Raw genomic sequence first — 72089 nt, forward strand, 5'->3', positions numbered from 1 at the left:
TCTGAATTACAAAACACGCTAATAACTACAGATGAACTACCTGATGGATTCCTTCATTTCTTTGCCAATGATTTCCTTCCAGTTTTATCACTGCTTTTACAACCTTAAAAGCACCTTCTTGCTGACAGTGATCATTCTTGTGCAATTTTATTGTTCACTCCTTTAGCATTTGTTAAAGCTAGGGGTTTCTAGCTTTAAGGTTCTGGTCACACAAGACCAGGTGGTCCTGCCTCATGACAGGTAGAATCTATGCAAAAATTTAGGATTCTTCTTCTTTGGTACAAAAGTTGGCCATCTCTTTTTGGAAGACTCATTTGTGACTTGTGGCCAGAAGACCAGTTTTCTGCCAGCACAGACTCAGCTCTGTTGACAAAGAAAGGATGACTTGACTGTCCTGGCTGCGGTTTAGATAATGTTTGCAGTAGCTGATGTACTTGGCTTACAAACCTTGACTAATGCTTTTACTTGTTTAAACAAACAAATGCCCTTTTCTGTCTTCCCTCCACTCCTACATCAGCCAAATAGCCTGTTACTGAGGTACAGCTGAACTGTTTTTTTTTTTTTTTTCCATCTGACTTCAGATATTTCTTAGTCCCCTCGGTAGCTCGGAAGAACTCGGTGGGTTGAACAACAAAAGAGGGTTTTCCCTGGCTAGAGCTTTCCTTCCTATGGGGTGCTCTGCTATGATGTGAGCCCTGAGCTGCCCCCTTGCCTGCGAGGCAGAGGTCCCAGAAGCACAGGCTGCACCAAACACTGCAGCTTGCACAGCCGAATGGAAGACCAAGAGACAGTGTGCCCAAGCGACACACAGAGGATGGCAACCTCAGCTTTCAATCACAAAAACACCACCAATAAGTACAAGTACTAGCAAATTAAGCATTGTTCAAGAAGTGCAGTTCAAAGGCATCTCTGTCCTTAAGCATGTGTTGCGGGCTTCTCTCCATGGGGCTCAGCTGTCATCCAGAGCCAAAAAAATTTGTCTCTCCAAATTCTTAAGTTTCTGCAGAATCTGGAAGCAGAGTCACTGAACTTCTATTGGTCCACTAAGTCGGGGGGAGGAGGGATAAGATCCCGTGGGTTCAGCCTTGCAACGAGGCAGACATCATAGCTGTCGTGCATGAGGACATTGATGGCCACCACGTTCCACTGGTTCTCCCACGTGTCGAGCTCGAGGATCTCCTTGGTGATGACTTCATGACGAGCTGAAAAACAGAAGCAACATAAGAACCAGAAGTGAAGCCAAACAGGATCAAAGGCATTGTTACTAGCCTACTGTAAGGTAGCAATGAAAAGGTGCTTTCTGTGGTACCAACAGCTATGCTGAGGAGCACGCAAGTTTGTCGACACACAGAGAACTAATTGGTGCAGATGGAGACCTGTACAGGACATTCAGTCCTCACCTCTGAACAGCAGAGATAAAAACATGAAGCACTCCACCTCAGTACAAGCATGCAGGTGGCATTTCATCGCACGATCAAAATGTCAAATGCTCACTTTGAGACAGAGCTAATGAGCAGGCCTACATGCACTGCCTTGTCTTTTCTTTCCCCCCAACTAAACTGTAGCTCTCAGGCCCCTGGAAGCACTCCAATACTATAACAAATAAAGATAGAGAAACCTCCAGGGCTTGAAATATACTTTATGCTGAGGAATTTGTCTTGAATAGTCGGGTCAGAAGAAAGCCAATAAATCACAGCCAATCTGAAGACAAACAGCTTTTTACTGAGACTAACAAAAAATAATGAAAAGAATCACCACACAGCAGAGAACTGCAATTGTCAACCAGCAGTGCTGAATTAAACTTCTTGTGAAAAGGTAAAGCCTTTCTTTGCTAACAAAAGGCCTGAACTCTCCAGCAATTTTGTTACTCAAAGCCAAGTTATTTCCTAAAAATAAAAACCATCTTTCATTTTTGCTCACTCTTTCATGTTAAAGCTGCTTTCTCACAGTAACCTTAGTCTAAACTCTTACTTTGAGATGAGGATGTGCATGTGCTTTGCTGTCAGCTTCCTTCCCTTCTTTCTGATGAATCTCTGGGTAGATTTATTAGGAGTCAGGTCTCAAAGACTGCCAAGCACAGACACTTCACAGGTACAAAGGTAAGAGCCATCACAGCAAGAAACACCAAGTACTCATCTCTGTTCTGACTCCTGAAAGACTTGTGACAGGATAAACTTTACAGGGTCTGGACTGAGGTTCCCATTCAGCCCTTCTGTAATATTTTATTTTTTAATGTCACCTCAGAAACAATCCTTCATGTCTAGCAACTGCATCTCATGTTTGGACACTGCCCTTCTGTGGAGCCAACAGCAAAGAACTGAAAAAAGGGAAAGAGTGAAATACAGAAGAGCATCTGGAGGCATATATTTCCTTGCATTGGAAACAGACCACAAATTCCTCCAGAAAACAGCAACTTCAGGGTTTTGCTACCCCCCAGATAGTGTGCTTGTGGTTTAGGCACTGAGAAAAGTTGGTGCCCATGTTACAATGATGTAGTGCCATGGGATTTAAATGTCCCTGGGGCTCCTCTACAAATAGCTTCAGGATGCAAGGAGGTCACATGAAAAGAGGCTTCTTCCACCCTTGGGATCAATTTCCTCACTGCACAATTTAGAAGCACTTCTATATTACTGCAGGTCCTGCACATTGTGGAAGTCTTAGCTTTATGGAAATATTTTCATGTTTTTATAAGTATTTACTTAAGAAAACAGCTCACCAACCATTCACCATCTCTGACCCCTCTCTCACCAGAGAACAGCACAATGTTTCCACCCCACAGCCCATAGTCATTTTCCCCTCAGCTGTACCAGAAACATTTTTCTTGGTCCAAGCCCTAGATTCTGGGAGCGTCACGCATCTCTGCAAGTTTGAGTGAAATTAATATTTCAGGATTTGGCCTCATCTGCATAGTTCTTGTTCTGTTCCTTTACTCTGTTCTCAGAAAATGGAACGATAGTTTTGATGGCTCATTTATTGGACTTCAGTAGTTCATTAAGTACAGGAGAATAACAGGCAAGCAACAACCATCGATGAGACAAGACAACAAACTGCTAAAATACCCAGTAACCTGTGAAGAGAAGGCACAACTGAACCTGTGAACAAGTAGCACATGCCAGTACCAAAGAGCTCACTTTTTTATGACCCTGCAAGAGCAAGCAGGTTTTCCCTAAGATACAAATATGAAGACAAACAGACCTGAGCTGTGACATGGGAGGCTCCAGCCCCTGGATTTATTATTAGATCATCTCCTTTATGCAATAAATTTTTATGCCTGGATTTTCTTTGGCATAGATCATGACAAAAGTGAGACAATCAGAGGAAAAAATCAAACACTGGAACTGTCTGAAATGTTCTGTGGGCAACTGTAACACTTCAGAAAAAATCATAATTAAAACATCAAAGGCAGATTCAGCCACCCTTCCTCGCCAGCCTTGCTGTGTTTTATCCTGACCCTGGTGACTCACAACCTTCGGTGTCCCTTGTTTCCCTTTTTGTGTGATGATGTAGCTGGTTTTGTTCCACTCCACAAATTCTGCTTTCGAGCACGCGGACTGTTGGTTAACTCTTAACCCTTGGGAGATAAAAAGGGTTTGTTGTTGGAATAAAGGAAGCAATCACTTCTGCAGTCTTGTCTTATTTAATATGAAAGGAAACAGCATGCTTTGGATGAGAGAGTTCATATGAGGAAAAGCACTGCTCACAATGTAGTTATGCTTCAAAAAATGACATCCCCCCTTTGTTTTGAAATGAGTTAAAACAACTGAACTCTGAAGACGCACCCACCCACCCCCGGTATGGACAATAGAAAAAGTAATGTTTGTTAAAAAATCTGGAAGTTTGTCTCTTTGGATTCTAGACCCCACTCTTCATTTGGACTTTAATCCCCAAAAAAGTGTTTAAAGCCTAACATTTACCTCAGTGCAAGTAATTCCAGATTCTGCCTCATTGGTTTATCTTTTTTTTTTTTTTTTTTTTTTTTTATCTTTTAAGGCAATACCTTAGAAGCCAATTTTGCTTAAAGTAGAATAAAGATGTCTACAGAAAGAAATAGGTTGTATTACACAGATTATCCTTTCAAGAAGCCAATGCACAGAATTCCCTGTCACACATAGCATTATTCTGCATCATTTACCAGACAGACGCCTCACCTAATGAAAGGAATTCACTCCCTTCCAAATGCTTTTTCCCCTACAAAATGAGGCAGTATTATTACAAAATGAGGCACATCATTGCTTAACCATGAGGAGGTCTTAAGAAACTTGCTTTATATTTTTGTACATGGGCCTTAAACCCCTTTGTATTAGGATCATTCAGGTAATACAAACCTAACCCTAATGCGGATACTTTTAAAGCAGTACAGTGTTTACTGCAGTGTGTTTTTCTTATCTAGGAGAGGGCTAAACCAGCATAAGAAACATCCATTCCAGCATAAGCTTATCCACACTAGAAGTTGTAGTACTTCAGAAGAAAGTCACAGAACTCTTGGTACAGTTATGTTTTGGTTTTTTGTTTTGTTTTGTTTTGTTTTGTTTTGTCATTCAAATGCAGGCTGAAGGCCAACACTGAACCTACAAATGTGTATTTTTCCAGTAATAAAGAACTTGATTTATAACCAAAAAAAATGTTAGAGTCATATTTCAATTATAGTAGGCTGAGAGCAAAATGAGTAAGTTTCTGCATTCATCTGTGAATAAAACTGTCCCAAAATTTTTGATATGAAGTTTTCCTTTACATGTGCAGATAAACCCCACAAAAACATTAGTTTTTCAGTGATTGCCTGCACCCCATGGACACAATCATATTTTCTCTACAGCGGGTTTATTTTCAGATATACTCCACTCCTCAAATACGGCCAGACTTCATTTTATATCGTATGCTTTGTCATGTCATTTGAATGAGGAGAGACCATAAATCAGGATGCACCATACTTGGAAAGACCTACAGTATGACTGCAGGCAATATTATAAATATTTGATCTGCTTTTGTCTCCCCCCCCCTTTTTTTTTTTTCTAAACTGCATTCCACTTGTAATTTAGTATTAGGAGGAAGGACACCTTCCCTTGTAAGTGTAGTATTTATAGCACTTCTGATCTTTTTTGATTTTGCTTTGTCTTTCCTATTTGGAACCGAGCATTCCAATATTATTATTTGGAGGATGGGGGAAGGTGTTAAAGGGATGCAGACACAGAAGAATTGAGCAATATGCTTAACAAGTAGAAAATCTATAGCTCATACAGAACTATTAACCATACAGCTGTTATGTTGCTAATGATGATACTAAGAAATTTACCCCATGGCTTTAGAGTCCAGAGCACTGACCTCCCAAATGCCAAATGTTAGCTCATTGGAGTCAAATCTATGGAAGTTTGCTGAAAAGTGGTCAAGAACTTAATTTCTTACAGAAACCCATTGACATCAGCCAGTCTGTTTGCTTCCATCTTATGGAGGAAGAAAGCTGCATCATGGCACGTGCTCTCAGTATCTCCGTAAGTTGCAACTCCTCTGCCTACTCAATGCAGGGCAGAGACATCCAAAGTAGCTTTGGATAAGCTCACCAGCATCTTATCTGTGCCACAGCCACACTGCCAGCAGTACCCAAGCAGGCTCATTCAGAGCAGGGCCAGGTGCCTGAGCACAGAACCTCATCTGCCCTGGGACATCCTCATCCATACTTTCCTGAGCTCCTGCTGATATCAGTCCTGGCACTTCTCAGGTTGTCACAGCACCTTTTCCTTTCCTGTTGGCACAGTTCCCTAACATGCTCCACCTTCTCTGGCCATTAATCAATTTATAGAAAAAAGCCACCAAACCTCTAGTGGTTGAGCTGTTAACTGCCTGTTCTTTCCAAAGAAAAGGCACTTAAACATCACGAGGTGCTTGCCAGTCCCCAGAACTCATTACTCAGGGGGGTTCTTGCTCAAGCTTCTCACATCCTTGTCACCTAACAGCCAAACCAGAGCTGTCTTGAGGCAGCTCAATCTCCAGTGCTAGTTTGTAACTGGTTTTGCATGCCATTATCTGCACCAGAGAGCAGACAATGACTTTAAACATAAGGGATTAGCCTCTGCTACTTATCTTCCTCACCACTAATAGCTGCTTTCGTAATTACATGATGTAGAGTTCAGTGACTTGGGAATTCACGTTTGTGTTGCAATGGGATGGAAGTGCATTTAGATCATTATCACCAGATGTACTGGTTCCTGATGTGCAGTAGGAAACAGAATAAGTTCATCAAGTCTGTGGCCTTCAATCCCATTTGCATATGTGAGCTGCCCCTAACTCCACCAGCCTCGCTAGGACAACAGAGCCAACACCCCTCGTGGGGTCAAGCACATCCATCATCTGTGCCTGTGGGCAGAAGCAGAATACACAGGAGAAGGAACTTGGCCTGGCTGTTTAACATGCTGGCCAGCCTTCAGGATGTTAAGTACCAAGGCAGTGCTTCCCATCAGACACAGTGAAAGCTGGGAGGCAGGTTGGGACTTCATTTTACAGCTGTGGCAGCTTATTGTTTTCAGAGCACCTGCATGGAGTAAGGTAAGCTATTCACTCTCATAGACAAGACTTCTATCCTTCCACTCTGCTGTGTAATTCTTCAGAACCATAACTTTGTGATCCACCCATTCCCTCACAAATCAATGTGTATTAAAATTAAAATATGTATGTATGAAGAATGGTCTACAGGAAGGAACTTCTCATTCAGTTATTTCAACTGATTTTCTTGGGATTGATCTAGCTGCTGCAGCATTTTAACTCTTTCCAGTTGTCTATTTTTCATAGGCAAGGCCTCTTCCAGTCTTACAAGCACGGATCCTGCTTGTGCTGCAGGTGATAGCAGGATCACAAACTACAGCAGCAGCAGGATCAGTGCTCTTGAAGTCAATGCACCATGCATGGGAGTAAAAGCTGGAAGAGCAGGATGGCAATTTCTGGTCTCAGACCGTGCTAGGATACTGTTCCTAAATGCTTTGCAGTGGGTTAATACATTATTAATAGATGATATAAAGCATGTTTAGACTGTATGCATGACAGGCAGTTATGAACACAATAGAAGATGTCATACATGGCTCTAAGCCATGTTTCTAAACAACCTATTGACCTCTTTAGCAATTAATTAAAATGCATTAAAATATCTATTAATCATTTATTAACCCTTTATAAACTATAAATGAACCTTAGTCAGAGGCATGACCAGATTACTAACACAGTCAGACACCGGGTTGAATTTAGATCTGAAACAATCAGGTGCTGCTCACCAGCAATTCCCTGACCTGCACTGGCCTTATTTACAGCACTGAGTTTCTAGCTAATGAGCACGGGGCAGGCGGGCAGCCCTCCTGAGGAAGGGAGCACACCAGCAAGGTGTCTCCAAGAGCAGCTTTCCAGGGAACAGGCAAAAAGTTAAGCAGCGTTTTTCGGGGTGAACCTGGTGTGCTGGCTGGAGCAATGTGGCAGCATCTGTGGCAGACTGCTATGCTGAGCAAGACAGGGACCCAGGATCCGTTTCATGGGTGGGGATATTTATTCAAACGATAACAACTGTGGGCAGGAGAACTTCAATTATTCATCACTGCCTGGTAAATTCTAACTGAGGGAAACAAGCAGTGCTGCAGATAGGCAGCCCGGGGTTTGCCCCTCTGCTTTATTTAGCTGAGAACATGGGAAGGTGCTGGAGAAACAGCTTTCATTCTGATCCCTCATCCCCCAAACTTCACAAGTGTAGTATTTACTGTGCCAGACTCCTTAATACATCTAAATTTAATTTGATTCCAGTAATGTACCATAACCACTATAATAAAAAACAAGCATTACAACGATACCTCATCTAAATCACATAATGGATGAGGCTGAGGGGAACAGCATTTATGGGAGATTAGTCAAAATAAATAACTATTAAGCTAGTCCGCTGTCAGGAGAGGGTGGCGTGGAGATACAAACTCATTAGCTCAGTTGGAATACAGTAATTACTACACGGCTCTGCACTGCCGCAAGCAGTGCTGCTGCTATTCCAATGTATGGATTACAATTTATGTAAATGAGGAAGAAGCGTCCAGAAAATGCACCTGGGGTAAGTGTGCAATTTTTTTTTTTTTCCCTGTAGAAGCAGCTACACAGTTAGTGGACTGAATGTTACTGTATCACCTATCGTGGCTAACAGCTACAGACAAAATTTAGATTTGGGTGCTCCAAGTCCAGAGGTATTTCTTCCCTTCTCCCTTCCTCTGACTCTCCCACTGCCTGTAGTGCCCTTTGAGCAAAAATGAGTTTCTATTTGATATCAATGATAAGTAAACAGATCTGGGTTGAATAGCTCAGATCTCATACATGATGCTAAATATTAGATTTTTTTTTTTTTCATATATATAGTAGGAAAGCAGCAAGTTTATCTTCTCTGCTGTAAACTGTGTTGGAGAAAGATGGCACAACTGCCAGTTCAGAGAATGACAGTTCAACATCAAGTGCAATGGCTGATAAAATCATACAATATTTTAAGTGATGTGCTGCTAGTAGGAGACCTATTAAGTATCTTATTCTTTGAATTGAGGCAGTTGCCCCATTACTTTGCACATCAGCTAATGTCACATGGGTGTACAATAATGATGGCATTCTAATTATAATCAAGTTAAAAAAATCAAATCCAAATTTGAATTAATTCAAATCAGGGGCAGACAGTTGGACCAACACCTATAATCTAAAAAAGCAGCTACAGATCAGGAGAACAGCCCCCCACTGACTGTTCCCACAGCGCCAGCCCCCAGGGACGTGCTGCAAGATTTGTTTGAAGCAACTAAGCAAAGTTAATGAACGTGTGCCTCCATGAGCTGGGAAGTCCCAGCAAAAAGGCATGCATGCTTGCCTTTGTTATAAATATTTTTGGCTGCTTCATAGCATTATTTTCACTGGAAAATAAACAGGGAACCCAGTCTGGCAGGCATTCATAATTGTATAGTGCTGCATACCTGAAGGGTTGCTCACCCCTCCTTGAGCAAAGCACTCTAATGAGCCTACTCCTGCCATGCCCAGGCTAACATTAATAGCTGTCAGCCTGCGCAGGTGTCAGGTTTAATGCTAGGCAAAGAAAATAAGATGTGTCAACAAGAATATTGTACACTTGATCCACAAAGGCTGCTTTAAAACCTGTAGCTACAGCACTAAATGCGACAACATTAGAGCAGTTAGTAGAAAGCTGGTTGGCTTCTGCACATTGGGTCCTTCTGAATATTCATACTACGACTGGTGTTCTCTGTGCAGAACTACAAACTAATGGATAAAAACAACGATTTGAAATATTTCTAAATATCTTGCTGAATGCTGTAACATTGCTGGCAAATGGCAGGCAACACTCATGGCACTAGGTTATGTGAGCTGGAGCTGGGTGTCAGATGAGCAGATTAATGGCTCCTATTTGCAATAATAGTTTTAGCAGAAAATGAACTAATTTGGATAAACTATGGGCTAGCAGATGAAGTCTGGCAAGTCATTCTAAAGCAGGAAACTGGAATTCAAAGTAGAAATTATTTTTTGGGTACTTATGATCATAAGGCACATCATTTGTTGCCAAGTGATAAGAGGTCTCAGAGTGGCTTCTACCATCTAACCACAGACACAAGGCTCCTGACAGTTTTGCCTTCAGTAAGCCAAGTCTGGATTGCTCATATCCTGGTAGAAACACGGAGCATTAACAGACAAGAGGTTCTCAGGGTTCTGAATTGCCTTCTGGTCTGTCAGAAAAAAATTCAAGCACCAAGGACCTGAACGTCCCTCTGGAAGTCTGTGCTTCTCCATATGCTGCATGGAGACTAGGGTCACTAAGGTCTTCATGTAGGCCCCTCAGCTAAGTCTAAACTTCTGCTGAATTAATTCCCTCTCATAGCCAGTCCCTGAACAAGCTTCTAACCTGAGGAAGCCTCAGCAGGAAAAGTCTTACAAGCAGCATACACCAATAGCTTAACTTGAAACAGCATTTCCTGCAGTACAGGGGAAGCTTTCTCTTGAAGTCTGGACACTTTGGAGTACACTCATCCTTTAGAGAGGCTTTACTCTGCATTGCTCAAATGATACTCCCAGCTGGCCAAGCAGACTTCCTTCTGGAGACCAAGTAGCTGCAATTTCTCTTCTTCTGCTCCTGGGGATGCTGTTAAGTGCTACTCCACTTGTCCTTGTCCTTCTCTGAGCAGAGGTTTAGAGGCAGTACATATCAGATGGGCATCCTGTTATCAGGAAATTTCAAGGAGTGTAATAAAGGACACAGAAGTGATGGCAGTTGAAAGGGCAATGTCTTTTGATCCAAAATTAAGGCCCTTTGGGCATTTGACAGCTGTTTCTCAGCTTTGTGTACAGCATCTCTGGCCTCTGATTAACCACTTAGGTCTATGCTTGCACAGAAAGGCACACAGAGCATGGTGCATAAACAAAATTAAGATGCAAAAATATCCTTATGTCACCAGCTTTCCTACTGCTGGATCAAGAACGTAAATGAATGCAAAGACAAGTTCAGACTAGGAGTCAGGGACAAGTCTCCAGTATATAGGGAGTCCCTATATCCTGCTGCTTATATATATTGCTACTCTGGAGAGCCTTAGCCAACGTCTTTGCCTTTTTTTTTTTTTTGAGAAGCACTTGTACTCGAGTGTTCACAGCAGCCTTTTAGAGTTCAGCAGGCAGAAAACCCAGAGACTACAGCTGTGCCACCAGCTTGTTCCAAAAACTCCACTCAGTTGAAACTAAATTACAATGTTTTGTAAAATTGGAATATCCTCTCTTGGTTGCATCCCTCACGAAAACTGAAGTGGCATGCCAAGAAACCCAAAAGACTAAAGCCAAACAAGCACATTCTAAAATAACCCTATCTGCTACTAAAGCAGCAGCAGCACATGCTGTTCTGTGAATATCCTGAATCTGCTGAGCAGCTGTAATTGTGAAAGAGCAAAGTCAAGCCACTCTCTCCAAGATCCCACATGACAGTAATAACCCTCTGTCCCTTACTCCAGCCTTCACCCCAAAGAGCAGCACTCTTCCCAGCATGCAGAGAAGACAGGGACAGGGAGAGAAACCAGTGACATAACCTCCAGGTTCTGCAAATGGACTCCAGTCATCTATTCCTTGATGGTGGTAGCTGGAAGTTATTATGAAGATTAAAAAAACAAACAAACAAACAAACAAACCTTTCCCTCTAATAACTTTAAAGTCATTAATAAGCCTATCTTAAGACACAGCTTCCTCTCAACTCCTCAGACATTTGGATATATCACATTTAAAATTGGCTGTGAATCTTATTTTGGCTCCCTGTTAATAGGCATTATGCTAACAACACAATCATATACTATTTCTCAGGTATACAAAGTGCACACATGGAGGGCATCAAAATCCAGGTTGCACAGGTAACTGCAATACTGGCATTATCTAACTTCCACTCCTTGTTTCCCCATCTAAACAACACTTAGCGTAGGAGAATTCTATACATAATTATCTAGATTGCAATAATACAGTCAGGAGTCAGGACCCCATTGAGCTGGCATTATACAAGCATACAAAAGATGGCCAGCTTGAAACCCACAGGGGAACTTTCAACCTTTCCCAGTGCTGCCACTCCTAATGCAACTCAGTGACAGAATGCAGGGCTTTTTTTACAGAGTTATTCAGAAGGTTTCATGCTAATCTGTTAGTCATCTTGAATGTAACTGCTTCACATGTTGGTGCAGAAGATCATCCTTTTGAGGTTTGTACCCACTAACTTTAGGCTTTCCTTACACTGCTGAGGACAAAAATGATGGCACATTTCCTATGGAAACAGTGATGAATTGTAATCAAAATCATTCTGAGGTCACAATTTCCATCAGGTGTGGCACAAGAACACGCCTGTTAGAGCTGCCATACAAGTGTTTTCACAAAGCAGCTTCTTCAGACAGCAGCAAGTGAAGGGAAGGTAAGTTGTGAACTAAAGGATGAAAACCATTCTGAAACATAGCAGCTCTAAGTTTAGAGTTCATAATACAAGTAAAAGCCAATGCAGCCTTTATTAGTGTGGCATGAAGGACGTGACCCAGTGATACCATATGGACGTTACTGGGCAACAGTGAGCCTGACACGACATTTAGTAGCAGTGCATAGTGCATCTGTACTACTGCTTTCTCCTAGAAATGAGATTGGGGTAGCAGCTGCTCTATAGCAGGAGAAGTGTGCATGTTTTGAGAGACTCTGCATTTATAATTAAAATTAATGAGTAGCAATACTGGAGATAGTCAAGGGGGAAGGAAGACTTCAAAGGGGAAAGGTGGCTAGGCTATGGGACTAGGATTATTTCACATCACCAGATCTGGAATTTGACCTCCCTAACCAGAGTACTCATTAAATACACAAGGTTTTTCAACACTGAAAATGAAATCATGTAAGTAAACAGAGCTAGCTACCACAGCTACAGATGGATCAATAGTGCCTAAACCTTCAACAAATATGCTCAAGTTCTGTAATGCCCATAACATACATTAAGATCCTGATCTCAGTAGCTCTGTATGTATATCAAGGAGAATTCTGCATAGGTTTGGAACAGTTCAGTGCAGATCAGAAACGTCCTTAATTTTTCATGCTTTGAGGAAAAAAACAAAGAACAAACAGAACACCATTCATATTGACATTAGGAGTCAGCAGTCCAAAGGGCTGGATCAGCTCTGTTGTTCCAGGGCATGCCAGTGCCACTTCACAGAGTTATTCAGTCAAGTCAGGCTGCATACAGTGAAACTGATTTCAAATACGCAAAGAATTTTAGACTCATTTGAGTACCTGCTCCATGAAATCCTCCACAGAGGTACAGCTTCCCTTCCACTGAGCCTGCACAGCTAGAGTTTGTTCGTAAGGAGAGGAGGGGAGAAGGCATAGGAGGTCCATCCCTCCAGAAGTCTCCATCAGGGTTATAAATCTCCACTGCATCAAGGCAGTTCCGTGTCTGCCCCCTGTCACGACCAATGCATCCAATTCCTCCTGCAGAAAAAGAATACATAGGTCAAATATAGCAGTCCCAGGTTCTGCTGAGAAATACATGGCTGGTTGCATCATCTTTTGTTTACATGTCCTCATATCCGTCTTTTTTCCTTTCCCTTTTGCAGCTCCAGAAGTTCATTAGAAAGTAAACTCAAGGCAGAAGCCACCACACATCATCTACGGACATCCAAGCAAGATCCTTTCTGAGGGCTGGTAACAAAGGAAGGACAAGAAACATGTCTTCAAAAGGCAAAGGTATTTTGTTTTCTGCATATGTAGTTGAAACAGTCATAATTACTTGTTTTGTGTGCTGGGCAAATCACTATCATTAAATCATGGTGGGTCAAAAATTATTTTGCAATTACTCTTAGTGTATTTGACACTCACTTGCTAACCAACAGTCATTTGGGTTTGTCTCAGTAAGAGAAAGTTCATACTCATTTCTGAATGGAAGCAAGCTTCAAAAAACAAAACTTTCAATATGCAGAAGTACCAATGGGGTCATTTGTGACAAGCCTGAGTGTTGAAGAGTTAGTTACAATGCCTGAAGTCAGTGTGCAGGATTGAAAGAGATCCCAGTTTTCTTTTGCTGGTACACACTGCAACAGGCTACAGGCACATACAAGATCTCAGTGCACAGTGCAAACACTGTACACTGAAAGCACAGAGTAAACACACCCTTTCCACATCTTTTCCAGTGATCAAATCCAGATTTTGAATTCACAGCCTTCAGTTCTCCACTATTAATATGCTGACGTACCCTCACAGGTTTTCCATCTGTGCCAATGGACACAATACCCTGTAATGAGCACTGATGGCATGCTAAAGCAGTTCTTTTGTGCATGTGGTGTGTGTGACCACTTTTAAATACAAAATGGCTGCAATATGCATGCAATTTCCACATGAAGGGCTAGCTTTCCAGATACTCTTATAGGATTGTTTAATTGTGCACATCCAAAATGGATGGCATGGCATGTAATTATGCCCTTGCATAATTGCAAAGGGGAATGACTGCAAGTACAACCTGTGCAAGGTTAGTGAAGCTGCCTTTAAACGTATTGCCCTGCCAGTGCTAAGATTGTCTGTTGAAGAAAGGAGCCCCTCGTGCTCAAAGTTTTACTTGCATATGGTTTTCCATCTACCTCTTCATATGGACTGTGCTATATTTTCCAACATTTTGAACACTCTCCAAAGATACTTCCAAGAGAACACAAGTGGGCCCATAATTCTCCAAATTTGTACCCGATATATTTCTGATCAGCATTTCAGAGTCAAGATAATTTATGCCTGCATCAGAGCAACAAAATGAGAACCAAATTCAGTGTCCTTTATGCAAGTTTTCCTCCAGCTGAACTTGCAGTGCTTGATTCAATCCAACATTTGAATTTTTCAGGCACTAGTGCGTACATATTGTGCTTACTTCAACATCTACCGTCAGCAACTCTGATAGATGACAGCTTTATTTATCAGTGAAAAGCTAACAACTAATGTCTAAGTGAATCAAGCCTCAGAGGAGGAACCCAAGAGAGCAGGGGAGTGATTTGGCTAATCACATCCAAAAAGGGACTTGTATACATCATCATGCTGAGCCACTCTCATAGTTGTCTGAGCTATTCCTTAGGACTATCTGGAAACAAGAGAGTTTCAAACAAGTTTCAAAATTCAAACATTCACTTATCATATTGTTCCTAATGTCAGGAACATTGTCCTCATCTGTGCAGTATTCTTCACTGCTCTTTAATGGCTTTTCAGAAATGTTCCATATTCCCCTAAATTTAATCAAGGGAAGTGGCAAGGGCTAATCAGACGAGGTTTTCATATAAGGCTATTATTTAGTTGACGGCTTACCAACATTTCTGACTCTATAGCATCCTTTGGTAGGATCACAGACTGCAGCATGCAAGACAATCTGCTAACAGGATATGTACAGTCTATGGAGTACAGTGTAGCACAGATGCCCAAGGAAGTTTTCACTGGTACCCAATAATATTAAAGGTCCCCACAGACTAATCTGATCTGTTCAAGAGGTAGTTTCATGATGCCAGGGACTGCTGCTGGTTTCCAAGCTAGTTTTAAAATTGCACAGGTGATACCGGTACTACACTGAAGAACAGACACTCATCCACAGGGGAAGTCTTCATCTGAGGAATGAAAGAGCATCTTGTTCAGAGGGACAAATGATACCAGTTAGGTCATGCATGGGACATATCAGACTCACAGAACTGAATAGCATTTTTGATTGCTTCAGCATTTCTTGGGAGGTCAGTGCCCCACGTGCCTAGAACATTTCTAGAAACGTATTTCTTAGCGCATTGTTATTGTCACTGCCAAATTCAGTAGCTGTGGGGCATGGTAACTTTAGAAATAACAGAAATAATGAGGTACAGCACAGTCAGTGACTTTTGCAAGAAGTCACAACCACCATCAGTTAATGAAGACATTCAGCTGCCAACTCAGGGCATCAGCTCCAAACATTTTCCCTGAATAGTTATTAGAGAGGTAATACTTAGTGGCCTATTAGAGCATCTCTTCAAAAGTTTGAGAGGTACCACATTTTTTAAGCATTTAAAAAACCTTCATTAGGCAATTTAGGTAACTTAAATTTGACCTCCTTTAATCCTCTTATAACCTGACACAGTCCTGAAGGTACAAGATATCTCCAATTTACATCCTTTGCCATTTCAGTTAGATCCAATTTCACGTTCAATTTACAGCAAGGACAAAGCTAAGTTCTCAGCAAGTAGAAAATGAGAAGGAAAATCAGAGAAAAATAAAGTTTAATTTTCAAGCTTAAAAAAAAACCAACACAACAAGTCAAACTCAGAAGAATTACAACCTTCTCTTGAAGCAATGTTAATTCTGAAATATTGCTAACAAAGGAATATGAGGATATTAGATTCCACCAGCACTGCTTTGCCTTTCCCAGATGTGGTAGTTCAGCAATACTCTTGTGAGACAGCAGTCTTTCCTCTGCAGACACTGATGTCTCAGGCCTCTTCCCAAATAACTAAATGCACAAATCAGCAAGAAAACTCCTCAAAGTGAAATCAAACCACATCTGCAAACAAGTGGAGGCATCTCATGTTAACCAGGCTATCCATCACCTACAATGTGTATTCCATGAAAGACTTCAAATGGGCAGAAAAAAAAAAATAAACTTGCTGTGTCAGGCAATTCACACTGCTTTACGCTCAGTCACTCAACCCCAGACCATCCTGTCCTGCTGCCTTCTTCATTCAGATTTATGAAACCATTAGGAGTGCACGTGGAGACATATGGAATTGCAATTAAGACCAAGAAGGCTGAACTGAACAAATGCGTTTATGTTTGGTTCCTACAGGGGCCTCTACATGAGGTGGAGGTACCCTTGAGGAGGGTAAGGGCAAGCAGCAATAGGGGCAAAGGGCTGTAGGTCACTTCAGGGAGGTTTGTGACAAGAGGCCTGGCAGCAGCTTGAGGTACTGGGGTCCATTTCTGTGTATTTGGAAGTCTGTACATGTGATTGTACCTTAAACCAGCCCATGCTGTGGTCACAGCCTTACAGGAGTCCCCACAGGCGTACCAAAGGGCAGCAAGTGCTACTGCCATGCCTACGGACTGGGGTGGATGCTAGAGAGGGTGTGTCAGTAACCCACACTCACCTCTCACCACAGAGCAGGTGAATTCAACACCACCTGGCTTTTTTCCCTGCATAAAGCCCAATTACATGTCCTTTGTGCAGGGAGAGATGGATTTCTCACCGGGAGATCTGAACTTTTCTGTCATTTTCACATTCATCACACAAGAGGATTTAATCCCAGAACTCAGTCCTACCCCTCCCACCCCTTACAAATACACCCTTTCAACATGTTAGGCTTTTTACATTATTCACTTTCCCTAGGAGATATTTCAGATGCCACTGAAGGACTAAAAAAAGCCAGTGAAGCCACCTTTGTGTTCCCAAACCCATTAATGCTTGAGAGCTTTCCATATCATGCTTGGATGATTCTGCAATCAAACATACTTTCAAGGGCACTCTGTAAGCAGTGGTTATAATGGACTTTAAATTTAACATGAAGTACCATTAGTAAAATAAATATACAAATAAAATACATAATCTTTATTAAGAAATCATGACAGAAAAGACAAGCCTTTGATGAATAAGGCAAAACAGGGGTAGGTGATGTGATTAGCACATCCCTAGAATTTCAATGAGCTGCAGTTTTGTGCCTTACTGTACCCACACACTGCTCGTAGCTGGCTGAAGGCAAAGCATTTTGCCTTGTCTAAGGTCAGCTGCCTCCCTCTTGTCCCATTCTCATCTGAGAAGGCTGCATGCAATTTGAATCACATCAGTTCTAATAACAGAACACCCTCCCAGTGCACAAGGGGGAACGGCTGTGAGGGCTGTGAGATAGAGAGTCACTAGCAACAATTAGTTCTGAAGATGCAAAGGAAATAAATACCTTATATACATCTATGTATATCTATAAGAACAAGACTGACACATGGTTAAGTTCCCAGAAAGAGGGAACTCCTGCCTACTGTACCCAGTGATTTCACCCATGGCACTAGAATTGGCACATGTAAAAGCAGGCACTCACGCTGAGCTCCTATACAGCTGAATTTGCCTGACTCCAACCTGGACAAGTTTTTTTTCCCAGGATAGTTGCCCAGATCCAAACCTAGATCATTCAGTGCATATACAGGACAGCTTACTTAAGTGACACCTGTAAGGTGGATCGTGGTTTAGGTAGGACTGAAAAGAGCTGGAGACCTCTGAATGTCAGAGTTTACACTATTTAATTTGGCTCCCCTACTTAGAGGGGGGGGTTAAATGAGACAAGACCTACAATTCCTCAGCCACATCAACTTATCAGAGCAACAAGAACAGGGCTGTTCCCAAGGGGAAGGTGTCCCAGACAATAAGCTCACTGGCAGGGAACAACTCTATGACCCCAGAAGCAGGTAGTTGCAGAGGATCCCACCAACAGCCCAGCAGTCATCAGGCAAGGAGGAGATGATGAGAAGGGGCTGAGACACCTGGGCTTAAATGATGCTTGTGGACCTATGGGCAGAGAGGGTGAGGTGGAAGCCCCAGGTGAGGCTGGTCAAGCTGATGAAGACCTCAGGGTACTGCCACTGGAGTTCTTTGCTGTATAATTAAGTCCTCAGATGACAATATTGAGTAATATTCATTCTTACTAGCATCTCTGTGAATTGTTATCAAAGGAAAGTGGGAAATGGGTGAAAAAAGCAGTAATTCTCCAACAAGCAAGTCAAATCTAAGCTCATGCTCTCCTTTGCCTCATGTAAAATAATTCACTATTAAATTGATCTCTGAAAAGCACAATGGATTTAATAGCGCTAATCTCTTATGTAACATTTCCCTTCATTACTCTTTAACAGCACTCAAGCTGAGAGTCTTAGCACTTATGCTGCTCTCTCACTCTGCAGAGCAGGGCTGCATAGCTGGTTTCGTGGAGAAATAAGGGAGCAATAAAGCTAGCCCTGGCAGGCACTTCCAAAGATGAGAAGCACTGTCATTTTTTACTAACGCAGAGCAAAGCAGATGATGTAATGCAGTTTGTAGAAGACACAAGGAAATAAGATGGATTAGAAGCAGGGCTGAAAAAAAAAAAAAAAAAAAAAAAAAAGACAGACAATTGTCTTCCTAAACATGGTCAAAACATGGTCTACACTTTGGTTTTAGGTCCTTTAAAGCCTTGTTCTCATTTTCTTTGATAATTCTTAAGTGAGTACGGAGCATTTCTCCTCTCATATATCAGACCAATTTTTGCTTTTTTCATTCCTCCCTACATACACGCACTTCAGAGACTGTGGCACAGGTACAACAGAGCAGAATCAGGCCCATAATCTGCTGCTTGTCAGAAGTCCAAAGCATATTTATAAATAGACATGTTTATTTTAGAAGAAGGTGTTATTCAAGTGCATGGTTAATACTCAAGCATGAAAGCTAAAACGTCTCCTTCCAGTCACTCCTACACAAGCTTTCCTTTCCAGGGAGACCCCAAAGTACATATTCAAATCAGTATTTTGTGATTAAGACCTACAGTGTTTAATTGAACCTCATTTAATTGCTTAAAACATTTAAAAAAAGCTCTCGGCAAGAACTCAAAGAAAAAAAAAGTTCTAAGGAGATGGGGTGCTAGGCTAAAGAAGATAAACAAAAATTCTTTGATTCTTAAATCTTCACTAATAGGATTTCTCATTTAAATCCTTCTATATTTCTTATTTATAAAGCAGGAATTACATAACATAAAAGCAACACATGGTTAAAGCTGTCATGGTGATACAATATTTTTTTACCAGTGACCTGTATTTTAGAGACAGTAGTTCTACTGAGTGCATTTTATTATACGATAATGAACATGGAATTCAAATGGATTAATTTATATAAATCTTCCTAATTTATCCATTGGCTGCAATGAGTTTTCAGAGTCTTAGCAGCAAAGGATATTTTTTAAGCAAGAGATTAAAATGCATGACCTTAAATAGAGCCCTCCCATTTGGTTTTCTTCCAAAAGTATCTCAATTGCCTCTGTCATTAAGAACACAATACTGCTCTTTCTTGGGCTTCCCAATGAATATAGTTATGTTCCTGGGAAAATATGGAGAGAAAGAGCTAAGACCAGTCAAATGGGATGAATAGGAGAAAGGATTTTGAGCCTTAGGAGATGCTGTTCATTTGCTTTTAAGGTTTATGTACATGATATAAATAGCATAAGATTCTCTAGGAACATTACACAACAAACAGACAATTATCTTGCAGGGTTGCTGATTAAGACACGTGATATAGATTCCTGAACAATGCTATTACTCAGACAAAAAACTCTAATCTATTTCTCATTTTCCTTCCATCAGTGTGACTCTAGAATAATTCCATTTAAGTCATTAGGGTTTTACACGCTGGAGCTGGCAATTAGGCTGGGAAGGGTTTTTGGACAGTGACTGTGTACTCTATGTTCTGAGCCAACAGGACTTTCCAAAGATTAACACTTCAAAGGCTAAGCATCGCATTCTGATCTGGGTTGGGAAAAAATGTGTCTGACACAACACAATTGAAATCAGCAGACTACTTACTACAGATTTACACCTACATGGATGAGAGCTAGCATTACGCTCATATACCAAGGAGGCTGTCACTGTATGTCATTCACAGCTAGTGTTTCATCTATGATTTTTGCTTCATATTTATTATAGAACTTGGATTCATACCTCAGAGACATTAGAGTAATCCTCTCTAATTTCACTTTGTGCAGTGATTTTTCATTTATGTTCTGAAGTCCCACCTAATCCTGAATGTGCTGAGACCTGTACAAACTGTACTGGAAGACAGAGATCCTGCCTGAAAGAGCTGACAAACTTACTTAGTTTAAAAATATGTGCCAAGAGTTGCTTGAAATAAGTCATATCTACATGCAGCACTACCTTATGTACCCAGCTAAAGCTATATTACATTTTTTTTTTTTTTTTTTTTTTGAAAAGTAAAGCTTTGGAAGCAAGGCTTGGTCCTTGCAAGATATTATCTTGCATTTCCCTGTTTCCACCTTGCCTTCCTTCCCCTCCTTCCTCTGCCCTCAGCAGATCTTCTTAGATGGGAGCAGACTGCAGGAAGCCCTTGGAGATGGTGCTCTACTTAAGGGACAAGTTTTATATCAAAAGTGGGTGATGCTTGTGGGAATCCAAGCATTGCTATGGAGCACGCTTCTGAGTTGTCCCTTTACTGAGTGTGTCGTGGTTCCGCTCGAGTGGGCAGCCGAGCTCCACCACAGCCGCTCTCTCACTCCCCCTCCTCAAAGAGGAATGGGGAGAAAATATGTGAAAAGGGCTCAAGGATTGAGATAAGGACGAGAAAATCACGCAATAATTATTGTAACGGGCAAAACAGACTCGGCATAAGGAGATAGTAAGATTTATTGCCTACAACTAACAAGCAAGAGAAGTGAGAAAACAAAGGAAAAAAAAAAAACAAAAGCACCTTCCCCCCATCCACCCTCTTCCACCTCCTCCCCCCGAGCGGCGCAGGGGAACGGGGAATGGGGGTTATGGTCAGTCTACAGCACTTCTTCTCTGCCGCTCCTTCTCGGTCACTCTCGTCCCCTGTGCTGTGGGGTCCCACCCACGGGATGCAGTCCTTGATGAACTGATCCGGCGTGGGCTTCCCACAGGCAGCAGCTCTTTCAGAACTGCTCCAGATATGGGTCTGTACCACGGGGTCCATCCCTCAGGAGAAAACTGCTCCAACCTGGCTCCCCTACGGGCAGCAGCTCCTGCCAGGTCACCTGCTCCTGCGTGGGCTCCTCTCCACGGGCTACAGGTCCGGCCTGGAATCTGCTCCGGCAGGGGTCTTCCACAGGCGGCAGCCTCCGTCGGTGCAGGGCCACCTGCTCCACCGTGGTCTCCTCCACGGGCTGCAGCGTGGAACCCTGCTCCACCGTGGTACTCCATGGGCTGCAGGGGGACATCCTGCTTCACCATGGTCCTCACCACAGGCCGCAGGGGACTTCTGCTCCGGCGCCTGGAGCACCTCTCCCCCTCCTTCTACACTGACCTTGGCGCAAGGCTGTTCCTCGCTCCTCTCACTCTCCCGGCTGCTGTGTGGCGCAGCGTTTTTTCCCTGTCTTAAATATGCTCTCACAGAGGCGAAAAACAACATCGCTTATTGGCTCGGATCTGGAAAACAATGGGGCCCTTCCCAAACATGGGGCAGCTTCTAGATCTTTCTCACAGAAACCACCCCTATGGCTCCCTGCTACCAAAACCTTGCCACGTAAACCCACTACAGAGTGTCCCATGCCTGAACTGCAGAATGAGGGATATGGACAGGGATTGTTTGGGGACAGCAGATTTGGGGGGAGGAGATTACTGAACTCTTCCACACAACTCTTAAAACTTTTGGTCAAACTACTGTTTTGAAAGCAAAAAAATGAGAAGGGTAATTTAAAAAATGACAAAGTGAAAGATACAGGCTTTCCAAAAAATGCACTGCATTGTGTTGGATGGAAGAGCATGATTTACTGAATTTCATCAGAATCCACAAATAATGTTGGTTTTGTCCAGGACATCCATATTCTCTTTTTCCCTGTGCCTTTCCTTCATGGCACTAGGGCATGTTACTTAGCTTCCTACTGTTCACCTGTGAAATGATGCTAACAAGGTTTCTCTACCCATCTTTTAAAACTCATTATTATTTATAGCACACACCAGTAGTCCAAAGAAAAACAGTTTAAAAAGCAAAGTATCTTTGTTATATTAATCCAGAACACTAAACATTCACCTAATTTAATCTACATGAATTAAGGAAGGAAGAAATTATGTGGGGAAAAAATAGATCCTGAAAATAACTATCCATTCAGTCCAACATACGTTGTCCTACAGTACCTAGCAAAGGGTGAGATATTTCACTTCACAGAAGCAAATTGCTGGAAAAAAGACAAAGTCATGGTGCTATCTGTTAAAAATCTGTTTCCTCTTACCCAGGACATAAATCTCACTGTTGACCACAGCAGCGCTGAAGCGGTATTTGGAGTACTTCATTGGTGCGCACTCTGTCCATTTGTCTTGGCATGGGTCGTACTGAAACGTTCTGTTACTTAATCGATCCGGCTCATCATCAGGCAGATCCATCTGTATGAAATATGACAGCCATATAATAATACAACATTTGGAGCCCTCCGCACATGCCTGCATGCAATTAATCACAGCAGACAGCGGAGCAGATAAATAACATAAACACATCAATTATAGCTGCGAAGTGATGCACACACACCATGGCTTAACAGCATCCATGACTTGTGGCTGGGAGTGCGTTGTAGAAGGCAAATGAATAAGAGAGCATTTATATTCTGTAGCAGTAAAGATGGGGATTTGTGTAATAACAGTACATTCATGGGCCCAGTTCTGGCAGAATGAACCTCTTTTGCAAGGCTGCTGTGAAGTCCTAATGATGGTAAAAAGGAAAACCTTGCTATAAAATATTTTTTATCCCTTCTAAAGGTTGAATTTCTGCTTCCACTGTTATTCAGACTATACTGTGAGTCCCAGTGAGGTACTTAGCTGACTGTGCTCGGGCCTATTTATATACAAAACTTAGCCTCAAGTCATATGTACATTTATTTAGTCAGCCTAGCCAGAGTAAAGTTGTTCGACTGCGGTAACTTCTCCTTCAATACTTTTAATGACAAGCTCCTAACACCCTGCTATACTTTTGCTGCCACAATATTCTTTTTATACTCACTCCTACTCATCTTGTTCTTCCTAATCTTCTTCTCCCTTCTCTCCCCCTCTGGTATAACACAGGAAGCTCAGATTATGTTTTATGGGTACAGCACTTTGGATGTAAGCTGTAGGCTGTGTGGAGAGGATTCTGAAATATTTCAGGATGAAAGGTTTCACTTGGAGAGAAGGAGAAGGAAAGAGCTACTCTCCATACTCATAAAGTTGGCGTACGTGTTCTTGCTTTGCTTGCTATTTTACTTTCCAAAAAGACCTTTACAGCACTGATATAATGGACAAAATATTAGAAAACAAATTAAATTTAGACAGATATATAACCCCTCAGTTACTGCATTCAAGTGCCTGGGAGAATGCTTTTTCTCCATGATAGGTGTGAAATACTGATTTATTCACTGAGAGGGGGGTAACTGCATATTTTCAATACAGAATAAGCATGCACTTAAGAGCAGACACCATCTGACATGCTTTAAATTCACATCCTACTTCATTTTCTTTGTGGTGGTGTGCACATGAACCACCTCAGAGCACATGCTGTGCTCTTCATGCACAGAAAACATAACATCCAGTACCCCTACTCTCTGTCTCATGGGACTGAATCCTTCCTTTCAGACTTCTACCAGTGCTTGCTTCCAATTTAAGAGCCTCCAGCTACCCCAGCTCGATCCCCTTGCATTTCAGTGAGGACAGACCTGTGCTGAAATGGAGCAATGCTGCAGCGAGTCAAGCTCTTGCCTTCCCAAGCTGTCCCTTCATGTCCTGGCTTGACTTTGTCTTGCATTGTTCCCCTTGCAAAGTCTGAGTGGGAAGGGAACATGTATTTATCTGTGTCCTGTAACGGACACACACATTCACAGCACTCCATCAGTGCTGTGTGGTTAGTGTTTGTTAGGGACTGACGGAACATTCAGTGCTGCCTGAGCACAAAGGCAGCTCCTTGCCCGCAGTGCAGCTGGGGCAGCCTCATCCACCACCACCCGCCTGGCAGGTGAGAGCAAGGAGATGATGGATACCATAGGGATAAGCACCCTCTGCAGCACTGAAAAAGGACGAAGCTGGTTGTCTGACTTCTACATTTATTTTGTTACACCTTATATTTGCAGTTTTTTGGTTTGTTTGTTTTCTATGGACAGATTTTTTCTACAGTATGTTCTCACAATTCATTTCTTTAAATAGCAAGGTATCCTTGTTCAGCCGTTTTAGCATCAGAAATGCTCTCTGATCTTTCTGTTGCCTTCTTTGGGGACTTCTGCACTCAAATTATCCGAAGAGGTGGAAATCCTGTTTGCTGCATAAATCTTGCTTAAGCACTTCAACCAGCAAAGTATTTCAAGGGATCACAAACTAACAAGATGTGATGACAGACTGAAAATATTGTAGCTGGTAATAATGATTACAGGTGTTCTACATCATTGTCAAGTAAATGTGGGGCTCTTTCTTGAATACCCCAAATTAAACTGCACTGAGCAGTAAATAAGAATAGGCTACAGTCTTAAAAAAGATCTTTTCACACTGGGAGCAAGTAGAGAGAGTGAGCACTGTTTCTGACATCCATCTGCCTCATGGCATAATTCTGTATATTCACTGTACTACTGAAAATGGTAGTTGTGGTCTTGTTGAAAATTCCCATTAAAATTTCACATGGCCAAGCAATGCAACTGACTCCAAAAAATGGACTGATTACAGGAATCTCTTTTCCAGAGAATGTTTCACCTTTTCATTTAAAATGTGATAAAAAATAAATGAATGAACATTAATCAAGAAAGTTTCCTGAGAGATTGAGGTGAAATTTAAATTTCAGATGTAAATCAGTTTAGCTGTGTATATGTTTTCTGAAGATGGGGCTCAGTTAAAAGTCTCTGTGTTATTTAAACACCATTATTTACTGATACTTTTAAAATTTAGAGAACAGTATATAAGGAGAAGAAAGGCTGAAATTAATCCATTTTTCATAGCCTACGATGACAAATTATACCAAATAAATATCATCCTAATTATTTCAAATTTTTGCAAAAATTAGGTGTTTAACCTAGTAGTTATTTAAACTATGTTCAACTCATATCAACCCAAAAGATATATTTTAAACTTGCTCACTGTGCACACATCCATGAAAGAACTGCCCATCCTGAAGTTATCTGTGATGAGGATGGCTCAATATGGATATTTTTACCCTTTACCCTGTTTTGTTTTCCTACAAAATATATGGAAAGAACGCGAGTGATTTATTATTCTCCTATGCAAGAAGCACCATAAAATTACACATCATATAAAGGAAACATAGTTCTGCTCATTATTACATAAAGAAAGCAACATAACAGGCACTTTTCTTAACCTGTGGTGTCCAGCCACCCAGCACGTACAGCTTATTCTTCATTGTCACCACCACATGGCAGGCTAATGGTACTGGCAGAGGTGCTGTGCTTCTCCAGGTACCTTTCTCCATGGAATATTTCTCCACGCAGTTGGTGACCTGGTATTGATTTTTCATTTTCATTTGCCCTCCAATTACATAGAGATCGTTATGGACAGTACCCAATGCATAGAGTTCACGGAGCTGAGCGCTGCACAGGCTGTGCCAAAACTGGTTTCCTCTCTGGTGGTATCTGTAGGGAAATCCAAAGCTGTAAATGCCCTGGCTCATCGATGTCCCACCAGCTTGTTTCAAACGTTATCCCCTTCAACCTCCAAAATTTATTTAGTGTTATGATTACAAGAAGAGCTTTCTCCTTCACAGACATGTTATAGAACTGAGACCAATATTTGCAAGATCAAGCATCTTTAGTATTAGGGATCCTAATTTTACGCATCTTTTGAAAGATATTTGACCTTAATTAAGGTAAGGAGTCCCTTATTTCTGCATGTGTTGTTCAGTCACCATTTCCATTGAAGTTGATGGGAAGAGTGAGAGTTCAACACTGCTGAAAATAAGGCCACTTTGTCTATCTTGGTAGGGATTTTTTTCCTTAAATTTAGATACCTATGTTTGAAAATGTTATTTTTTAATTTTGTCTTTAATCCAGAAAAGCTCTGTTTTTCTTTAAAATGGGCTAACCTGAAAAAGACATGAGTAAAATAGAATGAACTTTAAATTATTGATTATTATCTTTTCATCTCTGAGCTTTCATTGGTATGGCATTTTTAGAGAAGAGTGTTATCTTCAGCTTACTGGACTCCTTGGGACTTTTGCTTGACTCATTTACCCGCACTAACGAGAATATAAGATCCATGTACATCGAAGAAGGATCTAATCAAGCCTATTTACACAGAGATGCCACTGCAGTAAACCCTCCTCCTTCCAGGAGAAAAAGCATGAAGACTTGGTTGTATATATATAATTCCTTGTACCGTGAAGATCATTTATGACAAATTGCTTTAAGTAGCCAAAATCTCTGGGAAAACTTTCAGGTAATGAACATTTTGTCTAATGGTCTTTTCTTGATCTCAGAAACATCAACTTGATATAAAGGAAATTTATATCAAGGGATATATTATATATAGGGAAATTCTCTGACAGAGGGTACACACCTATAAATTTCGATGTTCCTGTTTTTTTGTCTAGACATTTTGGCGGCGCTGGCCTCTCCTGCCACAATAATATCATTATTCTCAGTGACAACACCAGTGCAAACACTTCCTAAACCCTCTCCATACTTTGGAGAGGAAATGAAATAAGTCTTTTTTGTTGCAGGAGCATAACAAAAACTGGCATCTGCGTAGCTCCCATGCCTTGACCTAATGCCAAGGGAATTGTTGCCGATGCAGAGTAAGAGATCAGTCGTCTCCATGCCATATCGCAGGCTGAGAGAAGGTTGGCTGACTAGCTTGATGGTTTTCAGCGCTTCCTCAAACATATCATTGCATTCTGAATTGCACAGGATCATGGTGTTCCTTTTGCGGGCTTCCATGAGAAAGGATGGGCTGACAAGCACCAGTCTCACTTGTTTCAGGAGCTCAATAAGGTACTCTACCCGTGACTTTCTGCTGTGGTTTACCCATCTAATGACAAGGTCCAGAATGCTCTCCTCCCTGGAAACATTCAGGTCATCTGATTTTATGAGAGACAACAGCTGCTGGACTTCAATCTCTAATATCTCTTCCTGTAAGCTCACCTCAGCAAAGTGCTGATACAGGTATTTCTTCGCCTGATCACATAAATCTTCTGCCCCGATGTGATTTGCGAAGTAGTAGATGCCCACACAGTTGGAAGCGTCCATGTGGTCCATCATGTACTTCTGACACACATTGCAAACCTCTTCCATCTGCATGAAATACGCAGCCAGGGCAACAGTCTGCACGTTCTGGTTAGTGAGGTGCAAATCCGCGCTGTACATGTAGTGGAGTATCACGGACACGCTCTCTGCAGAGATGTCATACAGCACCACTTCTCTTTGTGTGCATTCAGCCAAGCCACAGGTAAACATGGCTTTGAAATAAGGACTGAAGGCAGCCAGGACCACCTTATGGCAGGGGAATTTCTCACCTTCTGCAACTAGCACCACATCAACTATCTCTGTTGATTCCTTCATTCTATTTACTTGCTCCAACAAAGTCAAGCTATGGTGCTGCTTTCTCTTCTCCTCAGTCTTACGATCCATGGTTGATCTCAAAAGTCTCTTTTTTTTAAATCTCCTTGGAATCCAGGACCTTCATTGGGAATGTTTCTAGAGTTAGAGGAATAGCACTGTTATTCAACAAATTCTTGGGCAAATGAATATTGCTGAATATTGTAGATAAGTCATTCTGTGGTGTGTGACATAAATCAGTAATATACAAGAGTAAGTTAAATTATGGTAAAAATTCATGCTCAAGATCTCCAGGACAAAAATAAATAAATAAATAATCAGTACTCCAAATTATCTTTAATATTCAATATTCCCTCTCCCCACCCCTCAGTCTCTCGGATATTCAAGCTTTTGTGTATTCTCACACGCACCTGACAGAAATTAGCCCACTGGTTAGATGCTGCAAGTACCTTACATTTTCATCATCCCCCTTAGGTTCAACAGGAGAATGAAGCAGTGCCTCTTCAGTTTAGCTACTCTCAAATCAGGAGTTTTGCCTGAACTGAGACTTTAAGAAAGGCTTTTACAAGACTAGGAAGCCAGAACTTTAGACTTTTCTCATACTTTTTACAGTCATCTACATTGCTGCAAAGTGGGTGGGAAATAAAGCCACTATAGTGCAACCCAGTTCACTGGAGTTTTACAGGGGCAGAATGGTTTTGATTCAAATGCCCGGTGTTTACATCCCTACAAAGCTGCCTCATTGCTCCCTGCTTTACTGGTAGCTTCCTCCCCAGGCTTAAAGACAAGAAAGAACCTTGGTCAAGAAGGTGTTGTGGGCAGAGAGCTTCCACACCTGAAATATGGGAGAATAATGGGCAGGAAGCCATTTGATCTAAATAAATAGCCAAGTTGGTTACTCTTTCACCTCAAAGTGTAGGTCACTGGTTTCTACAGAGTTGCTACTGGCTTGCTTTGGGATAAATAAAGGATCAGTAAACAGGGACCAGCTTTCCAGCTGTTCTCCCGTCTTTCAGCGGGATGCTGAAGTGCTATGTGTTCACTGAGTTTGGGTTTCACTTACTGTAACCTCAAATGGGATTTTAATTGGATTGTAATTATTTACATACTCCCTCTATTTTTATTTACTGGGGAAAACAGAAGGAAGTTCACGGTCCCATTTCTGTTGGGGATTTGGGGCCCTTTAGTGAACCTCATGAGCTTTCAGATTAGCTGGCTGCAGTGGTAAAGCTGTCAATAGGAGAATAATGCTTACCCATCACTTCAGGGATAGCAGTCCTTAGCAGTTTTTGTCTCTAATGTGGTAATGAGACAGTTCTGTTGAAGAAATGCATTAAGGAATCATGTCATGAATCACTGCCCCACAGACATGTCCTAAAGCCATGGTATAACCATGTTTGAAACACATTTGTAACATGGTATGAATCGCTTAATAGGACCACTCAAACGAGTAACATTCCTCACCAGCTTAAATGTTTTCAGGATCAGGATCGTGTACGACAGGTTGAACTGGCTTTCTCAAATCCTGAAAACACAAAGATTAGTCTTAGTTTTATTAAAGATATATGCATTCAACATAAAAAATAATTATATGAAATTCTTTGAAATCTACCTCTCAAGCAGTCCCGTTTTTTTCCTACAGACCTAGGTATTATAGTTATTTTCCAGGTGAAAAGGAAATCTGCAGCTATGTTATCAATCTCAGACCTAGTCTTTTAGGTGTTCAGTTGTTTTTGGAAATAGTGATCATTCTGTTTTATCAAATTAAATAGATTCCTCACTTTGAATGCTAAATTAAAAGCCAGGCATGCTTAACGACTAACATTTCCTTGATTTTATCTTTTCTTTCCATATTCCAAATTTGGAACTAGAAGCAACACATCTGAGAAATGAATCTGGGTTATTACCAGACTTTAAAAAATGGTTTTGGAAGACAAAATACAAACTTTATGGTTTGAATGTGGGCCAAGCTCTAAGCTCTTCTTATGATGTTCTTTAAAATCAATCAAAGACAATAAGTTTAGTACAAAAATAGAGTGATGGTACCTCAAAAATGTAGAATGTGTTTTGTTTTACAGTCAATAGAAGCTTTTTCTGAAACAGAAACTGTTCTATTTTTAATCCTTTGTGGTAATCAGATGACCAATTTGTTGTTTTCCCCTCTTGCTGTTTTATTATTTTGCAGTGTTTTATTTTCACTGTATTTTGATGAAGAAACTACACTGTGTCTCAAAGATCACGTGTCATGAGCACACATATCTCAAGCTAATGAGCTGTAGTGTTTTAACCAGGGTATTAATTCTATAACTCAATTGAAGAGTTAACTACAGACAAGACTCCAATCACATCTAGCAATCTGAACTAACCAAGCTTTTTCCTCCAAACTGATCAAGTTCTCTTCTTTCTCTTTTGTGATGCCATAACTTCACACATCCTCCAGCTTCTCTGTAATGGACAAAATGTGCATTTCTAATGTGAAGAACAAGGAAGATGATTAATCATCACCATCTTTTCCAGACTTTTATACATATCAGGAAGAAGCAGCGTGTAGAACTGAGTTAAAATTTCACTTCCTTTGCTGGTCAACTTTAAATTTTCTTTCACCATTAATTTAGTTTTCTTAAGAGCAACACTGTCTTTGATTACACGGTTTAGCAGATTTATGACTTTTATTTATGTGCTCATTTAACAGTGATTTGGATATCTAGCACAACATGCTTACAGCCTTTTTCTCCTCACTTCCTCCAATAAGGCATCAGCAAAAGGAGTCTTTAAGCACAGGGTAGCTCGCACCATTCATGTACAACTTCAGGCACAGCTTACGTAAGGCAGAAAGCCTACATCCATCACCAGGCGACTGTGGGCATTGCACCTGGTGCGGGGTGCTCTCCTCTACCGCCCATGAAGCTGCTGGAGGGAGCAGAGCCCAAGCATCCTCCCCCTGCAGCCTGTGTGTGGTTGTTGGTGTGCCTCCTCTCTCCTGGGGCTGACCCGTGCCCACCACCTCCTCCCTGGGCTGAGTGCTGCAAGGAGCCTCCACCCTGAGGAAACTGGAGCTAAAAGGTTAAAAAGAAACCAGGATTAAAACCCAGGGGTGAAATCCTTTCATTAACCACAATTTCATCCCCCTGCATTAGCTGCAAACTTGTCACTCCCTTCCTGGCTTTTAGCAGTGTTTAGGTGAGGTCACTGGAAAGATATTAATATTCTCCCGTATATCACTGGAAAGACTATTAAAGGGTAATAATGAAACGGTGCTGCTTTGCTTTCCCCTCTGGGTTACAGAGCAAAGAGATGGTACATTGATATTAAAAGAAAGGATAAATGTGATACAAATATAATTTGCAGTGAAACACTATACTGAGATTGTGCCAGAGGCTGGGTTGTCATTATAACAACCCCAGTGCAAGGCTCAGATCCTTTGTAATGTCACCAGGAGCTAAAAACAGAGTTATTGCCTTCTTCGGAGTTTTTGGATATTTCTTTCTTCTATTTTGAAAAATGGATTCAGGTGCAAATCTTCATTTAATGTTACTTTACTTCAGAGCCATGCTGTTAATTTTCCTCCACTTCTGGCTGCTACTTTTATTTTAATGTTAGTCTAATATCACCTTTTTTTTTTTTTTTTTTTTACCTTTATATCATGAACCTTATAAAGAGCCATATATAATTTTATGCAGGAGCTACAGCATGCGTTTTGCCAGGCAGTAGGGTGCTGCATGAGCAGTTTAAAACATAAATAAGTACACTGCTGTGAGCTCCGCTCTACAGCTTTTATGAGGCCATCAGACTATAAATAAACGCTGTCCTCGATTCTCAGTTACACTGCAGCCTCTTTGAACTGCCCCAGTGCAAGGGGACTGTAAACCAGATGGAAGCGTCTCATCAGGAATTTCCCTTAACCTCTGGGAAAAAAAAAAAAAGCTACCTTGTAATTAGAGACATTATTTTGTCTGTGGTTTGGTCTGGGACATAGATTTTCCTTGCCTCTCCCTCTGTGCCCAGGAATCTGCTTGTCCCCATGCCGTGGCAGGAGGGTGGGAGCTGCGGGACCCAGCCCAGGAGAGGTCACAGCGCCCGGCATGGGGCACTCCCGCCTCCTCCTCTTCCTCCTTGCCTTTTTTCATTATTTTCCGCTTTAATGAGGCTGCCCTGTCTTCAGCCTGCCTCCCTTCAGGTGCTGAGCGGATCAGAGTTCAGTCACATCAAAGAACCGGTGCCTCTGCCTATGAATTATTTGTGCTTCCTTTGTTATCGGTGAGCCGGGAAGCAAATCTGCTAATTGTGTGCATTATGACATTTGGCTGACAGCCACAGCCAGGCAGAAATCAACACCCAGATGATAATCATGTTATAATCTGGGTGTTTAATTGTGAAGGCTGTGCTGGCATTTAAGATTGAGATTTTGAACCACACAAAAGACCTCCCAGTACTCAGGAAGAGCAAATAATAACGCTAATCTTGATACAGGGAAAATATATAAAAAGAATAAGCCACTGAAAGGAGGATTCTGGGGAATTATAAACCAACTCGCCTATTTCTGATACCTGGAAAGATGCCGGAAGAAATTGAATTATAAATTCAGAGGGCAATAAGGTGATAAAAGCAGCTATAGCACCTATTTATCAGGAGCAAATTATGTCAGTCCAATCTTATTTTCTTCATTTATTTTTTTTTAGTGATAATAGAGAATTAATTAGATACTTTGTCTTGAGTGAAGTTACTGATACGATCCCACATGATATCATTAGAAACAAATTGTGATTAAATCCACTGACTAAATCAATGCAAGTTAGATGCCCAACTGGCTGAAAAAGCACATTTAAATAATCGTTATCGGTGGTCAAACTGGGAAATGTTGCAAGAGAGCTGTCCTGAAAAGGTCTCTCACAGTTTCAGGAAACACTTATTGCTTGCTTTGACTTATATATTATTTCTTCAATGATTTCCATCCATTCTGGCCAGATAAAAATATAGGAACTTGTAGAAGAGCATTTAAGTGTGAAAAGATCCAATTCTTTTTATAGAACTTTGTCTATATTTTTTGAGAGCGTATACAGGTACATATTTCTTAATAAACGTTTCCCTGTGACAATTAGGCATACAGTGTTTAGAGGCATCTCGTACACCACCATAACTACCATCAGCCAGGATACCTTCTCTGAAGTTTTCAGTATTCTACTAGTCGCTAGTTGCCTAGAGATTTAGGATTTCCATGTTTTCAAAGGCATCCAAGGAATTTAAAAGTCCAAGTCCCATTTAAGCTCAGTGTAATTTCGTAACTAAAGCATCTGCATCATTTTTAATGGGAGAACTTCAGCCCAAACTTGCTTGAAAATGTTTGCCAGATGACGTGATCTCCTTCCCACTGATAACAGAAAAATAACTCTCCTTGCTCAGCCCTGTCCATCTCCCAGGATCAGCCCTATAGCAAGTGTGTTTCAGATAATCTGATCTGATTTATTGCTGGAAGGGAAAAAGGAACTGTAAGGGTTTGAAACCGTGAGCACTGCAGATCAAATCATGCCATTGGCCTTCATGAGATGAAGTATGGCAGTACTCCTGAGAGAGATTTTAACTATTTTTCTCCTTCAGACCCTGTGGCACCTTATTTATTTTCACATCCCATCTGATACAGAGGAGCCTGAGCCAAGGCCATCAGAAGTCTTATGATAGCCAAGCACGAGCCAGCTCCTGCTGAAGAATTCAGTGCTGGGCATGCCCGCAAGAGCTTTCCTAGCAGGTTACAGTGTGCAAGTGCTGCAGGTGGGAGCTCTCAGTGCAGAAAAGCTGCTGATTTCAGAGCAGCAAAGACGGACAGTTGTGCAAGGGTTGTGTTCCCATGGGTGTGTGCCTGTGCTCTGTAGGCATCCCACTGTCAGCAGACTTGAAGTCATCTCTGTTCACATTGCCACATCTGACACAACTTGGCCTTTTCTCAGTAGTTTATGTCTTTTCTTCCTCATTTTGATGCTCTTCACTTAAAATAAAAATAAAATGTGACTTAAGTGTCACCAGGCTAGAAGAGGCTGGACACTGAGCAATGAGATTTTAGGCAGCCTGCAAAGCTTCTGATACTCTTTGGGAGTGGGTTTGACCATCGGAGACCTGAAGATGCTTTGATCAACTTTCAAAGTGCTTGTGTAGTTTATGGTTCTAGAAGGATTTGTCAGTTTGAGCTCTGTTTACTGCCAAGACAGAGGCCTAGATGTGGGATTGGATTAATATTAATCCTATCTTAGCAAATACTAGGCTTTTTTTTTTTTCCTTAAGCCATTATAGATCCATATAAAAATAATAATCAAAGAATCTGAAAATGAAAGACCCAATGGGCCATCTTTTCAAATATACCTTCACCTGGCCTTAATTTTCATCTGATTCTAAGCTCAGTGAAGTCAGTCAAAAGAATCCCATGATCCAAGTAGAAAATGGATGTGGCTCTGTCCACAAACAACTCCCTACAAACAAACCCCAGCCTGAGGCAATTATGTGCATTAATTGCACAAGAAGAATAGAAACTAAATACATACATATAGGGCCCTTTCCTTTTAGGAGTTTGTATGAGCAGATCATTTTCTTACACATCAAAACTAATTGAAATGGCACAGTGCTCGTTCACAGAAGGAGGATGCACAAGCTTTTTACGCATCCAATGATAGAGGTCAGCAGGAGGGAAATGTATTTCTAAAATATATTTTATTAGCTCTTTCAGGAGCCTGGCAAAGGTCTTAGAAGTTTCACTTTGATTTATTCTAACCGTACTGGAGAGTATAGGAAAGGCTTACTTTCTGGAACAATTACATCATACTGTGCTTTTATGATTGGACTGTATTACAATTAAAAGAAACGTTTTAACCATGTAGTGCAGACTAAACTCTATCTGTATTTTTACAGCAGAAAAATTGTGAACTGTAATCGTCAATATTTACATAAAATTCCAAAGTATGTGTCTGTTTGGTTAGCAAATACTAGCATGTGAAACATTAGTATCCCTGTCACTGAATAGTGAAATTAAAATAAATTATGTGTTGTAAACCCTTAAAACTTGACATCAGCAGTGCTTTATTTACTGTTCAAATCCAGCCTTTCCCATAAATTTCTCTAGTTTCAGTTTCAGTCACTACCAAGCCAGTATCTGGGTACATCCTTTCCCACAGAAAAGAAAGTTCACAGCAAACCCATGGGAAGAAGGGAGCAACAGACCCAAAATGGCCCCTGGACTCACACATATCTGATATGTGCTAAATCTGCAGTCCCCTCTGAAACCTCATATGAAACATTTTCAACTTCTTGTTGTAAGGATAAATCCCAGACACATATAAACATGGTGATAGGAGAGGTAGGACCTTCTCCACGCTTCCTGCTGGAAGCAAGGGCAGATGCCTGCAGTCTTTTGGGGGCACAGAGCACCCCAGACACAGACCAGGATCCCTGCATCCTATTTCCACCCTGCTGGCAAACCCCTTCTAGCTGCAAGCACACCCCATGTTGACTGTGGGCTCCCATCCTAACCTTGTTTGTATTTAATCTCTTGTGTTTCCTTTTTGAACTGGATGGCAGGTGTAAAATACTTTGAGACAGACAGTAAGCAATGGGTCCTACATCCTCCCTGCCACACAACTGCCTGCAGCAGACCCTGCATTGCTGTGCAGAGGCTCCATCACTTGACATTCTCATGTGTTTCCCCAGCCCTACACCCAGACACTCCTGCCCACAGAGTGCCCACACACCCAGCAGCCCAAAGCAGCCCTGGCATTGCCATGGTGCCCACCCTGCTCAGCATCGAGCTTCCTTCTCCATCCTGCTCCGAGCTGGGGAAAGATTTAACACGTACCTTTCTGACGCCGGCAGCGGCAGGTGTCTGAGGCTGCGTGGGCGAAACAGGGCTCAAAAGGGAGGGAAACAAATCGCACATAGCAGCAGGGCTGCTGGTGCACCGTGAGGTGCTGGGGCTATGAATAGACCGAGCTGGGCTCCTGGCTGGGACATGGAACTGCTCAAATGTCATGTGCGGGGGCATGCAGGGACTCAGCCGACTGGCACTGATGCTGCTCTCCTGCCCCTGTGCTGGCTGGATGGCTGCTGGCCAGACTCAGCAATCCCAGACTGAGGGGTCCTTGTGTAATGGCACAGCTCCTGCCCTGCCTCAGGGGCAGAAGATGATGGTGAAGACCAGGTGGTGGATGTGGACCTGTCCCATTCTCCCAGCCTTCCCTGGAGGAAAACAGAGGGGGGCTTTGCCATTACTGAGAAAGGGCAGGATTCCTCCCAGATCTAGATCCTTATTTGGATCTAGGCAATTTTTTACCCATAACATGGAAAGTTTAAATTCCCTCCTCATATATACCTGGGATCCATCTGTCAAAGATTTGGCTCTTTGTACTCTCAGTGCAGGTTGAGAGAAGAAACCTGTCCCTTCACGTTGCTGATGCTGCAGACATGGAGGCTCCTGCAGGCCTGGTAGCCCTACTCTGTTCCTCTCTTCTCCTGATCCTCCTTGTTGTTGCATGCTGTCCCCATCCCCACACCAGGCACACCGCTGTTCCACAGCTGATCGTGGTGCAGGGAGCAGTGCCAGCACAGGCAACAGCCAGGGTGACTCCAAGTTCACTGCTGAATTTGGGGTACCAAATTACTAGCTCACCCCATTTAAGCCACACTCAAAATCAAGGCCACTATCTCTACAGCTGGGATTTTTCCCAAACTTTCTTCTCCTCGTTAAGAGCTGGAATTGCTTGTAAAATGTCACTTTTCAAGGGAAGTAAGTATTTCTTTCTACAAAGGCTGACAGCTTTTGGAGAAAGGATTCCTGACTGCGTAGAAGTGTTATCTGCATATTTTTAATCAGACGTAAGGCCCGAGTGTCTTCTTGTTTATGCTGATGTAAATCAGAAACAGACCCACCAAATTGGTCCAGAATAATGGGGCTGCGCTGATTTACATCAGCTGCAGATCTCTTCCGATAGTGTTGTACTCCGTAAATTAAAGGGGAATCAAGAGGGCCATAATAAACTATTTATATCTCCATATGTTTAAGCAAAGATGGAAAAAAGATTAAGCAAAAATTAGGGTTATAAAATTGATTGATGTTGAGCCTATACTTTTAGTTGAGAAAGACATTAAGGGGTTTTCAGAATGTTCTTTTTTAAATGGCATTAATTTATTTATTCACTGAACTAATTGGTTGATTGATCATAATAGCTTCTGAGAAAATTGAAAATGAAATGTATTTCCTTATCTAGATTTTTAGTCTGATGGTTTTATTATAGGGCTTTTTCAAAAGCGGTGAGAGGAGTGTTCAGTAATGTTCAATTGTTAAGAGCAATTAGTTTGTTTTAGGGTGAAAATTAAGATATACATTGTTTTAAAAAGCCTATTTCACATAAATTGTTTACAAAACAAAGGAAAAAATCAACATGATTAAAGTTTACTCATGTCAGAAAACTCAATAGATCAGATTACAAAGATATATACTGCCTAAACTCCCAGATTGTTCTTATTAAATGTTCAGCTTTATCTTAGAAATAAAAATGCCCAATCTGATACTATAGTTTTCACAGAAGCCAGGGTGGAACAGTGAACTGATGAAATGCCACAGCTATGATAAAAATGAACCATATCCCCTAAATTGCATTGTTCTCCTGTTAGGTGGAACAATTTATAGCACCGCGACGGTTAACATGGAACATATATGTAATAAATTTTATTTATACGAAACCACTCTGCTACCATAATAATAACGATGTTTCTTTTATGAGTACATTTCTTCAGTTAATGTAATGAGCCTGCTTCACAAAAACGCTAACTAGCACTTTTGAAGACAAATTCCTTTTTATTGTTCACAAAACTTTGAACATTCCTCTTGTTAATTCCCTGAATTAATGGGCAGCCCTGAGCCAGCCTGGGACCCTCCGCTGCCAGGAGCAATTTCTGACTGCACAAGTGGAGTAACGCAGCGGTGAATCAGGCTTGGGCTAGGTCTGATGGAAATAGAAGCTTTCTCTGCTGTAAGCCAACCCCGTTTCCACCTTCTTCATGTAATTAAGTCACAATCCCTTTGTTCTAATATCATTATCTGTTGTCATGGTGATTTTGATTTACAAAAATGAATGGCTGAGAAGTGGGCGAAGACAAAAGTTTTGCTGAACGAGGTTAAGCTAATGGCAAATGGAAAATATCTGTGGCAATACAACAAACTCATGATCTTTTAACAGCAAATTTTAGAACAATGATAAGAAGTAGGTGTGAGAGACATTTGATGTGACTATATCGGTGTTTTGGAAATATATGTTGAACTTAACGTCTTAGAACAAGTTTTGCGTGGCACCAGCCGTGCCATACCTTCTGGAGCTGCATGAACAAAGAAATCCCATTCTGAATCTCAACATCCTGTAATTAACCTACTGGAAAAACACTGCCTTGCTAGGCAAAAGTCCCGCCAGTTTCCAAGGGTGTGCTTTGATTTTGGGAACAGATACATGGCCTTTACAGCTCATCCAAAAGGAGAAAACCTGTTTTGATGGGTAATTATGTGATGTGCATGCAAATTGTCCATAGGCAAGGCTGCATCGTGGCTAGCAGCGTGTGGGCACACAAGACACAGTCAATTAGAGCGGAGCTTTAGAAGAGATCTACATCAGCTTGGTTAAACTTGGGGCACCATTTTCCTTTGTTGTGACTGAAATGCTGCAACCAACGCATGGAGCTGAGCTTATCTCCTCTTTCTCTCTCGCCATGGTTCTATAATTTTGCCCTGGCTCTGCTGACAAATGCATACAGATGCTTCATTAACCAGTGGTGCAAAACCATTCCCTTGCACATGGCTCTGTGCCTGTAGGTGCTCCCCAGCACAGCCATTTCTCCACACCCCCAGGTGCCTCAGCCCTGCGCTTGTGTCAGGCACATGGGCACAAGGCTGGGGAGGGTCAGTGCCAAGCAAAATGGAAAAATGTTGGCATTGAGCCAGCAACCCCCCCTGGTGAGGCAGTAAGAAGCTCTATATTGCTCCAACATTTATATTTGTTCCTAGAATTGGTTGGGAATGGCCAATTTCTTGTTTCTAGGACTTAATCCTCTCCTTCCTGGTGCAGAGCATATTTTATTTTCCCAGAGTGTAAGACAGCCTCTGACTCGGACTGGTATCTTGCTTTACTTTCAGCACACGAGTAGTCCTGCGATGTCAGCTCATCCACTTGTGCCAGCCGTGCGCTGAGTGCCTGCAGGCTGGCCATGGCACCTCGGGGACACAGCTGCTGCCTCCTCCCGGTGGGCAGGGAGGGCTCCAAAATCCTCCCGGCTGGGCGAGGAACTGGGGTGCATTCAGGTCCTGATCACCGTGCTGAACCTCATTTCACAAGGTGCTGTGCAAGTGGAGGTTGTTGTGTGTGCCTTCTGCTACAGCTAGTTATAGTGTGTTGGTTATCATATCCATATACACCTTGTCAGTTTGAATACATATATACAGGGAAAACAGAGAGATTTACTTGACCGGAGAATCCATTTTAATCCTATTATCTCTTTTTTTCAGTCCAAACACAACACTGATTTCTTTTTTCTTTAGGACGAGTGCTGACCTTTAGAGCAGAGCAAGGGCAACCCTGGGCTCGCCTGTGTCCACCAGCCCAGGGAGCAGCACCCCTGCAGTCCCTCTGAATTGAAAGCTCTTCCTGGCTCTGTCAACCTGAATCCCAGGTTGCCTCACGGATAATGTGGCATGCCAGCCACCCGCTGCTTTCTCATTTAAATAAATGAGAAAGTTGAGGCTAAATTAACACTCCAGCGGAGGTAATAAGGGCCGACTCAGCAGCTGCCGTGATGTATGCAAATTGCAGTTTCACACATTAGGAGCTAGATGTTGCTTAATTTGTAGGCCTTTCTGTCGCCTAAATGAAAGAGCCTTCGACAAATTCAGGCAACCTTAAAAAATAAAAGGCCACAGAAAGCCCCTGAATTGAATTGCTCACCAGTGTTCCTGCACCTACAGTCTTTCTTGTGGGGCTTCCCTCCTGATCCCCCGACAAGCAGTTATTGCTGAGTTACACTGCACTGCCTGATGCCTTCAGGCAAATAGCTGCTGATTTTCAGAGCAGCCAGACTGAGAATGCACTGCCAGCCCTTTGGTAGAAACAGAAAGATTATTATTTATTTTTTTTTTCAGTGGTGCCACAGTCCGGGAGCTTAACATCCACTGGGTTTCTTTCTCTGGAAATGAAGCTGTAGCAGTGCAAAGGAAAACCCCTGATAGCAGCCATTTAATCAGACAGAAGGAATGGGCTGATAGGAGAGAATTTGTTCTTCTTTTAGATCTGTAGAGATGGGAACACAGATGCAAAGAAGCATGTAACTGGATGGGGGTTGTGGAAATGCTGTTCTGTACATTAGTTTATAGGCTTTTAGTGTCGCTAAGAAAATTATGGACATAACCATGTTAGGGTCAAAAAGAAGAATTCTAAATGGAGATAAAAATTGAAACTCAGGAAGGGAACTGCATACCCAGAATAGCAGGACATGAAGCCATTGTGGCCACACAGAGTAGAAAAAAATAACTGTAATGTTTGTCAGGCTTACATGTCCTGTAAGAAGAAATAAAATACTAAAAACCTTGTAAGTAAGAATTTAGCTGGTTCAGAAATGCCACAGCCACAGGATATGTGGCTAAAAAATGCTCCCAACTCACCAGATTGTTCCCAGCTTTTATTCAGGAATGCAGGGGTTTCATTCTAAAATAAATCCCATTCAGATGATTCAGCTTTTTCCTGTCTTTTTTGCTCTCCTGACCTGCACGGTCAATCCTTAAGAGCTATTGCCACAGGGCTTTGAATTCCTTCAGAGGAAATGCTCCTTCCTCCATCTGGTCACCAGTTCCTTCGTGCTCTCAGCCCCTGCTCCTGGATGCCACTTTCTTAGCCTTCGCTCGTCCCTTTCATATCCTGGAGATACCGTGGTGACTCCCAGCATGCCTTTAGCAAAGAAATAACAGGAACTTGTCCTGTGTTGAAATGAACTGTGACATGAAAATGCAAGTGAAAAAGCACCAGTGGCCATGTGGGCAAGAAACACTCAGTTTGGAACCAAAGCTCAGGGTCTGAGGGCAGCTCCCAGTTCCCCGATATGACCACACACCCAGGCTGGAGGGGAGCTGGGCACACACCTCCTCCCACCACCCTTACACCTGCACCAGGAAGGAAACCAGAGACACACGGGGGAAAAAGAGCTGCAGACTGCCCTGGTCTGAGCTACAGGGGACAAGCATTGAGGGAAAAACCCTGAAGAGCCTCCATCCTGCTGTCCAGATGTAGTCCCGGCAGAGCTGGGTGCTTTATTGCTCAGGACACAAAGTGGGACCATGGTTCTGACTGCTGTGACTTTATCACTTGGTAAAAGCCCCTGCAGATCTCTTGGCCTTTGTCCCTCATCGCTGAACCAAGATGATGATGGAGCTTTCCTACCAGTTGGAGAGATTAATTCATTGAGCTGCAGGGCTCATGTGCCAATAGCGCAAATTAAGACAACATATGTAAGTTTGCGTATTCCAATAAATTCTGCATTTGCTTCAGCCCCATACCTAATGCACAATTATGCCACAAAAAATGCATGAAAATGTGTTCCTAAGCAGCAGTTATGGCAAATGAATTACCAACATATGAAGGAAAGTATGCGTGGCTTTTCTGACAAACAGAGGCAATAACTCTGAGAGAAGTGGACTTCTCCTGTCATAGGCATGAGACATTTGTCCCTAACGTGGCCCAAAGATGCTGCTGCTACTTGGATGTCCACTCCTCAACATTCATCTGGAGGTGGCTCCTCTCTCCCATTCCCACATGATGAAAGTACATGCCAGAGGTGGACAGCCCAAAGTGTCCATCTGTCCATGGGTGTTGTGTTGATGGGGGGACAGCTGGCCGCAGGGGGAGCAGGAATAATGGACCACCTCGCAGAGCCTTGTCCTCAGCAAGAGGCACACATCCTGGCTCAGGCCAGGAACCACGCATCCTCATTCCTTCCGTAGTCTGAGTCACCAGACTGTAGCCTTTTGTGTTCAGCTGTGAGGGATGTCATGAATTTGGAGGTAAGAACTTGGGAAGATCTGTAATACTGTCACCTGTATAATTACCCATCTGTAGCTGCCCATAAACATGCAGCTTATTTGCTACTGAACATAGTGGTTAGTTCCAGAGCAGCAGTATATCATAGAAAACGAACAGGAATTAGGATCCTTCAAAAAAGTGAAATTTCTTCTACTTCTGTCCACAAAAAATGATGAAGAAATGTAGCATCTTCCAAGTAACACCCCATGTGGCACCTTTCCAAACCTCTTTCCATATGCTCCTAAGTGTCGAAAGCCCAAATGTTCCATGTCTTGCTGCCAAATTCTCTGGCTTGCTCCCAACAGCTCTTACAATACAGTTGGGTATTGTCTAGTATGAAGAAAAAAAATTACCTCAGATTGATAATTAAAAATATATTTGATCATCATATAGATATGAATGGCCAAGGGGTTCAGTGTTGAATGAATCATTCATGTTGACAGATCGTAAAGCAGCAGCAGGATATACTTCCAATCTTACTGAAGTTGCCCTGAAATCCCAGTTTGTTGCAGAACATATTGCTGGAGAACCTTGAAACTGTAGGGCAAAAGTGAAAACAGAAGAGCCACGGCAGAGACTTGCCTGAAGAGGGAGACCTTGGACCCAGGCTGATATCACTGGCTTGGTTTCACCTTGTCACATTTCAGACTGAGTCCCACAACATCAAAGGTTGGAAGTTTATCCTTGTTTTAAACTGCTGTAACTATGTGACTGCAGGAGCTCAGGTGCTGGGTATGGATCTCAGGATGGGACTCAGGACACGTGCCTTGCCCAGCATGTCTCATAAAGGCATCATGGCACAGGTGTGGCTCAAGTGCTAAATGTTGTGGCTTTCCTTCTGCTGTCCTCTTCCTCAAAATGTTCCAAGGTTTTGGAATGAAGGTGTTTAATGCATGTGCCTTCATACAGAAGCCGAGTGCTTCCTTCCTGCCTGGAAGGGTAGCATCTCCAAACCTTAGATTTCTACAGAAGGAAGTTGCTGTAACTCCAGAGAAGATTCAGTAATGTACCAGGAAAATTCAACAAGTAAAATCAATACAGGTGCTGGTGTCAAAGCAGACTGCTGGGAACTATAAGATTCCTATGTACAGGAGTTCAGGGAACCCTGCTGATAGGTCTGCATAGGGTATTTGCACTGATATTACCAGCCCACAGCCACTGTAGATGCTTGGGACTCCAAAGCACAAACAAAACTAAGAGAAACAAACAAGAGAATCAAAGGTTGTATCCAAGATATTACAAATATCTTGTGCCGGGGGAAGCAGGCTGAGGACTGGGGGAAGAACACCGAAATACGGTAGCTTTGGATGTTATTACCAGCACATGCTGTAACTTTGCAATACAATCAAATAGGCAGGCTGTTAAAGGCCTGGAGGATTGAAGATGTCCATCTCCAAAGCACATGAGGCTCTGGTACCAATCTTTTGCTGTCTTGAGATACAATATTGTATGAAATACTTCAGGTGCTTATGGATGTTCTATCCTCTTTTTTACTGTATTGCTTCTCATTTGACATCCTCTTTCCCAAAGCGTGCTTTTGGGTTAATCTTTGTATGCATCAGTTCAGCCTAGGAGGAAAACCAATGAGCATGTTTTCCTGCACTAGGAGCTGTAAAGTAATTTGTAGCAGATACTGTAAAAATCAAATAACTGAGAGGGAACAATTAAGAACCAGATGCAAACAGTAGTGAACATGGTGTTTACTACAGAATAAGTTACATGTGAATTTGTGGTATTGAGTTGCAACACTGAGCACAACAGGGCCTTATTTTTTTGTCTGCTTGGTGCTACCACAGTGCATGTACACGAGAATAGTGCCAGGAGTGAGCTGTGTGCTTGGTGGAAGGTTGTTGTAGGACACTATGCAGTTCCTGTACCAGGACAGCAGAATAAGTACTAGAGTTCCCCTGGTTGTTCCATACCATAATGCTGACTACTCCTCTGATATGCTCTTTGCTTGATGGATATTCTTCACTTTCTCCACTACTACTTCTGATTTACATCAGGGTGAGCAAGAGCAGAATCAGGCCTCCAGTTAAATAACTAATGCAGCTGTTTTGCTGAACCAGCTTCCTGGCTGGGAATGAATCCAGTCAGCTGTGGATAACAAAACCCAGTAATAGAGATTTCAAAGATTTCATACATTAATTTTTTTTTTAATATTTGCAGAGTTACTTCTCTTACAAAATCTGTTAGGCAGATGTTAGGAAGTAATTACTGTACATGAATCAGAAAGAAAATGCACATCTTACACAGCCTTACGTTGACTGTGTGTGAGTGGCCAGAGTAGAGAAACCAAGGATAAATGAGAAAATATACATACATACATATATATATATAAAATACATGGGCAGAATCTGCCAGAATTTGCCATGGGGTTATAAGGAAGAAATAACACAAAGCAAACTCTTCTCATCATCCATAAGTTCAATGTATATCCAAAACAATAAGCCTGCTACCTTCTCTGGCAACAGCCAAAACTCATGATTTGTGGATGGAAGATGAATTTAGCCCTGACTAAGCAGGTACATTTCCTATCAACACCAAAGAGCCCTTCAGCCAATTACACCAGTAATCAATGTGTTGGACAGAACTGAAACATTTCTACCTATGCTTTTGTGCTCACACATCCCAAAGCATCCTTAGCTTACTGAGCACATAGATGTAACTAAGAGTGATCATGAGCTAAAACTCTTGCCTTCGTGTATAAAGTTTTTGTAATTTTACCCCTGAAATAGAGAAAAACTTCAAACAGTGGTGGCAGCAGTAATAACACCCAAGACATTAGCATAGAAAGCAAAATTGGAGGGAACACTTTGCCCTGAAGAACGCAGTTGTCCAGACATGTGTCCCGTGATATTGTCCAGGGCACAGTATTCCCTGTACTTGTAAATCTAGGGAATCCTTAATGACTGAAAAGTTACTGCTTGAGTTGTTCCTGGGGCTCTGATGCTGTATTTTGAGATGAGGTTGGAAATAGTAATTGTATAATTGAGTAAACAAAATTGGAAGCCATTAAGAATGGATTCAGCCCTTGGCTTACCTCCAGTATTGAGCCCTATTTGTCTCTGTTCTGATTTCTCCCTTGCAAAACAAAAATATCCTTCCTTTTGAAACCACTTCCAAATCTCAGGTACAATGCACCAAATTAGAGTTAAATAATATATCTCAATAAGTAATAATAAAACCACCATGTCTTCCATGACATTTTCCACACTAGTAGTTAATGCACTTCATAAACCAGGCTGATAAATTTACCCTTACCTTTCAGTGTGGCTGGAGCAACCGAGGCCAAGGTAGGACATGACTCACCTGTACCACCACAGCTGCCTTACGATGCCTTTTAGGAGCATAACACATACCTCTATGTTGTGCTGATACTCACACATAAAATCAGTTGCATTCAAAAAATAAATTTCATATCAATTATTATGGCCCTATAAAATTCCATCTCAGTATTTACAAATCTATACACTACAAAAAAGAAATGTTAGAAGAGAAGCCTTAAAATTGCAAACCCGCCAGGACATTTAATATTTCAAATCTAAATTACAACATAAAACCTAACTTTGAAAAATGCTATGAAAGCACCAGGGTTGGGTGCTTTTTTAAAACAACATTTGTCATAAAAAAGATCTTGAACATTTGGGTTGCCAAGGCAGAAACAAGCACCACAGACACATTTACCCTTATGGGGATTCATCAAGGTTGTGCAGTGCAGCTGTTGTCTTAGTAAAAGAAAGTATCGGCCCCTGGCTGGAAGAAACAGAAACATAATTATGTTATGATGAGCTGGAAAACATGCAAAGAAAAATTGGAATGCAAAGCATGATAAATGATGCTTTGTCAATTGCAAAGCAGCAAGAAAACCAGGCGGCACAATAATAACTCTTCTCCAGTCAGTGCTTCCAGTTTGGCTACCAAAATAAAGCACCACTCTAACCACGACAGAATAGCTGTAGCTTTTTGCTGTATTATTTTGTCCTGATACAATGATGTTGGGTTGGTAAAGTGGAATATGCAGCCATCGTTTGTCATGGAAATGAGAAAAGGAATGGGCAGGTACTTCTCAAAATTGAGAATGTAATTCCAGCAGTAGAAAAAATATAAGATTATTTTAGAGCTGATTTTTATGCATATTAAAATTCAAAGTTAAGAGTATTCTCCTTTAGGACACCTTTTAATGATATTTTCTGTCATAAAACCCTGGTCCTATAGGGGCGACCAACGCTGTATCAGCAGTAACATGGCTACATGCAGTAAAATAGGAAATGCCATCCTGTAGCAGACTCGTTAATCTCTCTGTCCTCACCGTGACAAGGACAGGATTTCCCTTCAAGTGTTGCAGCAGTGTGCTTGTCTAGGGTATCAGACACTGGAGTTTATTCTCCTGATGTGTGTAAATCCAGAGGGAAAATGAGTAATTGTGTTTCTTTACAGGAAACTTTTATTTAGAAACCACCACCGGGCCAGAGAGATAAAAAGGGATATATGTTTTAAGTAAACCCTCTAATGATAAAGTGAAAAATTGATTAAAAAAAAAAAGCTTTAAAAACTCACCCACACTAATTAGGGAGCCGGATTTGTTAGGGTTAGCGTGTCCAGGGGCTCCAGAGGAGCTGTTGCTGTGCCCTCTAGTGCCGGCGAGCTGCACTCCTCGCTGCAACGCCTGCACAGCCCCGGACTTCAGCACTGGGAAATCCAAGCAGGGAGCTCTTATCTGCAGCACCTACCCAGGCCCTTTCCCTTGGGGCACTGCTGAGGTTACACGAGAATTTAAAAAACGAGCAAACAAACAAAAAATCATATTTATACTCAAGCAGAGATTTGCTAGAATAACTCTGGCAATTTTCCCTCTACAGACAAAACTTTAGGGTGAGTTTCACCCTTTCATTTTGAATTTGCTACCTTTGGAGGATGCCTGTTAATTTTTTTCTTACTAAGAATGTCTCAGAATCTGGTATTAATATTCTTGGTGGGTTTTGTTTGTTTGTTTTTTAATTAAAAAATCAACAAATCAACCACCAAACAGAACATGTATTGCTTCTGTAATTAAAAGCAACTGGCTCTGAAATTAGCATATATGTAGGATGGGTCATTCTCTATACATCAGTTTAAAGGACTGAAACCCATATCCAAGCAGTGTATTTTTAAGTGGATATTTTTGGTCCTGTCAAATTAGTAGCACAGGCAGAATACCAATCACTTCACTCATATAGCTACTGTTTGCAGTCACAAATTTATAAGTGACTTCTAATGACAGCAGGATTTGCAGTATTTTTATTACCTCTATTACCTACAAAAAATTAGTGCTATATTTATCGCTAATTATTTTCATTTACATGATAAAAATACTTTATTACTTCACTGTAGTTAGCATCTAGAGGTATTAAACCACTTGCAGCTTCCTCTAATAATTCTATTCCCTCTGTGATTAGAGCAAATGAAAACAGAAAAAGAAATTACTGATAAGCAACAAACTGATGGAAACCTGCAAGCTGTCTCTGTGGTACTCACATATTCCCGTGCTAACCTTTCAACCTTTCTACATCTCACTTAGCAATAGTTTGAGAAGAGGTACATGGCACTGTAGAATTACAGACCAATGCCAGGCTCATTTTAATTTCTGCTGATATCATTAAGCTCAACTTGATCAACAAAATACTGTCCTTTAACATTTTCTTCCTCAGTCTGGTTTGCCCGACACCAAGTTTAGTTTTTGGCTTCAATGCATTAAGATAGATATTTTATAGGAAAACAGAAAGAGTTGATTTCAATGCCCACTCCTGGATATGTCTTACTCGGGATGCCAACAGGCAAGCCAAGGCAGATCGCACCAGTAAGTAAAGATGACTAACTGGACTCTGTCTAGGGATAAATAAAACAAATAGCCAAAGAGAAGGGCAAAACCAAAAGCATGACTGCACTGACAGCTTTAGTGACATCGGGTTCTTTGCTTTTCACTTGATTTGAATTCTTCCTCTTCATGCTTCATCTCTCCCTGTTTCCCATGTGCTCCCTCTTGTGCTGTCTGCTGCTCTCCAGCTGCTCCCTGCTTACTGTAAATTCAAGCATTTTTCTGTTGGAGGGGATTCTTCCACAACCATGTACTACTTAGGTATTTTGTCATTGCATCTTCCTCTATTATTTTTTCCTCCTTTTCATCATCAAAAGTTCTCCTTGAGGTACTGGTCAGCAGAATCACACATGGCATAGCACCCGCACTCCATCAAATCCCCCTCCCAGGCAATGCTCCTTCGCAATTTAGGAGTGTGATACTGTCAACCAAAGCAGAGGGTACTCATGAAGTCTACTTACCTCTGCATTCCAACAAGATATGACCCACTAAAATTTCATTTTGTGAATGAAAACCTAATGACAAAGAAAATTCTATCTCATTCCCATGCCCCGCAATCAGAATTAAATTCCAGCCTTCCATGATGTCTCCCATCCATCCAGTGCTCCCCTTTCTTCTGTCTCCCCTTGTTGTCATAAAAACTTCATGACAGCTTTTTTTTCCCCTATATTTCCATAAACTGATTCTTTTCCTAAAATTTGCCTCATTTGAAGGCCTAATCTTTTTCTTTGTACTCCTTAGACATCAATGGATTTGCTTAAATTAAGCAGGTTTCAGTCTTTAATAAAACAAACACCTTTCTCTTCAAAGTGTGATTACTGAGTTAGTGTAAAGATTCACCAAGTGTGTTTCTACTTTTTATTAAGAAGTTGGTTTAGCTTAAACTGTATTTCCAAAATGTATTTCACTCCACAGAGACAAGAGAAGTTGTTATAGTCTCTTAAATACTGCATGCTCACACATCCCTTTGATTTCTCACCAGGATCCCAGCATGCAATACATGCCCTGCTCAAGCCTTGTGTATTGTTTTGATATCTGCTGGGTGAATCCTTCAGACTCAATACAGTTTTCTCAGGTGGATTTTCATTCACAGCTTAACCTCCCTATGAATAGAATGCACGTAGTCATCGCTTGCATCTCATTCATTTTTATGATGTTATCACAAGACGGGAGGGAGGTGTGTGCTATGCATGCAAAGAAATGTCCCCAAATTCCTGTGGGCTCAAGAATGATGGAGAGAAGGAACTTATGGTTTGGTTCATGCTCCTCTCGTCCACTCCTGTGTGACAGTGAGACCTTGGGCCTGGCAGAGAGCGCAGGCTGGACCACAGCCCTGCTGCCATTACGCAGAGGTTGGCTGCATGGCAAGCGGGTCACTCATCCGGGCTGACCAGGGCAGGCTCTCAAAGGCAGTATCCCATCCTCATGTCCCAGCAAAGGTTATTTGCTTTCAGATGCTATTTTTATCTTGAATTATGGGCAGAGATTTTTCCTCGTCTCCCCCACCTCTCTGTGGCCCTGGGAACTCGGATATTCCCAGCACCACAGCGGGAGAGGAGCCTGCCCCTCGAATCAGGTTTCACGGACCGCTGTAGGGAAGCATAAAGTGTTCCTGGCTGATAAACTGTGTGAGCTGGGGAAGAGGGGTCTTCCCTTCTTTCTTCTCTTTTTAATCCAGTTATTATCTGATCTGCCTCCTTTAAATAAACAAACATGCCCTTGATTCTCCCAGCTCTGGAGCTGACTGGCGATAGCTCTTTAATACCACCCACCCCTGCGCAGCCGGTAGCTGGCCTAGCAAATTATACACCTCCAAGTACAGCTCCCAGGACTCTGGCCAAGACCCCATCTGACCTAAATCTTGCTCATTATAAGCAGCCATAAACGTTTTTTGTTAAACAATGGCACTTACAAGAATATGTAATTTTTCTTTTGCAGTTTATAACTAAAGCCCCCTCTAGGGCATTTAATATAAATGACACTGAAAGAGGAAAAAATCTGCTTTTGATTTCCTTTTTATTTTTTTGTATGGTCATCTCAGAGGTTTTGCATTTATTGTTATTATTGTTCGCATGTATTTTTTTCCTTCCTTCAGCCTTTGTTCAGAGGTTTGGACTTACTGAGCACATTGCCTAGCTTTAAGAAATATTGCAAAGAGCTGCCTCTTCTTAAAAAGCTCTGAGACCTGTAATTATATGTAGGCATCTAAAAATTAAAGTTTATATTATTAGCGTGATGAAACATAAAAGGCCTGAATCTGTGCTCTTAATACAAACAAATTGAAAGCACTCAATAAATGCTAAGCACTTACCAGTATTAAATGACAAAACTCAGTATCTGGATGCCTTTGGGCTGGGAAGCTATTTCAACCGTGGGGAAGCTTGCTGCGACAATTTTCATAAGCAAATGTCATGTGCCATAAAATATATCTCCAATTATACAGCTGTAACATATGTATTGAGTATGAGCTCTGGTAATTACCTGCACTACATCTGGTTAAATGTTGGATTGTTAAATCGTTTTTATGCACCAAGGGTGCAAACCAAGGTGCTGGGGTGCTCCTCCGAGCCTGGAAGACCCGAGCTTCCCTGCGTGTCCCATCTGACCCCAAAATTTGGCTTGGGGACCACAAAGGGAGATCCGTGCCGGGGATGCCCGGGAGGGGCAGGGGCAGGAGGAGCCCCGGCGGGTGAGGCCGAGCCGGTGAGGAGCCCCCCGAGCTGGACAGCCCCCGGGGAACCGGGGGGGGGACCGAGGGGATGGAAAAAGGGGGGGAAAGCGGGGTACAGCCACCGGTGCCCATCGCGCTGCTCCGTTCCTGGAGGGGTACTAGGGCAGCGAGCCGAGAAGAGAAAGACCTGAGCTGGAGTGGGTGCTTGAATCCTTCCTCCTCCTCCTCCTTTTCTCCTCCTCCCCTTTCTTCCTCCTCCTCTTTCTTCTCCTCCTCCTCTCCTCTCCCCTTCCTCCTCCTCCTCCTCCTCCCTCCCTGTGGGCAAGTTGGGCTGCACCCGAGGCTGCTTGGCGGCGGGGCTCGCCGGGATAAAAGGATTCCCCCCCCCTCCAACCCCCGTCCCTCCATCCCTCGGCTCCCCCCGCCGCCGGGGCCGCGACCCCGCCGGCGGCAGCAGGCAGGAAAGTTGCAAACAACCTGCGGCCGCAGGAACTTTGCGAGCTGCCCCAGCTGCGTGCGTTCAAGGTGCCTTTGATGTGTGCAGCAGCTTCTGGAAAGCGGGCTGCAGCTTTTCCCACCCGCCAGCCCTCCCTCTCCCCACCCTTCCCCTCCCACTTCAGCCGCCACTTCAGCCCGCACACGCGATTTGTTTGAAGGGGAGGGGAAGGGAGGGGAGGGGGGGGGGGGAAGAGGGAGAGGAAAAAAAAAAAAAAAAAAAAGTGATGAAATGAACAAGAAGTGGTGAAATTACCCAAGCGACTTTTCTCAAAGAGAGAGAGCAAAGCGGCGAGAGGAGCGGCGGCGAGCCCCGAGCAGCCCGCCCGGCACCGGAGCCCCCCGGGGGGGCTGCGTGCTCGGGGGGCTGTGAGAGCGGCTCCGCAGCGAGATGCGAAAAGCCTCAGCTGTTTGCCTCGCCATGCCGGCTTCCCACTAGAATGCCAAGCCTTGCACAGGATGAAAACAGGTTCGTTTCCATTTCTGCTGGGAAATGTTGCGCTCCCCACCGCCACCACCTTGCTGTTGGAGATGCCGGAGAAGATCTTCATGATGAAGCAGAGCCCTCTGCTGCTGCGAGCCCTCCGCTCTTCTTCGGAGATGTTGAGACAGAGATAAATCTTTTATGCAGCTGTCTTTTCATAGCTGTGGCGGTTGCCGTACAATCTGCACTTGATTGCAGCTAAAATATTCTTTTTAAGATCCGTTTCACAAATAAACACAGATGGGAGAAGTGGGAGAGGGAAAGCTGTACTGAAGTAGTAATGGTGGATTGATCTTCCTTCTTTCCCCCCCCCCTTCAGTGTCCTCCCCCCCAAATGAGAGCCTTTTCTGAACAAAAATGCTCTGTTTCAGTTTAAAGCAGGAAAGATTTGGGGGACTGTTTGGATGGGGCTTTGGAGGGAGACTTCCACCAGTGGTGCTTGCCTTACTTTCCTGAATGTCCGTGGCTACCAAGCCCATCAGACTCTGTCTTGCCTTCACCCTGTCTTAAAGTCTCTCCTGTTTCTTCTAACACCTTGCAGGTCATTCCTCCAGAATGCCAGAGGAAAGTTCGCCAAAGCGGAGTCCTCAAAACATCCCATACAAAGACCTGCCCCACATCATCAACGCTGACGGGCAGCATCTCTTCTGCAGGTACTGGAAGCCAGCAACAGCTGCCAGGTGAGCACTTCCAAGCAAATGCCCTTTTTGACTATCAGTAAATAAGCCTCTCTTCATGTGATTATTATTTTTAGCTTGGCTGGCATGCCAGGGCTGTGTGCATAGAGCTTTACAGAGCCGCTGAGAAGAGATGCCTCTCATCTGAGAGAGCTCCTACTGTGATGAGTGTATTCCCCAAACCTTTACTCCCTCAAGTTTGCCTTACAGATGTGAACTAGAGTTACTTGAGCACAGCTGGCTTGGTTGGCAGTTTCAGTATGCTACCGGGTGGCACACGCAGGTGGCTGGTGCCTACCAGCAATGAACAAGTGTCTCCAAACTAATAGCACAGGCAATCAGGGAGGGATGAGATGATGGCTTACTGATGCCTACTCTTGTTAATTTTCTTACTGTCAACAAATAAAACAGCAGCATCTGACTTCAGTTTGAACAGTAATAGCACAAATCTCAGAGCAACAGGCAGGATTTGGTTTGACTACACTGCTTCTTGACTGCTTTTTTTTTTTTTTAAATTTATGGTTAATGAATGATTTAAGGACCTCTCACTGGAAACTGTCTGTGATTTCAAAACTAAACTCAGTAATAAACATAGACAAGGACTGAGATAGAGAAATGTAAATAATGTCTTTTTTCATAATTTACATAATCCCCTTACTGTAATGTCTTTCTGTGCTTATTATGTGCTGATTGTGGTCTGCTATAGAAAGCTATTTGTGTTTCTCCCATAGTTATTTATGATCGTTCCTCTTTCTGTCAGTATCTGCTGTAAGATTCTGTTTTGATGTGTGTTTTACTACCACTAGTTGTACAGGTAGCTACTTTATAAAAGTCTGGATGTTGTTTTATTGTTTTCTTTTAGTTCAGGCCAACAGGAAAAGCTATGTTGATCTTTTTAAATTTAAGTTTAAACAACTAATAAACAGTTGCAGGAAAAGTGGTTCAAGCTCAAAAGGAGTCCCACCTTTTCCTTGACCACCCAGTAAGTCAGACAACCTGTGCCCGCCAACCAAAGGGGCAACACGAGTGGCTTACAGACGGGTGGTGGCGAGCACCTAAGCAGTGTACGCTGCCACCTTGTCCCCAGGGAGCAGCACTGTGCAGCCACCCCCCTGTAGCTCTGTTGCACTTCTTGGGCTCTAGGACATGGGACTTGGCTTAAGATCACCAGGTCCACGATGCATTTTATAGTAACCTCTAATCACTGCCTTTCAGAAACAGAGAGGAAAGTTTTTGGCACTGGTGTTTTACATATCCTTTGCACCAGCCTGAAGATTTCTTCTACTAGAGAGGGAGAAAAAAAAAAAAAAAAAAAAAAAAAAAAGCTATCAAAACAAGCTTCTACTGTGAAATCAGGCTGTCTCATATTGTAATGCTAATTAATCATTAACTGCCCACAATGTTCTTCACCCAGTAGTGGAATTACTTTCTCTTTTCATGTTTAATTTCTTAGCAAATTAGTAGTGAGTGGAGGGGTCTTTGATCAAGAAATGAAAGGCTGATAAAGAACTGAGAGTTAAAACTTGGTGTCTAAGTCCTCTGGGTAGTTATTTTTTTTACGGCTCTGTGCACCAAGCAGTTAATTGAGAGAGCCTGCCCTAGTTTTGTAACAACAAAAGTAGATGGGATCAGTGTTGCTCATTTACAAGTGGTTCCTAAGTGCATGTATGTGTGTGTGTCTGTGTGTGTTTGTGTGTTTGTGTTTAAGGAGGAGGCGTGCTGTTTATTATTAGCTCTTTTGGCATTGTTATGTATGAGAGAGATTGGAAGTGACTGAGCAGCAAGTTAGTGCCTGGATTCTACAGTCAAGAATGCTCCCGAAGTGCTTTGATAGGCAAACCAAAAATACATTTTTTCCCTCTCACTTTTGAGAAGCAGCTCAGCTTTTTTCTGCTTCATATGTAGAAGCTTGGCAACTTTCATCTAATTTTAAATGTTCAGCAAAAATGATCTATATATATGTAGAGGGAGAGACACCTCAGGGGACTTTTACTGGCCTGTTACAATTATTCTATTTCAAATACTGAAGGTAATTCTTTCAATCTTCTAACTCAATTGTTGATTCGGGTTGAAATCTTAACACTAATGAATGATGCTATAGCAGTCAAACGGTGGGATCTTGCATTGATCCATTATGCATCTAGTCCCAGCCAGGGCTGCAGAAATACCTTTTCTCTACAGATGCCCAAAGGTTATCATTGACTTGGCTTCAATTAGAACAGAACTTACCATCCTTGATCCACCCCCCGGGGAGAAAAAAAACGGGATATCTGCCAAAGGAAAAATTAAAAAGTAGCACTAGCCTGGGGTTGAAGAGCAAACAATGGCTAGATGCTCTCTGAGAGTGGGGCCAGCCAGCAGACATTGCCCTTCAGAGCTGGTGCTTCTCTTTTATCTCCTCAAACGGGCACACAAAGGTGGATAAAGGCTGTGCCGGACTAATGTGCTGCAGCATTAAAGGAAAAAAAAAAAAAAAAAGGTTTGTCAGGAAGATGGGAAATTTTGCAAGGCTCTTTTGCTTCACGGGCACAAATATCCAGGCTCTGATCCTGCGTGGTGTTGATCCGACTGATCAGCCCGTGCTGGTGCACATATGGATGCTTTGTTATAAGTGCCACCGAGGCCAAGGTTGTGGTGTGTGTGAAAGGCACCTATTGTGAGTTCCTCAGCAGGGTCTGCTTTGTTTCAGAGGGGGATTTAGGTGATTACTTCGCAGGAAGCTGACACACAAAGGCACTCAGATGTCACAGTGATTAGATGGGGTAGATAGAGTAGATATTAATGGGACTAAGGAAGGGGAGGACAGTGTTTTTGCTTCTTTTTGGGGTGGGAAGTCACTCCCAAGAGGAGAGCCACGGACAGGGTGTCTTGTACTGCTTGCTGGCGGCAATGCAGGTGCAGCTTCCCTGGCCAGCAGCCCTGCAAGCTACCCTTCTTGTTGGGCCAGTTTCAGCCGAAAATGTAATTAAGTGGTCATGCTGAATGCGGCCGGGAGGAATATGTGGTTATGTTCTGGTGTAGTTTTCTTCAGTTGTGCCAAGTGCAAGGTTTGTGGAGCATGACAGAAGGTAACTGGTGCTCACTGGTGAGGCAGAGCTTAGGGTCTGGGGAGGCAGAAAGTTTTCAGGACCATGTAATGCTGTTTGGAGGAACTAAATCAGTGGTACCAAAACAGGCTGATCTCATGCCTGTGGCGTGTCCCGGTAGCTGAGGAAATCCTACTTAATGGAAACACGTTTTTGTGTAAACAAAAACAACAGCTCCATGCAAGGTTAAAACCCCTGCCACCACCCTGAGCCATCTGAGTCAAAACATGAGGTAAGAGGAGGTGAGGAATTAAGAACCGCGCTCTGTTCCCAGCTCTCAGACAAAGCTGCTAAGAATAGAGGTGGGATGAGGAAGGGGAAGGAAAGTCAGGAGAAGTCAAGATATTTCCTTTGAGGCCCCAGAAGGGCTTGGAGAAGGTCAGAGATGACCTTCTTTTCCTCTCTGCTCTCTATCGTCGTAGCCTTGTCTGGATGCTTCAGCTGAATCGCTGCCTAGATAAGTATAAACAGTTTGTGCTGGGGCACTTTCAGCCCCTCTGTGTGACCTCAAATAAACCCTGTGAGATTTGTTGACCCAGCTTAGTTTTTGAAAGGTGCTGATAGCCTGCAGCCACCGTTGACTTCAAGCAGAGACAGTGATTCTCAGCGCTCAGCCTATAAATAAGCATAAACCAGTTGCTCTAGGTTGGATGCTCAATGCTTGAGGTGCTCGCAGTTAGAAGATATCCTCAATATCCAGACATCCTCGTATCTGAGCTTCCTCATCAGTCAAACAGAAATCATTATCTGGCTAGTTAGCACGATGCTTGTGTGCCTCCTCACGTAGGGGTCTCCGAGTGCACTTAGATGATTGCTGGCAATTGAAGTACACTGCCCGAGGAGGCTGCCTGAAGCTGAGACACATGTGCGGGCCACATATGTTTTCCTGGCTGATTGTTAATGTACAGTGAAATGGTGTGGTTCAACCTTAGACATTGTGCCCATGGTTTAGGTGGATAGAGTGCAATTGTTGGAGTAAACACTGTATTTGTTGGAGTTCTCTCAGTTCTAAACATGCAAAGTGTGATTAAAAACACAAAATGAAACAAACAAAAACCACCCTCTTTTCTATCTGCTTTTTTTTTTTTTCTTCTCAGAAATGCCTGTCATTCTTTCGACTTGCTAGCAATAAAAGAGCAAGCCAATAAGGAGAAAATATATTTCTCTCTTCCCGAAGGACTTTGCAGAAGTGCCTGTGGTGCAGAAATACAAACTGCCTTTATATCTGAACTGGCCCTTAAATTGTGAATATTGCTTGCTGATTTTGGCACCTCGTTATCAGCATTTCCATGGCATTTCCAGAAGAACAGCACTGCTCCCAGCGTGAGCAGATGACAAGGCTGAATTTGACTTTCAGACCCTTCCAAAATGACTAAAGAAATAAATAAACTGAAGTGAAGTCAAAGGAAAGGAAACGGAGTCACTAATTGTAACGTCTCTAATTATACTGTGCTAGTCTCTTGAAATACTTGCGGGAATTTCTAATTCAGTGCCACTCTGGAAGAACACTTTTGTTTGTGCTAATGAGGTCAACTTCAAACTAATGCATAGGGGCCAAATTTGTGTGGTGCAAAGTGACTGATGTCAGCATCGTCTATCGTAGGATGAATCGAGCTCTCTGTGTGTCTGATCACATCATACACAGTGCTCAGGGGAAATAAGAGCTTTTTGCTTAACGATTATCATTGTCGAACCAACATTCCAGGCTTTTTGTGCTATATTGCTATCACCTGAGTTTCTAAAGCCTCCCTTTTCCAATTCATCAGCTGTATGTGTTCCTTAAATTCTTATGTTCTTTTTGCTCTATGTGACTGTCTTATTCAGTGTGAATGGGGGCAAGCTTTCATGATTTCTTGTCCATTTCCAGGGGGTGGGCAAATTAATAAACCAGCTTCGCCTAAGAGGGACGCTTTGACAGGTAGGAGAGCAGCTCTGGTTCTTGCTGTGGGTGCTTCCAGCAGCTTTTCTTAATAGAATAGTTTTTTTTCAGTCCCTACAGGAATATCTGACAGAAGAAAATCTGCTTTTGTTTTTTTTTTTCCACGGAATCCAAGGAAAAAGGCAAATAGCAAAGAGAATAACAGTGGTTATTAAACTGCCACTTTTAGTCATGGCACTGTTAGGATCAGTTTCTAAGCACAAATGTGCAACTTCCTGCAGGACAGTGCAACTACACGCATGCTGGTGTGTGGGAACAAGGTGACTTTAGGAGTTCCTTGTGGTGAATCTCTAAAATTTCATTAAAATGTCATCCTGGTCCTGACACGACAATTTTGGTTCTCTCTGCCACTAACCTGATGAATCCTTGGAAACTGTGTTATCCAACACAGTCAATGTCAGATGTAGAGGTAGAGGAAAAGAACAAAAACGATCTTGAGATTGTGCTGAGAACCTAAGTTTCTGCTCATTATTCTGCCAGACACTGAAGGCTGAGCAAATGTCGCTCCTCTGGTGCAAGTAATTAAATTCATTTAAATTGGATTACGAGTGTGGTGATCAGTACTGGCTTTGTACTATGACCCAATAGATGCCCTACCTGTCCCTCCAGGTCTCTAGCCCGAGCAGGCCAGGCCCTGCACTGACTCTCCGCTTAGCCTCTGTTGCATAAATTTCCTTCATGGCATCAAACTGGGAGCACTTTAAGCCAGTTAAGTTTTAAGGGTGGTGCCAAAGTTGAACTTGACAAACTCATCAACTCTATCAGGCTTCCAGATGCAAGAGCCCATGAAATTTATAGTTTTAGATGAAGTAATACAAGCAGTTGCACACAGTTCCTTGCCTCAATTTCTTCAGTACTCTTGAACATCCCTTGGGAACACAAAAGAGCTTTTCTAGATCATCACAAACACATCTACAAGAGTTGGCTGGTAGAGATGTATTGGCTAGAAGAGGGTATTTTTCTAGATGTCAGTCGCAGAGGATTTGGCCTGTGTCTCCTTGGAAGTTCCCCTCAAGCTGCGGTGCCTTTGTGCTTTTCAGAGCCAGCATCTGATCTTTTTGTTCTTCTAGGGAAATTGCATTGTTCTAAGAGCTGTCCCTGCAGACACATTTGGCTGAGTTGCCTTCCTAGGTCCAGGCATCACATTGTCCTAATGTGCTTTCACTTGAATGGAGCCATTAGTGTTTAACAACCTTCCATTGTCGCTTATCCAAAAGATGTGACAAAACTCTGACAGCAAATGGCTGATTCTCCTTACCCTAAAGTATCCAAAGAAATACTGTTCCATCCTACTGATAGATTCCTTAAGTTATGTTTAGGCTGATCCCTTGCTTCATCACAACCCAGAGTTACACCCTTGACTATACCCATACATCCCTGCCCCTACTCTGCCAGCACCACTGCTGTGACACTCTATCAATATGGTTTATTAACCTACAGGGAGGAATTTACCAGCACCAGGGTAAATTTTCTGATGATATCAATACCTCGAGTAAAACCATACTTCTAGAATACTTACACTGGAATGACAGAGACTCCCCTTCTGAGTAATAGGCACTTGCTCTCCAGTCAGGATCTGTCTTCATTTCTGTGTGGCATACCCTCACTTGATGATGGGAGCGAGACTCTGAATCCTCTGAATCTGAAAGTGATGGCAAAGGCAGATGGCTGGACCTAGAAAATTTAGTATCAGAAAACAGAATACAGAAGTCAACGAGGAGCAGAGAACAGGCAAAAAACACAGTCAAGACTCTCAATTGCCAATGGCACAATGACCATAAATTTAAATAATTGGACTCTTAATTTCTCTGTGCTTTTGTTTCCTCATCTAAAATTGGGTATAGTCATACAGGTTAATGATGTAAGCAAGGTGACAGATTGGTGCTAGAGAGAGTAGATTATTCATTGAGGTTTGGTGGTTGAAGAGTGATTGATGTTTGAAGAGAGATTTTAAAAGTCTACTAAGTGATGCATTAGTTGTTCTCGGCTTTTCAGCTACGACTAAATTGCCTCAGCAGCAATCCACTAAAAAAAAAAGACAAGTGAGGGGAAAAAAAAAAAAAAAAAAAAAGGAACAAAATATTGACAACTGGTCTAGAGCCAGCCATTCACTGGTAATAAGGTAGTGATCATTTGCTGCAATACTGTGTATAGATAGGCAAGGAGAAAATGCACAAACTACTATAGAGTTAATAAACAAAAAAGATTACTGAGCTTTTTCAGCCACATATGTGTCCTATGCTAAAAAGAGTTTGCTCTGTATTTTTTGTCTCTTCCTTGTTCAAGCTTGAAGACTGCAGAGTGAGGGAAAAAAAAATAAACCTTTGGCCCTTTATAGAGCAGAAAGTTGGTTAAATTTTCTCTAAGTGACAGCAGGTTAGCTAGTTCACCAGCCAGAAAGACGGGTTTATTTTTATTATTCTTCAACATATTTTTTACTTTTCTTATTCAAAACAATCTCAGCGAGGTTTCAAATTCACTTGTCAAAATCCAGAAATCTGCAGTAGCTTAATTTGCTGGGCTAAACGAGTGAGGAGTGATGAGGAAGCAGTAAGTAATTAAATTGCTTTGGAGATAACATCTAGCTGACTTAATGGTTAAGCTTTTTCTTCTTTTCCTTTTTTTTTTTTTTATTTTATTTTTGTGTGAGAGCTAGTCTACAATACTTGGAGTAATAAAAACTGTGTTCTGAGCAGCACAAGCAGCATTCATAATCTCATTTTATTAAAAGGATAGTCAAGGGTCAGCCTTCAGTCATCATCTGGCCCTCTCCAAATGGTTTTAGCGAGGAGCACCAAGCATCTAAAACCAGGTTGACCTGAAAATGCACAGATCATCTTTCTGACATGATTATCTGCCCACAGGTTCATTAGGACAGAAAGCTTTTTTAAAATTGTCGATCTCCTTCCAGGTTCACCGTGTTGTTGGGCGTGTAGCACAGGACTGGAGCTCAGGGAAAGCATGGGAACACCTTGGCTCTGCTGCTGAGTTCCCACTGACTGCTGTAGGGTCAGGTTTTGACACACAGTGTGCCCATCCCTGCTCTGGCATGCTGTGTTGCTGTGAGCAAGGCTTTTTACCTCTTGTGCTCGGTTTACGTGGCACTTGGTAGGCAGGGTCGGCCCTTGCTTGGGGCAGGGTTGCAGGCGAGAGGACCTCTGGAGGGTCCCGTTCAACACTGCGTTATGTGGCTCTACAACAGGCATAGCTGCACCCTTTGTAAAGAATTCTGGGTTTTATGAATGAGGAGTGTTGTACAAAAGCCAGCTGTTGTTATTATTTATGCTGTTTATTTACTGGTCACATTTCTCTGAGCTGAGGGATGGAAAAAAAAAAAACAGTCAGCAGATTCACTTTGTTTATATTCAATTTCACTTTCTGTGTTTGGAGAATGTTAATTTGCTAAACACTACTCCTTCCCCTAAAGCCCCTAGTTTTCCTCAGCCTGTAGAAACATTGCATCACTCCTAGGCATTAGTATCCATTTCTCTTTTGTAAGCACCATGTAAGGGTTCTGACCTCCAAAGCTTTGCTTCTTGGTCTGTGCATTTTCCTGATGCTTTAGGAGAGGTGATCCCATCACTCAGCACACCTAAACATAACATCAAGTCTTGTTTGAGTTTTGCTAAATCCCAAAGGTTTTCAGATATGCCCCTTATTTTCCTGCCCTCCCCAGCTACATGGGCAGTTGGAGAACCCACCTGAACAGAGCTGAGGTCTCCCTCCCTTGCCATGACCCCACATGCAAAAGCTTGACCCTCATCTGAGACCCCGTGTCTCTCACGCCTGTGGTGACGCACCTGATAAAGCTCTGCCTGGTCCTGCTGCAGGCTGCAGCAGATGCACGCCTTGTGATCCCACAAAAGGTGGCTTGGAAGTTGGCAGAAGGGAAGCTCAGGGGAGAAGACAGAGCAACTTCCCTGCTGTTCTCTCCCCCATCTCTTCCTTTGCCAACAATCCAGAGGAGATGGAGCCAGACTAGCAGTGTTGGGTTAATAATTCTAGTGTTAACAGTGTTTGGTCTTGGTATTGTTGAGGCTTTCAAGAAATGGTCCCAAATACGTGGTACTTTTCTGTTTCTGGTGAAGCCATCCACAGAAAACAGAGCGTTCCCACAGCAGAATAACAGCTTGTGGTTTAAATAAATGTTGTTATTTCTGCTTTGCTGTAGGTGTACATGTATGTTTTGGTTCAGTGACTGCCAGATACTGTAAATGAGTATTGATTTCCTTTTCTATTTTAAGCTTTTCTGCAGAAAAGGCATCCCACATGCCTTTAGCTTTCTTTGCCTCTACCTAAAGCGATTGCAGCCAAGGATATATCTGACTAAATACCTCTTAATTTCAGTGTTATCAGTCATCCTTATTTCAGCAGTTGCACCCCAAGTTGTCCAGGTCCTCCTTCAACTTCTGGAGTTTAAAGCTATTACATCTGGCTACTTTTTGAGAGCAAATCAGCAAGACAATATTTAGATCTGGTGGCAAGCAGTTCCTTATCTACATTGGTGTGGCAGCCCTCCCTGCCATAGGGACACTGCCTGGGAGCTGGAAACGAAAGAGCATTTCAGAAAACAAACCTAACATCACTAAATTCTTTGGACAAACATGTTAGCTCAGTATGACCAAGAAATAACACAGACCTGAATTTGGCAACTGTAGGCAGAAGTTTCTTTCCGTTTGTTAGCTTGTAAATCATCCGTAGGTAAACCATTGCACCTCAACTGTGTTTCAAATTTACATTGGTTCGAGGCATGAATAAATGTTTCAGCTTTTAAAGCACATGTTCCAGCAATCACTCCCTTTGCAGGATTACTGTGTGTCACGTTTAGCTGTTTACTTTCAACTTTCTTTCATACCTCAGGTCTACGGCAAATGTGGAATACTAAATTAATTGGAACATGCTCAAAGCCTTGGCAAACGCTTTGCCTGTGACATTGCTAATTTCCCAGAGGAATAGTTCCTGATATTGATTTTGACAGAGCCTGTAAAACCTCTCTCTGCAAAGGTTCTTCTCATAGCTTGGCAGGGCTGGAGTGCAGCTCTGGGATGTGCTGAGAGAGGATTATTCATTGGAAATTAATGTGCTTAATCTCAAAGTATGCTAAAATATATGTAACTGCTTTCTAATTAAGAAATCAATCCTTGAGTTTCTGTCTCTGAGTTTATGGGCTAATTCCATGCTGACTTTTGGAAAATCACACAGAAAACAGCTGGTTATTTGGAGACTCATGTTATCTCTGACATCCAAACTGGAATTTTGTAAGTGTGCAGGAAGTAATCAAGAGCTCCTGAGCACGTTATGGTGGTATTGCCTGGTACAAGCCATGCTATCAGGTCTAAGCATTTCAGGGAACTGAAGTTTTACGTTTTGCTTTAGACCACGGCCACACGTGGGATTTGTACAGTCAAGGCTTTATTAGAAAGTAATAAAAGCATGCTGTCTCAGGGTCACAGGACAGCTACAGTGTCATCGCCTTTCTCGCTCCCTACTTATTCACAGATCTCTTCAAAGCTAGTGGAAGATTTACCCAAGTAAGCCCAAAATGCCCAGTCAAAGTACTTTGGTTGTGCAGTTTTTGTTACAAGAAGTGGCTTGGAAATACTCTGATCCTCTTGTGCCAAGTGTACACTTTTCTGTTTCTTCCCTGTACAGGTGCCAGTGTAATGACCTGAATCCTTCCTCTAATAACTGTTTCATTATTATTTGTCATGAGTTTTCTGCTTCATCCACTCCCTGAAATAACAGTTTGAGACGAGAGATGATTAGAGCTACGGCTAGAGTCTAAGATATGGATGATCCCATTTTTAAGAGCCATTGATTCTGTGGGGAGACTGGCAATGAAGAGTCCCTTGCTCACATGAGCCCAGGTTCAGACCACAAATGATGTCCAACTCCTGGCTCAACCAGAAGCCCTCACCTTGATACACAAATACTGCAATCTAACCCTATCTCCTGTGCTTACGTAAAAAGGTGAGATTAAATTGTCAAAATGGGGCTTGGTTGTAACATCAAGAACATTCTTGCATGGCCTGAATTGATGCCTTAATTAAGCACACCTTCCCTTCTAGAAAGCCTGCTTTGTCTTTTGGGGTTGAGATGGGTGTGTCAAGCTACAAGCTCAGAGCATCAGTAAGGAGCGACTTGCACTGCCACTGGAACTGTTGGACCAGTGCTTTGGATATGCCCCAACTCTAAGTGAGCTCAGTAACAAAGAACAGTTTTTACACAGCTACTCTGAGCCAGTCATACCTTTATACAGAAAAATCTTTTTGTTCAGTGAACATGTTTAGTGCTCAAGTGGTGAGTGGAGCTGAGTTTAAGCAGTAGCAAGTGCACAGTAGAAGTCTTCTGGCCTTTAATTGCAGCTCTTGTGCTTTGGAAGGACAGTCTGCTTAATTACACAAGCCTTTCTTTTTCCAAGGGTTCATATCACCAAACAGTGCCTGCATTTTGATTTCAACAAGAAACTGCCACAAGACTGGCTAAACTGTAATTTTTGTCCCTTTGCAAATCAGTAGAGGCTTGGTGCAAGCCCAGGAAAGAGGAGGGGGAGACCTGCAAGAACTGTTCTTGCTCTTTCCATTTCTGTTTCCTCTTCAAGAATCATGGTCCTGCAGCCATCTGCAGTGGCTTTGCTTCCCAGTGAAAATTAGTTTGAAAATTAGCAACAGGTCTTTTATTTTTCCTGATTTCCAGGTGGATTTATGTCAGAAACTCTTAAAAGTAATATATACACCTTAAAAGTAATATATCTATATTTCGGGTGTGACTTCGGATTGACTTGAATTTTGCAGCTGATGTCTCTACTTTGAATAATGCTTTGCAGAGTCTTCTGAGCAAGACACCGAATACTTTGTGCATTCATCCTTGTAGCTCCCCTTGGAAGATATGACCTCCATTTTATCTCCCCTGTGCACAAGGACGTGCATGGGGCTGCCCTTTGCACTGCAGACGGGCTGAAGCAGAGCGAAGTACGGCACTGGGCTGTCTGATCCCAGCCTTTCTCCCAGCCAGGCCCAGCAGCAGTTCTGCCAGGGCTCACCTCAAGTGATCCCTGCCTCAGTCATGTGAGCGATGCCTACACTTGTCTCTTTGGAAATAGAAGGCCTAATTCATCTTTCAAGGATTCCTGCACTCTGTAGAAGGGCAGCAGCAGGAGGAAAGCACAGCTCCAGACCAGAGTGCTTGCCTGTCTCACACATTCAGAGCAGCGGGTCTGCCAGGAACAATCCCATCTCTGATATCAAAGTGGGGGAGTGTCCCCCTGAGGCAATCCCCATAAACCTAGGATCCATTCACTTCGGTTTTATTCAAAAAGGGGTGGGAAGATCCTGCCTATGAATTTCAAATTACACACCACACACTTCACCTCTGATCTCAGCCTTGTGTACCCTAAAATACTACTTCAAAGCTTCCTTGAAACAGAATGCAGCTGGTCAGAAATGTTAACTTTGCAGAGATCTGTCCAGAGCTATGCAGTTGCAAGGTTCAAATAATTCCTTCCCACCTCTCCTGAAGTTTCCTTCATCTCTTTTCCCTATATTAGACCATTCATGAGTTATTTGCGGCGGGGGCGTGCTTTTCAAGGAGCTACAATAAATCAGCATAAGCTGTTTCTCCACATTGTTTTGTGCTGGCTCTGGCTAGATCCTGTTGAGCCTTTTGTTTTGAAATATGTCTGTACTGCCCGGTTCTGTCTCTTCTCTCTTGATTTATGGTATCTACACTTTCTGGTCTTTGTTGAATAGCCGTGGTACTTCTCCTGGAGGTCATGGCAGTTCTCAAATCTCCTCCTAACCCCATTGTTGTGATTTTGAACTGCATTGTGAGCCTGGCTTGCAGACATGCATGTGAACAGCTGCTGAAGGCAAGAGCGTTGCTCACGGAAGCAGGCACAGATGTTAAGACTGAGCCCTAAGTCTCCATGATGTTAAGCAGTAGGATGCTGCCCAAACTAACAGCAGCACCTCTGGGCAGGCTTGAATGGGAACTCCCAAGCCTGGGTAAATGGGGGAAAGGGAGGAGGTAGTTTGCTGGAGGGGTCTATTTTTAAATTGTCTGTTTAGGATCTGAACTGGAGTGAAGCCACTGATTCTACTAGACTAAGACAAAGTACATCAAACAGAAATGTGCAGAATCCTAAATCCCCACAAGCCCTATAAAATCAAGCAGAAACGTTGTAGTGCAACCACAGCACACAGTCCTTCAACACAGCCTCCGGCACTTGGAGGTGTTTCACAGGCTGAACTGCTACAGTCTTGAGCTACTGCTTGCCTCAGTCTGTCTGGAAGAGGCAAAGGTTCCTCCAAATTTAGATCCTGGGGAGGTATCTGTGCTGATCACAGATGGCTTTTGAAGATCTCCAAAGAGGGAGACTCCAGTCATGCTACAATGTCTGTGGTATTTAGAGAAGGTCAATGTGGGCTTGACTCCAGACTATTGCTATTCTGACTTGCTTTTTTTTTTTTTTTTTTTTTTTTTTCTTGAGGTGGGAAAAGTAGCAGTAGAACTGCTAGTGTAAGGTAACATCATTAAACTCCAATGACAGCTGAAAAGAGGTGACTGCCCAGATTATGGACCTATGTAGGCCAGCAGAGCAAAGGCTAAGAATGTGTTTCTCTAAAAAGTTGAGCAAAAGAGCAAGCAAAGCACTTGAGCTTAATGAAACATGCCTCCTTGAAACATGGGCTGGAATTAGGAGCAAGGTCATTGCCTCTTGTGCCTTCAGAGGGACATAACTCAGCGAGTTTCCTGGAGACAGAAGAACAGCAAGAAGGGACACACCTGACTCCAACATAAATTTTCCTGTCTAACCAGAGTCACCAGCCTGAATATTTGGCTAACTGCGGAGGTCACAAGTGTGCACAATGTGAGAGAAACTCCCATAACTTTTTGTAACCCCTGCCCACTGCCAAGTTCTGCCAGGGTCTCGTAGGTCAGCAGATCACCTCAGGGAAGAAAATAACAAAATAAAAAAATAAATAAAAAGGTGCAAAAGCTGACTCAAATGACAGAGACTTCAGGTCTACACCCAAAGCAAGAGGCTCTAGAGACCTCCAGAGGAGAGATGACCCATGTCTTTTCCAGCGAACAAAATTCATTCTTCATTACATGTTCTTGGAAATGATTAGCTGGAAGTTTCCAAGAAAGAGGTCATCTTTAACTGAATACCAAGGGTAGAAAATTGGAATTACGGTTAAATACTGACAAAATTGCAATCTGCTGAGTGCATAATTCTATTATAGGGACGGAAAAGGAAAGGATTTATATATATATAAATCTTCATAATCAGTGAGGACTACTAACCCAGCTAACACAAGTGTGCATACCTATAATAGATTTTCTTGACAATATCCTGTAGAAGCAAAATCAACATAAACAACACTAAATTTTTAATAACTTTAAAAGGTTTGTGATCAACTATTCTGTCCCTTGTCCAAAAATGTCACCAGTGAAATGTTTTTGATAAACAAGTGTTCATTGTTCGCCATATTTCTAAGAGTCAGGCTGATACTGGCTACAAGGGAGCTAATAAATCAGTTGGAACAAGACAACCAAACCTAATGCTCACTTTCAGTAAGCCAGTGATTTTCTGGCAGCCTCACTGACTCAGAGCTTTCCTATCAGTTAATTAAAAAAAAAATACTTTAGGAATTTGGTGTCAAGTATTCAAAACTGCAAATATCAGATGTTCTTTGTTAGAGTTGATCTGGTTCTAGCAAAAACATACATAATATCAAATGAATGCATGGTTGCCTTACATAGAATAACATGGTATTAGGTTAGGTTGTGAGGGCCTGGTTCAGGAAATCACTTCCGCATGTGACTAAATCAGTCCTAACTCAGAACAGCATTTATAAATCCTTTTTTTAAAGTTCAATCTTGTACGTTGTAAGTCCCACTGACTTTCATGAGTCGAAGGGAGTTTCCTGAGGTTAAGAAAGTACTTAAATATTGTTCTGAAGAGGGATGTTTTGGAATGGGGTGGAAGAGATTGAATTTTTTGTATATGCAGTCACAGGAAGCTTGTCTTCGTTTCTTTGGTCTAGTCTCAGTGTTCTGGGTTATTTTCTGGCAATAAAGGAGCATTCGTGGGGTCCCACAGAAATGTTTCGGTCCCCAGAGGACACGATGTTAAGATCATAGCATCCTGCTCACAACCTTCCACATCTAGTTTGACTTCCACACAATTTTTGTGGCCCTGTCTCAACCAGGAATAAGCAAGAACACGTGTCTTGCACCCTAGCAGGACCCCAGCCCTGAGTTTTGTTCATGGCCCGCAGACGCCATAGCACATCAGCTGTCTGAGTTTTGTTTTAAGTTTTGTTTTCTCTATTGAGCCCTGCTTTAAGAGAGCTCTCACTCAGTTGTGTAAGCTCTGTGCCACCATTTGTTTTTTCCTCAATTCTTCTTCTGCAATTGACTGTGGAATTACATCTATAAACATTCGTACTGTTGCAACAGGGCTAAGCAGAGGTGGCAACGTGCCCAGCAGTAAAGGTGGGATCCACTACAACTGGTTCTGCTCTTGCACCTATGCCTGAATCCCTGCCCTGCAAGGGCTGCTCCCCACTCAAGAAGGCAAATATTGGATGGTGTGTGCTAACAGTGATAAATTCACAAGAATCGAAAGCAGCTTAAAGCTTAGATCAGCTGATGACCTCTCTGAGAAGCAGGATGGAAAAACAATGCGTTCCTCTGATGCTGCTCACACCGCCTTTCTTTGTGCCATAGCCTGAGCTCTACCACTCCTAATTTCTACTTTTCTTCCTGGTGCAGCAAAGTGTGTCTGCATCTGTCCTGCACACAGGGCACCTCTGGGTGCTGCTTGCTCAGTAAGGAGCTGCTGCAGCACAGGAGGACTAACAGCAATCATGGATAACTGGCCCAGTGGAGAGGTGGGAGCAGGGGCTGGTCTCTGGTATACACCATTACCCCCTGATGGCAAATCAATAAACACAGCCCGTAATTGAACTGACTGGTAAAAAAAAGACAAATATTGTCCTGCCCGCTTGTTCTGCTAAGTAACCACATCTGTTTGCCAAGCTGTGCAGTACCAGGAGACAGAAACCTGCAGGTTTCCTCCTCCTGAGCTAGGAGGAGGAGGCTATGGGAAGGGCAGGGATCTGTGAAAAAGGTTGCTTTTGCAAACAGTCAATAAAGCTGGTTTCGTTTAATATCCATAATTGCTACTCCACTGGTTGCTTACTGCAACACAAATGCTTACTCATGCTCCAGGTTACACCTTGGCTTTGTGTGAAGACACACCTGTGGAGTGTGGGGAAATTGTGCTCTTGTGTGATCAGGTGCACACTAGGTGCTTTCATGAGCAGAATTCAAAACAATGTTTTGGCAGCATTTTGAGATATTTAGGAATTCAGTTCCCTCAGCCAAAGCCAGCTGAAGCATCCAAAGATGTGTCAGGTGGCCCTGCCTGTGGTTAGAGATGAATTCATGGGTTCAGGCACAGGTCAGTCTTTACAAGAATCACAGAGTGTGAACGATGTTTTCTACCTGAGATGTGTGTGTTTGCAAGGATTTCACTGGTGAAATTGCAAGAGCTGGAGGTGAAGAAATTTCTCCCTGGGATCAATTTGATACAAGACCAATACACAAGCCTTGCTTAAACAAAACTTACAAAGGCAATGCAGTCACAAAAACAAAACAAACAACAACAACAAAGCCACACCACACCTTAAAACCTGCTGGGTTTCTATATTAATTTTAAACGACTCGCAGAAACACCTCTGCTGAAAGCAATCTCTGATATTTCATGTTTCTTTCTTCCCAGCCATTGCAAAAGGAAGGAGCACACTGCGATTCAAGAGCAGGGGTGTCTGCAAAAATGTTTACATACAGTAAAGAACTGCTGTCAGTCAAACTAATCACTCGCTGTATTTCCATGCCAGCTTGCCAGTGAAAATATGTGCACCACGTATTTGTTATACTGCCTTCAGGTATTCTCTGCCAAATCTAGACTTGTTTTGCAATGGAAAATGGAAGATTAGGGGAAAGAGCTAAATCCTACAATCCTGGCTCTGATGATGCTCAGACTAACTTCAGTTTTCCAGGTCACTGTGTAAAATGCATGACCCCTGTGCACAGAGACCCTGAAGCTGGCCCCAGAGACCTGTGTAGAAGTAACCTGGGTTTTAGTCAGTACATCTCCTACTTTTCATTACACACCAGCAAAACAAGCTATGTCTGTGTGGACATAACAGTTTGGAAATTTCACTCCACATTTATGACACCACGTTTTCATAGGATAAAACCTTTAAAAGCGCCTAAGTCATCTTGACAGCTTCTGCCATTAGGGATCTTAAGGCACAAGCAATCTCGGGAATTTTATTCAGTATTTTGCTCAATTCTGTAATGCCTGACATTTTTCATGCTGGAATGAGAGGAGAGGTTGCAGGAACACCTTGCTGCTTTGAGGAATGGAGTTCTTTCTTTTCTCACAGAAGATGAGGGGGCTGAGCATCTTAGCAGGATGCTGTCAGGCGAAGTTGTGGTGCTGCAGCAGTGTGAATGAGAGCAAAATTAGGGCTTTGCTGTCAGGGTGATGAAATAGCAGAAAGCATTCCCTGGCAGAGTTCTCTTCACCAGCTTCCCATTAGGTTTCATTCACTTGATGCATTTCAGTGCATATATTCAAATCATATTTCTCTGAGAAATGAAGGGCCATATGCACTCAGCCAAGCTGCACCTTACTCCCTGTGCCTAGTCAGCAGAAAAAAAAGGTAGATCCTGTAAAGAGTAACAGGGGGCTTAAATAAAACCCTGAGGAGAAAAGCTGCCAAGAGCCAGGTTGCAGGAGCTACACAGCAAAGAGACTCAGCCTGACTGATTCTGTTGGATGTCAAAATGATGGGTATATAAGAATCTTCTCTCACTTTTCCTTAATTTCTCCATCAGAGTCCTGGGCATGCAGTGCCATTGCTTGTCGTACTGCAGAGCCCAGAGCATGCAGGTTATCAGCCCAGCTTTGCTTCATGCTCTGCTGCTGTGCTCCTGAATGTCTGACAGATCTGCCAGCCCCAGACCTGGGGTCAGTGGTGTGTGGTCTCTTCAGGTCACCCAGGACCAGAGCTGAGATCTCAGGCCTTTATGTCTAGGTGGAGGCAGAAGCATTTAGACGGGGACTGCAATTTTCAGGGACACATATAGAATAGTGATTCACTGTCCCAGCACTGGCTGGAGTCTCTGCTGGGCTGCCTGTGTCTAGGAGAGATGAGACATATAAAGCTATGATGCCTCTGCTGCAGAAAGTTAATATTCTTCACTGTGGAATGAGCAGTCTTTCCATCTCTTTGGCATTTGGTTCTATAACTACAGGTGTTGCACTTGGAAAATCAGTCTGCCTGGCAAGTCCATTGATAACTTGACAAATCTATTGACAGGGGAGGGTGACAGGGGACAAAATGACTGCTGCACACTGATTGTTTTGAAACTTTCAGTGACAGTAAAGAACGTTTGTAAGGCACAGGAAGTTAAATATGCTACACGGCCTAACCCCACCCTTGCTAATTACTGTTAGATACCAGAGCATCATTGCATTGCTTTTTTTGGTGTTAGCAGGTTTGCTCTGTAAAAATCCTTTTGGTTTCAATGGGTGCTTTCAAGTTGTCTAGCATGAGAAAATACTTTGAAGCAGGTGCTAATCAAAGAGCTAGAGCTGGAGTTTCTACATCACTCACATCTTTTTAAAGTTTAAATATATGAAGATCAAAGCAGCTTATTGCAGTGAATACACTGTCTAAAAATGTATTCAAAACCTCAATCAAAATAAAGTTGTGGAATTCACTAGCTGTAAACTGCTGTCATTGCTTTGTGTTGTCAGTTCGTCTAATGTTTCTCTATTAATGTACTGAAAATGTCTAACCTGTAGCCCTCAGACTGTTTAGTGGTTGCTGATGTTCCAGTGACAGACAGTACTTGTAAACGAACAAGTTCTGTTTATGTTGCTAAAGCCAGATTTTGGAAAGTCACTTGTCAAATTCAACAAAAACTTATGTAATCACATTGCTACTTCTGCTGTATTTTTAGTCCAATTCCGCACAAACTTTGCCCATTAAAAACACTGGGAAGGTTCGTTCAACTTTAGTCACATTTGATGCCATTCCAGTGAAAATAAAGCATCACTGGTACAACTGGAATATTTGAAGATAAATATTTGTATAGCATCTTTCAAAAATAAATGTCTATTAGACTGGTTATTTTCTTGATCCCTGGCTGTAGTCGTACAGTGGCTATGTAAAGGTCACTTTAATTGCCAAAGTGAAGCAACTGTTTTGGGGTAGAAACTGCAATGGTAAGATTACCAGAATTGGGGTCAAAAGATAAAATCCCAAACTCCAACCAGAGTTCTGGGCTCTGCTTGAGACTTGTTTAGCTATAATTTCATCTTTAGGAGGGTTCAGTAGCATTAGACATCTGCATCTCCAACCTGTAGAAGACCACGGTGGCAAACAAATCAGTAAGTTTGTCCCATGTGCAGCTGACCTCCATGTGGTCTGTCCTGCTACAACCTGGTGAAGATCAGGTCGATGGTAGGTCAGGGCAGCAAGCTGCTTTCCCATGTTAAAACCCACCTCAGCCATTATTTGCTTGCCTTGTACTTGCTTATGTCTGAAATGCTGTTGCTAAATTGAATGTGCCATTGTTGCTTGCAGCTCTGAAGCCTTTGTGCGCTGATTGCCAAGTTAATGATTTATACCTTAATGCTCCATTTAGGGCCCTCGTGTTTATCGCTCACGGCGCTGGGGAACACTGCGGCCGTTACGATGACTTGGCCCAGAGGCTGACAGAACTTAACTTGTTTGTATTTGCCCATGACCATGGTGAGTAGCCTTGAACAGTATTTGATTTACAGCAGCTCAGGACTTTACTGAGGTAAATGCCATTAAAGCTACTCAGCACTGAGAGAAAAGTCAATAGAATATTTACACATCAGCGTAAATGAGAAAAGGGCTATTTGAAGCTTTGTAAAGATCTGCATGTTGAATCTATAAGACAGCGACCCCATTACTGAGACTTTTCCTCAACCTTGCCATTGA

The 72089-nt window shown here is 42.4% G+C and overlaps 2 protein-coding genes across 2 annotated transcripts in view; one reads left to right on the forward strand and one right to left on the reverse strand.

The window, feature by feature from the left end:
* Positions 1-1032: 1032 nt before the first annotated feature.
* KBTBD12 (kelch repeat and BTB domain containing 12) lies at positions 1033-27809 on the reverse strand (the record flags this gene model as incomplete). Its single annotated transcript, XM_084292551.1, has 5 exons — positions 1033-1202; positions 12781-12978; positions 22458-22608; positions 25547-25817; positions 26740-27809. The coding sequence occupies 5 exons, from the start codon at positions 27807-27809 to the stop codon at positions 1033-1035; spliced, it is 1860 nt and encodes a 619-aa protein (XP_084148677.1).
* A 23260-nt stretch (positions 27810-51069) lies between these two features.
* Positions 51070-72089, forward strand: part of MGLL (monoglyceride lipase) — a 63373-nt gene continuing 42353 nt past the window's right edge. Inside the window, exons 1-3 of the mRNA XM_084292969.1 lie at positions 51070-51316; positions 51873-52011; positions 71767-71873. Of these exons, the coding sequence (XP_084149095.1) occupies positions 51307-51316; positions 51873-52011; positions 71767-71873 (256 nt within the window). The 5' untranslated portion in view covers positions 51070-51306. The remainder of the gene's footprint in view (positions 51317-51872; positions 52012-71766; positions 71874-72089) is intronic.

This window comes from Netta rufina, assembly GCF_964035555.1.
Source record: "Netta rufina genome assembly, chromosome: 10".
Classification (NCBI taxonomy): domain Eukaryota; kingdom Metazoa; phylum Chordata; class Aves; order Anseriformes; family Anatidae; genus Netta; species Netta rufina.